Source organism: Brachycentrus maculatus, unplaced genomic scaffold (assembly GCF_059751285.1).
Source record: "Brachycentrus maculatus isolate JH-2025_06_01 unplaced genomic scaffold, ASM5975128v1 h1tg000207l, whole genome shotgun sequence".
In the NCBI taxonomy this organism is placed as follows: Eukaryota; Metazoa; Arthropoda; class Insecta; order Trichoptera; family Brachycentridae; genus Brachycentrus; species Brachycentrus maculatus.
Genome location: NW_028280958.1, coordinates 691,345 through 752,500, shown reverse-complemented (window position 1 = coordinate 752,500; position 61,156 = coordinate 691,345). Strand labels below are relative to the sequence as shown.

At 28.9% G+C, this 61,156-nt stretch overlaps 2 protein-coding genes across 2 annotated transcripts in view; one reads left to right on the top strand and one right to left on the bottom strand.

Moving 5' to 3' along the window:
- Positions 1-1,082: 1,082 nt before the first annotated feature.
- On the top strand, positions 1,083-51,767 carry LOC148307130 (uncharacterized; the record flags this gene model as incomplete). Its single annotated transcript, XM_088263903.1, has 27 exons — positions 1,083-1,153; positions 2,136-2,171; positions 3,745-3,780; positions 8,175-8,210; positions 8,719-8,754; positions 9,571-9,642; positions 10,928-10,996; positions 14,438-14,617; positions 15,653-15,706; positions 17,429-17,518; positions 19,210-19,315; positions 23,687-23,775; positions 24,504-24,638; positions 24,929-24,955; positions 26,094-26,141; positions 28,107-28,211; positions 29,128-29,172; positions 30,863-30,925; positions 38,142-38,168; positions 40,522-40,575; positions 41,307-41,333; positions 41,666-41,701; positions 44,968-45,102; positions 46,923-46,967; positions 48,267-48,308; positions 49,403-49,804; positions 50,835-51,767. Coding segments are annotated over 26 exons (1,823 nt in total), but the record flags the coding sequence as incomplete, so codon positions are not given.
- Positions 51,768-59,656: 7,889 nt separating this feature from the next.
- Positions 59,657-61,156, bottom strand: part of LOC148307129 (putative peptidyl-tRNA hydrolase PTRHD1) — a 3,826-nt gene continuing 2,326 nt past the window's right edge. The window contains exon 2 of the mRNA XM_088263900.1: positions 59,657-60,537. Coding sequence (XP_088120026.1) covers positions 60,352-60,537 — 186 coding nt within the window. The 3' untranslated portion in view covers positions 59,657-60,351. The remainder of the gene's footprint in view (positions 60,538-61,156) is intronic.

Sequence of the window (61,156 nt, the reverse complement as noted above, 5' to 3'; positions counted from 1 at the left end):
CAAAGTGAACGATGAATGATAAGGGGAGTGTTACGTTTAAGTATTATCGTATGTTCTAAATTATGGAACCATTTAGTTCACTTTTGTAGATCATTTCAATATTTACAGATTAGTGCAGAGCCGGCTTAATGCATTTAATTAACTCGATTGATGATTTTTGGCATGTTGGATAAATATTCCATATGTACATACTTATGCATACTTTCGGCATAATTAACAATCTACACCTAGTAATTTGATGTAATTACATATATTTGCACTAACGTATTTTTATAAATAAAAAATACAGACATATCGTTTGAAACATCTTACTAGTGAAGTACTGTTCATATTATCTTTATGTGTAAAAAAAATATATTTTTCAATTCATAGGGACTGTCGCGTAGGTGGGTAGAAAGTCTTCTGAGAAACTACCGTCGCAGATTCGATTCCCACCAATTGCCAAATTAATTCAAGAAATATTCGTTTTTATTTGGTTAACAAAGATTTGGGCATACTTGACAGACTGGTGATGATGTCGGTTATGACGAAACCCGGTATCTGGAAAAATTATAAAGTTGTTATTTCATTGTATAAAATGCAGTTCCACCAAGAAATGTTCGTACTAAACTTAAATGTTATAAAATAAAATTCTTTAAATGCAGTTTTCTTTTATCCAGTGATGTGCAAATAACGGACAGAAAATGATGTGTTTATTTATTTGTTTATTTTACTTCTTCTTCTTCTGCTTCTTTTAGGACTAGGTCCTGTCATTCTCGGGTCGCTCCTGGGAGGTGGAAGACCAGCTATCCTTCCATCTTTTAGGTGGTCTTCCTGGGGGTCTGATCCCGCCTATGCTGCTGTCCGCTGCCACCCTCACCACTCGATCTGAACTCACAATTCTCACATGATCTCTCCAGAAACGTCTTCTTTCTCTTCCCCATCGCACAACATCTTCAACATCGCAGATTTTTCTTATTTCTGAGTTTCAAACTCTGTCGCGAAGTGTTAGGCCTGCAATGGGTCGTAGAGTCTTCATTTCCGATTATTTATTATTATTATTTATTTTTAATCTTATTAATCGATTTGTTGTTTCTTTATAGGTCCACCAGGCCCACCAGGGAAGAGAGGCAAGAAGGGGAAGAAGGGCGACGGGGGGGAGCCTGGACCGGCTGTAAGTGTATTAAATATTTTATTTCCACACTTTACGATCGACTTTTCTCCAATTTCCCGATTCTTTTCTTAGATTGTTGATATATTTGGAGATGCCCGCGTATTAGAACACTCTGGGACCGAACGTTTAATGTTTTTCCAATGAATTGTTCGTACAATGTTTGAGATGTAGAATTACTTCTCTCCCGCTATAAATGTCTCAAGAAAAAGATAAAATGCTCGCATTGGTTCTTAATGGGTTCAAACGAAAATCGAAGGAATTTTTTTTGGTTGTTTTCTTTTTCAATGATACAATAAATCGGTAAAAAACATATATATAAATCAGATATTCAATTGAATTATAGCACTGTAGAAGTGTCGCGGACCGTAGTTTTTATTTCCTGGGTTTCATTCTGTACTATGGTTTAGTCTGACATCTATTTTTTCCAAAGGCAAAATATGTGTATGTTATCTTTGAGTGTGTGAGTCTATGAGAAAAGAGTATAATTTAAAAATTAAACAAATTTTATTGAGACATCTAAAGCTTCGCTTTGTTCGTCCGTCGGTACTACTTAAAAGAAACTATTTAATTTAATTTTAAGTTAATAAAATTTAAGCTTTTCAAATAAATATATATATATATATATATATATATATATATATATATATATATATATATATATATATATATATATATATATATATATATATATATATATATATATATATATATATATATATATATATATATATATATATATATATATATATATATATATATATATATATATATATATATATATATATATATATATATATATATATTATACATATATATATATATATATATATATATATATATATATATATATATATATATATATATATATATATATATATATATATATATATATATACATGCATGCTAGGTGAACCATGGCTTATTTTTGTAGAGTTATTTTAAGTTGCATTTTTTGTTAAGCGATTATTTTTGCTTTTTTCAGGGATCAACGGGCGCTCCCGGGAAGAATGGATTTCCGGTATAAGCAATTTATTTATTTTTCTTTTCTTTACCTGTTTTTTTAACGAGTCAATTCAGTCATCCTTTCCTCACTTGAGGACATAAACACAGTGGAAATCGTTTAAGTGCGGTGTACAAGTACGGCAACTTAAAGTTTAGATGCCCTATCGCTCTTATCCATAGTATCTATGCTTTATTAATAACCTAGATCAGTAGTCGACAAACTGCGGTTCGCGAGCTGAATACGGCTCTTTGACCCGTTTAAGACCAACATCCTGTGCATTTATAGATATATTAGCAAATAAAAAGAAGTGATATTGTTTAAAAGACTCAGAGGAAGAAGACTTGATTATTTATAACACTTGGAATAGTACCTATTCCTGAATGATTAACGCACTCAAATGCAAGAACAGGAAACGCTTTATTTTATTCTCGTTTTCGGCTTTACATATTCATACTAAGAATCTTTCTCTGGCATGAATCTTATCAAGAGTAGAATGAGAAACTGTATAATTTATGAGAATCTGGAATCGTGCCTCAAATTTGAAACAATTAACCTGATTCAACCAAATTTTCCCAGGAGATGCAAAGCCATTGCTCTTTTTAATGTCACTATCATGATGTAATTTTAAAAATACTTCTTTTTTTCTTCAGTCAAGTTTTTTTCTACCTACAGTTTAATAAATTCATCATTTTTTATCCAAAATTATTAAGTTATCAAACAGTAGACCTACATAAATGGTTTTAAGTTTAAGAAAAGTATCTCCCAACAGGAACTTAATGGTTTTACTGCAGACATTGGCTTTTTTGACCAATGAGTTTGCCAACCAATAGGTAAAAAAACGTGCGGCGTTGAAAATATATTGAAAAAATGTGGAATAAAATATAACATCATGATTTATTTCATTAAAAACGATTTCTACTGTATATTTTATTAATAAACGCTTTTTAATAATTCATTTGGCACTTAAGCTTTTTAAATAAAAATATATCGTTTGCCTTACAATTTTATTTATACCAAGTAATAAAGAATGTGTTAGATTATATTTACAGAAAGGATTTAAACAGGAGCAGGAACTTCAATCAATTTTTATGTGTTTTTTATGAAGTATTAAAAAAAATATATATACTTACATGTTTCATATCAGGTTGAGACACCTTTAAAAATTGACATCTCACCTGTAGGGTAAATAATCCAGTATCCGATATAACAATAATATTAATAATGTAAAATATATATATTTAAATGAAAATTTTATATAGATGTCGTCTCCGCCTCCGTAGTGTAATGGTAAGCACGCTCGGCTACCATACTGGAGGTCCCGGGTTCGATTCCCAGGGAGGGTCAAATAAATATATGTGATTTTTTCACTCTAATATTTATTCAATATTACCCTGGACTGGTACCTGAAGTGGAGGGCTGATCAATTTTCCTTCATGTGTTAATGATCAAGATAACAGTGCGTTTATGTGATGCAGTGCCCTATGCACCATTGGGGTACGGATAAGGGTTTGAATGAAATTATATAGATGTATAAAGCGCAGTTTTAAAATAACGTTTTATTTCATCGGGTGTAATACTTGTATTTCAGGGCACGAAAGGCGAAAAAGGTGAACGTGGTTATATGGTAAGAAGTTTTTTTGGTCACCCGGTGGATTGGTTTTTGCTTTTTACTAACAAGGAGCCATTTTGTACCAACTAGAGTTAGTTCTAACAAAACAACAGCGTAAGAAATGGCATTAACACGCTTTACCGTAATTTAGTATAATCCGTAGTGTCTAACTTTTGTAGAGAAACTAACGCTTAGGAGTTTTTTTTGCCGTCTAGAATGAGTGGTATTCTCACATCCTCCGATGGCTTACTGGAAGTGTCTACCTTACGAAACAACACTCGTTTTATTAAGCTGGGGTTATTTAGCATTCACAACCAAACTGTCTATTTAGTTTTCTTGATACTACATACATATAACCATAAAATTATACGCTTTCAGTTTATAAATGCATCTGATCACGGTAAACGTTCTTTAAAAAACTACTTTCACAATTATTTATTCGAATTTTCGTTTGCTTTAGAAAGCAAAAAAACTATACCTAAGGGGTTAATCCAGTATTTTTGTACATATGTAGATGTAATCATCAATAAATATATATCCATATTAATACATATATATATATATATATATATATATATATATATATATATATATATATATATATATATATATATATATATATATATATATATATATATATATATATATATATATATATATATATATATATATATATATATATATATATATATATATATATATATATATATATATATATATATATATATATATATATATATATATATATATATATATATATATATATATATATATATATATATACATTTATACATAGTTAGCTATGCTTTTTTCTATATGAATTAATATTAGTTGTTTTAGATATATTTGTAAATATAACATACATAGATAGAAATTATTGATGATGAAAAGGGACAAAAATATTTTTCTTACACTCAGTTTTAAAATAATGTTTATAGGTGAAGCGTTAGTAGTATTTTATCTTTATGTTTATAATCCCAAATAATATATTAAAAACCCACTAATATTTCATAGGAAGTTCCCATTTCTAAATTGGGTTACGGAAACTAATTACTTTCTGCGACGACGACGAGTTTAACGAGAGAAATTAATTTGTCATGCGGAACAAACCACTTATTAGTAAATAATTATTTTATGCAAATTGTAAGTACAGCTTCAACCGCCACCACAGTATGAACTGCCCTTATTCAAAAGCTCACCAACAATACGAAAAGCTTCTACACGTTGCGGATTATTGATGAAATTCATTAATTCGTTTTGAAATACCAAGCCTAAACGCCAATTAGTCTAAATTGTGAAAAAAAATCCTCATCGTTTATTTTGTGAGAAATCGTTTGCAATAATGAGTACTGAGTTCATTTTATAACTATATTATTTTTAACATCTCATCAAAGATGAAGAAGAATATGGAAGTCTGGGCATTTACGGGGCTGACGACCGTCATAGGCTGGTTTACACACGTGTAACATTTACCAATTCTACCCATTATTGACAACCACACTACTCAAATTCTTGGAAATTCTATATATATGAACCAATTTAGAAACCTTGTTCTTGAATCACTAGAACTTCACTAGAGACATCTATTGGTGAGATGTAAAGAAGCTGTTTACTTAGCAGAAACTCTTATATTAGTATGTGACGGTCGTCAGCCCCGTAAATGCCCAGACTTCCATATTCTTCTTCATCTTTGATGAGATGTTAAAAATCATATGAAAATAACTCCTGTAATTGTAACAAGTATTTGGACACACTCAAAATGTTGTAAATTTTATAACTAAGTGATTGAAAGATGGTATTGTGAGGTACGAGATGCATAAAAAGGCATTGTCCGCAGTACTGGTGGTCTCGGGTTCAATTTCCGAAGGAAAAACATAAATATAAGTGAATTTTTACTCTGATATTTATTTAATAGCATCTCGGATCTCGTACCTGAGGTACAAGATGGATCACCTTGCATTTTTAATTATTGACGATCAAAATGATACTGCTTTAACACCATGCAGTGTCCTGTAAATCTTCGAGTTTAGATAAAGGGTAGAAGAAGAAGAAGAAATACATTTATATACACTCTCACACATTTATGTAAAAATAAGCCGCCTAGGCTCACAGAAATGCAAGCGAATGAAGTATTTTTGTAGGTTATTGTATAAAAGCACATCTATTCCGCTTTTTACTATAAAAAATATATATAGTACCTGGGTATATACTTTTCTCGAGGGGAATCAAATCGGAATTTCAGAATCAACACGTACTTATCTTCACAAGTCGATTGTATGATTGTTTCAAGTTATTTCTTATTTTGTCTTGTCACGTTCTACCTTAATACCCCAGAAGGGTTTAATGCGCCACGTCTAACTTTAATAATTTTTCTCTGTCTTCAGTTCTCATGCTGTAATTTTTATTTATTAACAACTAAGATATCTTTATTTTGTAATGCTGGATTAACCCATACTACCGACAGCACCACAGCACAAATACTTTGTAGAATAAATTATATAATTTGAAAAAAAACGTGACTACAATTGCAAAATAATGCAACTAAAAAAAAACAGTTGATTTTCAATGCTTCTCGAAAGAATTTGTTTTAGTTTTTACATATAACCACCCTACGACGACACTGTCGCGGCGCATCCAGAGATGTTTTCAGTAACATTTAGACTGTACCAACTTATGAAAGTAGCAATTGAGCAAATCCTCACTCAAAACAGTTTACGTCATTTGACGTAAACAGTTTTGAGTTTACGTCAAATGAAAAAAACATCATTTGCTATTTAGCAATGATGTTATTTTGCGTTAAATAATATAGACTACATAGTGAAATTATTATTTGGCTCGTTCTCGAAATATGCTTGACTGGATTAACTAAGTCCATACAAAAGACAAAATTTCATTTGCTTAAATATTAATAAAAGATCATTTTAAATGTAAAAAAAGTGAAGGCCTAGTAGAAAAAAATAATTGATTCAGATGTAATTTTATGGAAATAAATATGCTTTGTCTATATATACATGTAAATATACATATATGCCTCCGTGGTGTAATGGTTAGCATGTTTAGCTACCGTGCTGGAGGTCCCGGGTTCGATTCCCAAGGGGGGGGGGGGAAAACAAATAATGATTTTAAACTCTTGTATTTATTTTATATTATTCTCGACTAATCCCTGATAAAAAGTGATATTTAGCAAGTAAAAATTAAATAAAAAGTGAAAGGATTTATCGTATTAAGAATACATCTCTTTTTCTTGTATTAGACTCAAGTAACTACGAATACAGACCATAAAGCTCATGTAAATAGATGATACGTTGATGATTGTAGTCGGGTCATATTCATATAGGATGGTCGACATTCGACCTCCCCGGAATGTTCCTTTCATCTTCGGAGAATAGATGAAATTATCTCCTCTTTATTAATGCGCAGCGAATCAACCCTTTGTCCGCGCCTGACGACGTCCACTTCTCCATAAAAGAGTTTTGGTTTATCACCAGATACGACGTTCCTCCCATTGTGTTATCTGGAGAGAATACTCCGATATCGAGATGTAATGGATGTTCGGATATTTATTATCACGGTGTCTCTAGACTTTTCACACTTATAAAAGACGTATTTTTTTATGAGCGCATCGAATTAGATAACTCTTTCCGGTGAGGTATTTACAGATATTTTTTCAGTTGTTTATAAATTTTCGCTTCGTCGGCTTTCTTTTTTTAATGCTTTACAAACATTTCTGGGAATTACGTATACGAGTACTTACATTACTTTAACTTTGAGTGAGTACCAAACATTTGGATCCGTAATGGGGATATCAGTTTATATTGATACAGGGTATACAGATTTAGCGCAGGACATCACAAAAGTTACTAAATGAAAATTTTCGTGGAAATATGTTTATTTTAATTTCTTCGTAACTGGCTCGTGAAAATATGTCAAAGTTATACCCACCAAATTTTCTTTATGGTTAAATAACGATAGTTAAAAACACAAAAGTTAATTAAAGAGTATTTTTGGATCAAACAGTATTTAAATAACTGATTTAAATTTCTGCGTTTAATTCCTGCACAGTACAAATGATATTTACAGGAAACCGTTAAGAAAATAATATTATGAAGATGTGTTTTGCTGTTTTTCGCTAAAAAAGCGTTATGTTTGTATTTGGTATAAATAATTAGCGAAACATTGTTTAATATAGTATACGAAAAATGCATATAAAAAATTCACTTTTAGGAATTTATTAACGCTATTTTCCCCTGTATTGGTATCTTAACATGAAGAGACCGGGTTGGTGTTGGTTAAATATATAGTTTGAATCAATTTCTTCGTATGAGTAAATTTTATATGATGTAAAAATGAGTGTTACTTAAATAAACCTCAATTATATTTTATTTGAAACGGAAGTTAATCTGTTTCAGGGACTCGGAGGAATTCGAGGCTTTCCAGGATTTCCGGTTTGTCTAGTTCAAATATCGTTTCCGTTTTGTCTTGGTCTCGATTGGGTCTCTGTATTTTCACGTGGTTGATAGTCTTCAATCATTTCCGTATTGGTTTGAGGTCTACGGTTATATTGTCTACGTCGTTTAGTCACAGTTAAAATAATCGATTTCAATAAGGTGGTTTGATTTTCAGTTCAGTATTTCATGGATATATTTTTCTATGTAGACCTTCTTGTAATTTTGTTGATTTTACTAAAATATTAATAAAATATTCGTTTTTAATAACTTTTGAAAAATAATTGCTCGCAATACTTTAACAACTTTAGTTGCATAATACCTAATAAACTAATAACTAAAATTGCCCTTCAAAATTGTACGTCTTTGTTAGTTTTTCTGCAATAACATATAAATAAATAAATACCCTTTTTTAGTCGGTTCTTCATATCGATAAATCTCTGCTGTATTTGATATACCTAAGTAGCGCTTCTTGTATTTGACATTTTCCTTTTATTTTTTTCACCAGGGACCAATCGGGCTAGATGGACCTAAAGGTGATCCCGTAAGTACAAAATGACATTAACTTTTCTATCTATTTTTTGTTTGTGATTTAATTGCCTTTCGATTATTTTTTTACTCATTTGGAAAAAAAAAACACTTTTTTTTCAGTAAAGTTTTATCTGCTAAGAAATATTAAATTTTAATTTTATTCCAAACCTCGAGGTAAAGTTTACAAACCTCTACAGTTCACAAGGCATACGTTTTATAAATTACAAAAAAACGTGACGTAAAAATAATAAAAATAATAATTAATATTTTATAAATAATATATTATTTGAACTAAAAACCACATTTAAAAAATTGTCATATATATATTTAAAATAAGAAAAACAAACTACTTTAACACCACTTAATGAGTTTATTAATGTAAACACGTCTAGTTTCAAGAACTACAGATGTTCTCAAAACTAGTCATGTTTACAAAAATTAACTCATAAATTGGTATATGTTTATTTTCATATTTAATTCATCTTGTTATTCCACAAAGTTTATGTCAAAGGAATATACAATTACTTTACAAATGTAAATACAAAAGTCAAATCACAATTCACGTTTTCACTTGAATTTATGATTTTATGTACAATAATCAAAGTATGCCATAAAGATTATTTTATATTTCAGTCAGTATGAATAAAACGCCTCCAAATGTCTTTTTTTTTCGGAATACCCTTTTTTCTCAATAAAAACATTCAGATAAGTACTAAAAATACATGTTTTTATTTTCAATGTGGTTCTCGGTATTTATTCGTCTGAAACGAATCCGTTAGGTATATTTATTTGTTTTATTTTGTATGAAATGATTTCTGCACATTTTCAGGGAAGACCAGGAGATAAAGGACACAAAGGAGAATTGGGCAATCCAGGGTTTGATGTCTTTTCAGCAGTAAAGGTAAAACTTTTACTATCCCGATTATTGTTTCGTAGAACTTTGTAAGTTTGTTCTTCCAAACACAAGACAGTAAATATACTGAACGTTCATAATAAAATGAATACATTCAAAATACAAAAGACCGATATTACCCATCGTAAAAATAATAAGTTTTCATATTTTATGAGTCCAATTGTAGAGTAAGTAGGTTTTGTTTCTCGGAACAAATTGTCTGATGACAAAATTGATTTGCAAATAAATAAAGTCTTCAAAAATGACTTTTGATTCAATGTTCTTGATTTTTTAAATATTGATCAACAAGCAGTATGATATTTCTACTGCTCCTATACCCTTTAAAATGATGAACTGAAAGTTTGGTAGTGTTTTTAGCTGGTCTTGGGGGTATAGTTTACTAGAACAGGGTTTTCGAACCTTTTAAAGCCAAAATAAAAAAATAGAAATATTTTAAGGAATGGTAACGCGAGCGCTCGTTAAAAACTACTATTTGTATAGCATTGTGTTAGTCTGTTATTTTAAATTATAACTTGTTATTATAACAGGTAGCTATAACAAACAAATAACGGAGTACAGGGAATACAAGCACATTTATAATAAGAAAACCATTTTAGTTTATCAAAATATTCAGAAACGGATCAGTAAACTAAATATTCATAAAAATACCAAATGTTACGTTTTAAATATTTGTGCGAAATCCGCTATTGCATCCGTTCGAAAAGACGAAGTGTTACATTGACATCCAATCGTTTCTCAGCATTATTTTTACTAATTCTATGGCTCAAAAAATCATATTTATAGTAACGATTCACACTATATAGCTCGATATAGTATTAAATTTTTACTCAATTTTTAAGAAAGCATTATAAGAATACCTTAAAACAAATCAAAGCACTAGTAACTAATACTCATTTTATATTCTCACTGCGTACTTATTTTTTTTTAAATTACTGTTTTTAGTATACCGCAATATTAAAGCTTTCAATAAATCAATCAAATCATTCAAGATTTCAGAAAGGTTATACACATTCAATGTAAGTATCATAATATTAAAGTTTATCACTAAGCTTTTAGCTTTCAGATCATGATTGTCTATCACTATATGTAAAAAAATGCTTAGAAATTGGAACCACATTTTACAAAATCCTCCGTATCACGCACGTTCAAATTCATTGTTTAAAATACAAATAAAGCTCTAGATTTTTTAAGTAGGTGTTTCAATTACAAACAAGTATTCTATTCAAAATTTCTCTGGAGTTGAAAATTCGAATTTAATACATCAAAATTTCAGGGCATGAAAAGATCAGTAACCACACTTCGTGGTGGTACGCTGGGCTATGCTGAAATTGTAGCCGTAAAGGTATTTAATATTTTACCAGCCGTAGGCAATTGTAGACGCTGTTGTTTGTTATCACAGGAATAATTTCCCTTTGTCTTGTGTTTTTAGTTTAGTGTTTTCATTAGCCGTAGTTGTATATTAGTTACTTGAATGAATGTTAGATTCGTAATATGCCAGTAGTTATCGTTATACAAATTTTGTTTGGTTTTTCTCACTTTGTATACATTTTGTTATTGTTATTTGATATTGATTTTGTTCGTATTTGTTTGTGCCTTTCTAGAATATTTGATACGCCTGTTGGTACAAGAGTTTTGTTTTTAAAACATTGTATTTGAAAGTTATTTGCGATTGATTTGTATACTTTAAGCTATTTATTGAGTGAAATTTGGTCGTTGTTAATAAAATCAAGGAATATAATAAAATAAAAACAACTGTATAATTGTTACCAAATTTATTTTATTTAACGGTTTTACGACCAAATTCGGTCACAGGTCAAATAAAATAAGCGTGGAAAAAATATATACAGTTATTATTTTATTATTTAAAATGCAGTTCCACCAAGAAATGTCAGTACAAAATTTACATCTTAATCAAAGAATCATCAAACATATCATCTCAAGCTTGGTGGAATTAGTAAAAATGCAAAACTTTTTAGTAAGGTTTTTTTAGTCAGATGCCGTGGCGTAGTTGGGTAGATGCTCGACTGCGAAACTGGCGTCGCGGGTTCGAATCCCGCCAATTGCAAAATGAATTGAAGAAAGATTTAGTTTCAATTAGTCTGGGTTTTTGTGATGTATTTTTCACATTTACCTTCCCTATCCTTACTATCCTACCTGCAGACAAGCATCTAAAACAAATGCTTTGCGGGTTATTCCTTTTTTTTAAATATCTCCATAGGTACTACATTATTTATTTGTTGTTTTTATTCTATTAAAAGTAAGTATTAAAAAAATAAAGGCTGAAAAACCTCTACATTATTCGGAATTTAGATTTCCCACGTGAATAAATCATTGTTTTTAGAACTTAAATGCTTTGATGATATATTTATCGCTGTATTATTTATGACGTTTTAAGTAAATATTGTAAATACATCATATTTTTATCGGTGTACGGATAATATTTAAAGTTCAACAATATGGTATAAACATAGTATTGTTTATAGCTCAGTCTTTATTGCTTTCAACACAATGTATGTATTCTTCGTAGGTACTCAATTAGTGTGTTTAATTTATTTTTATTTTGTCTCAAAGCATAAATGGTTTAATTCGGTTCTTAGGGAATGCCGTTTTTATTTTATTTCTTTAACATGTTCAAATTATGAATTAGATATTTGATTTGGGTTTTGCACGTGTCAATGTACTATTATCAGCAAAAGTTCCTTGCCTTATTTTTATCTCGAATTCACCACAATATTGTACTTATCATAGGTCTGGGAAACTTTTGCTTTTAATAGTACATTATTTTGTTTCATTTTGTATTTTTGTTAAGTAGTTAATGCTTTTTAGGGCCTGCAAGCCGCCGGTCACAATATTTCTGCTCAGACAATAATAACTCTTAAGGTTAGTAGTTGGTTTCTTAGTTATTTTTTATTTTTTACAATCTGAACCTTTTTAAATTACTTATTTACTTTTTATCTGTTCTAATTCAACATTCTTATTCAAAATGTCTTAAATTCAATCCAAAAGATATATTTTATTTTTTTACTTTATTCAATTAATTAATGCGTTTTGAAAACGTGTTTTGTATTTAGAAAAGTCTACAATTTCAAAAGAGAGATAAATTATTCACATTTGTTTAAAAATGAAAAGTATTTTTTTAATGCTATCATTTAAATGCTTTGGGCATATCTCAGATAAATGCCGATATTTTTTGTTACCTGCTTTATTTTTTTCGGTGTTATATTCAAGTATTATTCCCAATTAATTACTAATACAAAATTAAATATTAATGATTTTTTGTATAGTGTAATGTATTAAAGCTAGTTATTTTTGGAACCGTTTTTTTCTAGTTTGCGTTCGTATATTTTTTTGGCTAGTTAAAAAAAAATTATAATATTTTTTCCAGAGTACAGGTAAGTACCTACCCATTATAAATACATTATCAAAATATTTTTAAAGGTGTTTAATTTTAAGTAAGTTTTTCATTAATTATATCACACCTTTTTTTACATTACACAACAGTTACATTAAACGACAATAAATAATGGAAAAAAAAACAATTGTATAAAAATATGCATACAATATATTACACATAAATTATCAGACATCCCACTAATAATGTACCGGAAAAAAAATCATTTTACTTTAAAATTGTAATTACAATAACAAGAAGGGTCGTTGAGTACAATATGTGCTAATTACTTAAAGAAAGTAGCTTTTGAGACACCCTGTACATATATCTTGAAACAGGTATAATGTAGGTTCACCCAATACAATAATTACATGAAGCTTTATTGACATTGCGAAGCGCCTATAGACCGAAGCCACACTGGCTAATTCCATTAATTCGTGATAGCTGATAACTATCGCGCATTTAGTAAGCTCTCACGGTCAATCGAATGTCAAAGATATCGTTTTTATTGTAAATTCATGACTCACGAATTTTTTATTACATGTCCCTAATCCGAACCTGTTACTGCATTCTGGTCAAACATCAGTTTCTCCAAGTCAATTTAATCGTGATTGTATGTAAATTATACAAACGGTTACGTTTTACTTCCTTTAATGATATCATATGTGTGATGCTAAGCTGAGTAAAAGCATGTCAGTCAATATAATGACAATATTTTGAGCTGTTATGTATTTTATTTTTTTTACATGGTATTTTTATTTATTTATTTACATTAAAACCATAAACAAAAAATCCTGTATAGGTATAACCCATGGTGGGTTTACGACATAATACTATATACATTATGGTGTAATTTTAAACTAGGAAAATTAAATAAAAATTATTAGTTCCTATAGCATGAAAAATTTTCTTGCCTGAAAAAATTTAAAGACACGTACGAATTTTTATTTTCAATAATAACCCAACAATAAACCAATTTTTATGTACCAAAATTTGATAAAATTCCATTAATTAAATATTGCAATTTTTCCCTGTGATATTGGTAGTACAAATCTATTGTATTTCATTTTTATATCATTTTTAATATTATTAACTAAATGACCCCCTTATCATTCATCGTTCATTTTGTGTAATACCACTTTAATAAACACTAATTCATGAGAAAAAGAATAAAGTTTATTAAAGTGGTATTACACAAAGTGAACGATGAATAATAAAGAGAGTGTTTGTTATATACAATACCACAAAGTTAAAATGCTTTTAATATACAAAATATAATATTTATTTATGAATAACATTATAATGACGTTATAATGAAGTATTAAATTTATTAATTTTATAATTATTTCTATTATTTATGAATTTCATGATTGTTTTATTGTCATTGTGAAGGGTGAACCAGGAGAGCCAGGGCCTCCTGGACCCCCCGGAAACCCAGGTCCTGAGGGCCTACCCGGCGGGGAAGGCAGAGCTGGCACTCCCGGGGACCCGGGTACCAAAGGAGAGAGGGGTCTAACGGGCCCGGCCGGGCCTATTGGGCCCACTGGAGTAGCTGGACCTGTAGGACCTAAGGTGAGAACTTCTGACTTATTATATTATTTTAATCAATAATATCACCCAACATGTAATTGCATAACTATCTTTTTATTTATATTATATATTATAGATTCAGCATTAACTTTGTGAAATGACGTGTTGATTCTTTAAAAAAAAAAAAACAATTTTATAATACCACTTATTGAGTTTTATTTCATTACACACGACTAGTTTCGAAAACTACAGTTCTTTTCATCTAGATATGTTTATAGTTTAGTAGGGTAAAAATAGAAGGGGGGGGGGTTAAGGAACAGGACTTTTTGTAAAATGAAACTAAGATAATAAGACAAATAATGAAATAAAACTCAATAAGTGGTATTTTACAACTGTTTATTCTTTTTTAAATTATTTATCTTATGTTCCAAATCAGTTTCTCCTAATTTTTTTTGGACCATTGCCACCTAGACGTTATATTTTTCAGTTGCCAACTACTCGATTGTCTATGGCCAAATAAAAAAAATCGTTGCCTTTTAAATCTTATGTTTTTACTCGTCTCTTTATTTTTTTCTAATATTTTCTGTCGTTGTGTATTGTCCAGTGTCCTTTTTACTTTTATGAATACTTGTTTTTTATCAAACCTATTTTTTTTTATCAAAGTATATATGTACATATATATAAGTACTTATATAAATATTTTTTTATATATCGTAAAACGGGGATACTAGAACTTTGATGTGTTACTTGAGCCCAGTACAAATAAAATCTGTATTTGGTCTACAATAATGAACGTATCGACATGATTCATTGTTTCCCTGACAGGTGACACTTATTGTCACGATACTTCGATCGACACCACGATCTAATTTTTTCTTTGTACTGGGCTCAAGTAACACATCAAAGTTCAAGTAGATGATGTATCCTGTTCTACGGTATATTTTTTTTAATTATCAGAATTTTTGATTGGGATGATTTTAACATTGTATAACTGCATCGTAAACAAATAAGAACTTCATTAGTCTTGAACTTTCGAAATTATGTGATAATAATTTATTGTTTGATTATTCTACATAGGGAACGTCAGGAAGAAACGGAATGAAGGGAGGAATGGGGATGCCCGGCCTGATTGTAAGAAAAGATGATTAAAAATCTTTATCCATTAAAGAGCAGTAATAAATATTTTAAATAATTAGATTTTATGACACGAAAATATATGTGTGGACTCTGGATTAACCAGAATTGATAGGGAAAGCAAGAAAATATACTACTTAAAAAATACACTTTAGAAAAATGTGTTTCTTTTCTACTTTGTATAATGATAATACCACGTACTTATGTAGTAAATTTATCTCCATCAGAATTGACCCGAACACAGTACTTCAACTATCTAGCGTGCACGAAGCGCTTGTATACGAAGTGTTAAAAACATGTTCGTTTGTTATCGTTTTGTAGGGCTATATGGGATACATAATACAAAAAAACAAAGATATTTCTTTAATTTACCAACTCTGATGGTTTTTACTTGCCTAATAGAAAATAAACCAAAAATAATTTATTTAATATTTTTTTAAAGTTTATCAGGAGATTTCTTCCATTTCCATATTTTATGACTGTGATCTTTTATTCATTTGACTAAATAAAGACTATAAGTATATAATATTTGAAATTTGATTTCAAAATAATACTAGGAGTACCATCTATGTAAAATATTTAAAAGTTATTGCCTAACTTGAGGAGCCGCGCGGTTTCTTTTTTATATTCAGTAACTACATTTCATTTTTGACAACGCAATTTTCAGGTCGTTGTGAAGTTGTATCTATAATTCTGTGTTTTAAATATGATTTATTGCTCTTTAATGTGGTGGCGGGTCATCAAAATGGGTATAAAAAATTTGTAATAAAAATGAAAATACACAATACAAATTCTACGCAGATTGTTCGGGGATATTAAGTAATATTTATTTAATATAACATAATTTGGTCAAAATCTGAAGTATAAAATAGTTTTTAGGTTTGAAACCAGTCGAGAATATATTACATTACGTGTCGAAATGTACAAAACTCTAACTGATTTGTAAAATTAAAGAAGATAGTGAAAGGCAAAATGTCTCAAATTTATTTAATGAGTTTGGTTAATTTTTACGAGTATAACTATATTTTCATAAAAAATCGAGCTCGACTGTGCTTAGATTAATCTAATTTGATTTTAATTTTAAATTTGAAAATGAATATCAGCGATTAAATTATGTGGAAAAATTATTGATAAGATTTTCTATGGAAATACATTTTAAAGTGCTCTATTTCGTTAAAAAGCAAATGTAGATGAATCCAAAATGCACTATTTACAAGTACTTGTCAATTTTCAAGTATATGATTTTGCTACTTACGAGAACTTAGTAGGTACTAACTTAGACGATATTACATATTCGTGGAACTCTAAAGGTGGAGACTGACCGGAGCATTTCGTCGTAACGTAACACGTTACAATGCGAGCATTCAGGCAGGCAGTACACCGAGCCGAGCGCTCCATCCATAGTTTCGGATGCTCGCTGATGCTCGCCGCGAGCGATATTACGACATTATATTACGACGAAATGCTCCGGTCAGTCTCCACCTTAAAGATTTACAGTTACGTGAAAAAAGTTTAATTTTAGTAATAATAATAACTTTTACATGCGTTTCTGAAACAATTTTTACTAGGCGAGTAAAGTTTTTAAGCTTGGAAAAGCAACAAAGTTATTATTTATATAGATTGTGTATTATAACGATAATAATAATTATCACAAAGTAATTTCTTTGTTCAAATCTTCATGAATATTCCTTTTTGTCAGCACTGCATGGTACTTTTCAGGGAATGCCTGGATTACCGGGAACTTCAGGGCTTCGTGGGCCCGTTGGTGCTACAGGAAGATTGGGATATCCAGGATTACCCGGGAGACCAGTAAGAATTCACCACAGGATTAATTCGTATTTTTTTAGTGGTTCTACAGGATGGTTGGTGATGGTCTGCTGTTGGTGGTGGTGATCTATATTTCCTGGAATATTCTATGTCATATCTTGATAATTTGTTTTATTTTCCAATATACATATAACATATTAAATGTTTATTTAAAAATTTATTTATGGTGCCGTAAAAAAATTATGAATTTTAATAATATTTCTGGGGTAAATGTGTTGTCAGATGAATTTCATAGTTTGATGATTAATAAACTTCAAATACAAATTGCATTTTTCCTAAGCTTTTGAATTATTTAATGTTCAACTCTGAATACTTGCATAGTATTTGGTGGATTAAAAAAAATATTGATTTATACAAATATTCATATACTTATTTGTATTATTTTTGTTGCATGATTAGTTTTGGTAGTAAATCAATCTATTTATTTATTGATTACAAATACAAACATTAATTTCTTATTTCCAAAAATTATATTTAGAATATTAAAGTTGTTTCTGTTTTATATTGCAATCAATTATAAAAATATTTCTTAAAAAAATATATTTACATAATTCAATAAGTATTCATACAAAATAATATATATTTTTTCAGATAAACTGTTCAAAATAAGTATTTTCCAACTTTGTAGTCTCTGAATCACATATAATCAATATATTTATTGCAAATTTTCATTTAACATCAGTATGATTTTGAGGGTGATGGACTAACTGTAATTTTACATACTTGTTCAATTTAAAGACTTTAGTGTTAAGCTGTAGTGCATTATTCTTTCTTAGGAATAATTTGTTACCTGGGGTAATGGTGTCAGTATAAGCAAATTTAAAAAGTGTATGTTTAACTTAACTGCTATTTCTAAACTTCACTTCTATTTTTAATTCTAAACATTACTTTTATTTCTATTTAAAACAATGAAATGACTGATGTCAAGCTCCGATACTTCATTATTTCTTAGGTGAATTTATTAACTGGGATAGTGGTGTCATTAGAAATATATTTGAAATAGTGTGTCAGTAAGCTTAACTTTACTATTTCTAACAACTTTGGCATTCTGAAATCATAAATATATTCCATTATTTACAATATTTTGAGTGTGTCCAAATACTTGTTCACAAAATCTGGATTATCTCCAATTACAGTACCCGTATATGCCCAGACTTCCATATTCTTCTTCATCTTTGATGAGAAGTCAAAAAATAACTTGAAAATTAATCCTGTAATTGGAGATAATCCAGATTTTGTGAACAAGTATTTGGACACACTCAAAATGTTGTAAATAAATTATCTGGTCAAATTATAAGCTTAAATACTAAAAATGAAAATGATATTTTCTGGCGTTTCTCATGTATGTGATTATAATACAGGATTCGGAACTCACATACTGATATAAGAGTTTCTGCTCAATAAAAAGCTTCTTTTCATCTTACCAATAGATGTCTCTATTGAAGTTCTAGTGATTCATTAACAATGTTTCTGAATTTGTTCATACATATAGAACTTCCAAGAATTTGAGTAGTGTAGTTGTCAATAATGGGTAGAATTGGTGAATGTGTGTAAAGTGATCACGTAAACCAGCCTATGACGGTCGTCAGCCCCGTAAATGCCCAGACTTCCATATTCTTCTCCATCTTTGATGAGATGTCAAAAAATAATATTCCTTTATCTTATGTTTTCAGGGAGACAAGGGTGACAAAGGTGAACGAGGACTAACGACAACATTGAAGGGAGACCAGTTTGCGACAGGAATCATTGAAGGACCTCCAGGACCTCCTGGGCCACCAGGTAATAACTTTTCACTGTTTAATGTTAGCAATTCTTTTTAATATCAGTAGATGTTATAGTGGTGGTTGACGGCACCTATTAAAATTAACAACAATAATGCTATCTTGCTTACATGTTTAACAATTATGCCACCAAGACCTTACAGCCCAAAATAACAATCATATTTTTACATTTGGGGGTTTCTTTAACTTTTTGTTTTAGTTTCAGCTTCTCATTAAAATTAATGTACTTAAAAATAGTATGAAATAACTTCTATAATTGGAAATAATCCAGATTTGTGAACAAGTATTTGGACACACTCAAAATGTTGGTAAACAATATGTGTTTGTTTTCTCTACTGTACTTTGCTGGCTAAGATCACAATACTCATAGGAACTGCTCTCATAGAAATTTCTCTCATAGGAACTGCTAATACTTTTGGTTGGTTTACATTGTAAGCCATTGATTTATGAAATTTTCAACAGCAAAAATATGTAGGTATATATAGAATCTCCCAAATGATAAAAATATATTTATAATTCTATAAGTTTATAGGTAAACATTTTTAATCCTACACATAAAAAAATTGCAAGGGTATAGAATCATTTTCCAGGAAAGAGTTATCCACTTTTGATATCAGCTTATAGCATAGTTAACGAATATACGGTTAGTTAATTTTAAAATGCTCATCAGTTTTCCAGTTGGAAAAATCTATAGGGTGAGCCAATAAGCAATGAATGATTTATTTGTTGAATAACTTAGTTATAACAACAAAAAAGCTATTGATATCTTTTACTAAGTATGAAAAAAATATTTGCGGCAAATAGCGACGTCTAGCATTGAATCAAGTTTTGTTGAAAAATACTATGGACATTGTTTTGCATTTTATTTTTTGGACTGCAAAAAAGTCTGAAAAGCCATATCTTATTTTGATTGCATCATGAACAGTAAAATTGTATAAATGAGTATGCATGTAAAATGTGCTTCTGCCATGGGAAAACACAGTGAAGGTACATTATTTTAATCTAAAAATCGTTATCATGTGTTTGATGAAAAAATAAGAAAATATGTATGTTCTTTTTAATAAGTCAAATCAGACTGAGAAGTGCCTCTATGAAATGGTCAAAAATGGCTCTATGATTGTTAACATAACTGTGGCTAACCCTGTATTTTCGGAAAATATTTTTTTTGAGAAATTAGTCTCACGAATGTAAAATTCAGGACCTGATGGATTGCGAGGTGAAAAGGGAGAATCGGGTCCAACTGGCCCCGCAGGCACTGCCGGGGAAAAGGGGGCGAGGGGAAAGCGAGGCAAACGGGTAACGTACAGCCCCACGGAATGCCGAATGATAATACAATCTACCCTAAAGTGCTCTTCTCTTCAACAGACCTGAATCTATGAATATGCCGTTATATGGATTGCAGATTGTTACATCGAGAATTCTCTATTTCATGTGTACAAAGACATCTATTTTGTATGTTATATTACTATGTATCATTCAAATATTAGGATAATGGGAAATGTGAAATGTGGCTAAAATTCAGCGCCAACACTTCAGGAATGCGTTATTCCCTGGTTAGAAGAACCTTTCTACATTTGTTATATTTTATATTACTGATGCATTCTTTACTAATACGGTAAAAGCTCATTAATTTGAACAATTTAAAATTTGATTTTCGCATACTTAAAATAATGTTTTGAAATTCTAATTCCTCTAACGATTTTTCTTACAAAACATTCTGTAATTTTAAACAAAAACTTAGGAATTTGAAATTACAAACAAGGGTTAATTTTAAAATTTTGGCAAAAAAATTACAATGAATTTAATGATTAAAACGTCTAATATCATTTACTGTTTTTGTTCATTTGTCAAGATAAAATACTAGTGACTAGAGAAACATTCATTTACATACAAAAAAAATGTGAAAAACTAAAATTATCAAAATATTTTGTTCTGTTAATATTTTTAATTAAGGTGCTGTACTGTACAAATCTGTACTTTCACCGCAAACACATGTTTGTATCGGAAATAGAAGATTCACATTGTCAGTGGTAGTTACAAGAGATTACAAAAAGTAAAAGGGTTGCTCTTACTAGCTGAAATCAGTATGTATTGGATTTGGCATATAATTGCAACGTTATCTTTACTATTCTTTTCGCTTACACACGGTATCCTCCTATGTTGTCTAGTTAATGTCTGAATGATGTGTACAAGAGATACGTCATTTTAACATATACTAGTCAGTATTATAAGTTATTCCTCTGTATATATATATCCTAGCATCCAATAATTAGCTTTAAAGCATGGCCCGACAGCATTGCATGCGTTTGAGTATTATTTCATAGAATTACTATTTTTTGTTTACATAGTATGAATGACTTAGAAACAAATTAATTATGTAGATACTTGTGTAATAGAGGTTTTGGATATTGACTGTTGAAGAAATGTTATTTAATTTTTATTTTAAATGATTGGAAGACATTGCTTCGCAGTGATAAATACTAACTTACATATGTATGCAAATCACATTTTTAAAATCCTATTCTGATAAATGCAAAAATTTAAGTAAATTTGTAGTATTTTTTTCAAGTAAAAATGATTCATAGAATACGAAATACTTAATTATATCTCATAAACATCAATGGCCTACTCTGGGACTTAAACTCGATACCTTCGGATGTCACGTCCGCTGCTCAACCAATTGAGCTAAGTTGTCTGTAGGATGTAATTATTTCATATTGTTATAATCATTTCCTACGTTAACACAAATTTATAATGTTTTTCTTTTGTGCATTTTTGACCATTGCTTCATTTGCAGATGTAAAAAGTACAATATGTAAAAAAAATATACATAAATATTGTATATTCATGATGATAAACATTTAAAGTATTACAATATATTATTCAATGATATGCATTTCTACGATTTAAACATCCACATTTATTTAGTCAAATCTCTAAGCAAAATTGTTTTTTTAACAATATATTTTTATTTATGTTACCATTATAAAATTACCTTGTATTGTATTTTAGTATTGTACCTAATTTAAGTTATTTTGTTTTCTTTCATTTCAATATTTGTATTATGTATTATTATTTTAGCTTTATTATTTTGTCTAACAGTAAGTTGCAAATAGTGTTAATAACTTAGTGTGGGTGAAAGCGCCAGGCCTCTAACAAATCACCGCTAAACAAAGAAGCACTGCCTAACAAAATAACACCAGGCTCTAACCGGGACTAATTGAAAACACTAATCCAAGGTGAGTTTACAGAAATATTTATTTTTCTATATATAAAATGGTATTTTTTTTTAAATTTAAGTGCGAAAAATGTTACTATCAAAAATATTTTTTTTAAAAAATAGCATTAAAAATGCTAAATGTCGGGAGGTGTCAAGAAGTGTAAGTTCAGCATTGGGTGTGTTGTTATAACGTTCAACAGTTGACTAAAAAAAGCACTAAAAAAAGATGATTAAAATAAAACAATTTTTTCTTTCCTAGGTAGAAACACTTATATTAACATTATTATTTACATATACAAAAATAAAAACATGCGCATAATGCAATGCAATGCTGTGTCAAAAATTCAAAGCAATCTGTGAATAACTTGGGGATATTAAAGATTTTTATGAAAGTAACATCTACATATTTATTTACATAGCATCGCTACACAATAGTCTTTTCGAAGTATTCTAATCAAAAAGAACTACATTTTAGTCCACCTCCATATTTAAGTGGTTAGCGCGTTTGGGTTCTGTGCTAGATGTCCTGAGTTCGATTCCAGGGGATCCGGTGAGTTCCAAAACAGCATCTTCAACGAGGTCATCTTTATACAGAAATACTTATATCTGAATTGTATTGTAATCAAACACTCCATCGGACTACATGGAAGTATCAAAGCAACAAAAACATGCACGATTTTGGGGCACACAATTTCAAGGAATCTCAATACTACCGCATAATATTTAAACAGCTTCAAGTGGAGTCTACCAAAGAATTAAGCTGTTCAATGCGATTTTACAAAACATTACAATAATTTATATTCTTTATCAAAACAAACGTATATAGAACTTATAGAAAACATTTTGTTTGTATTAATTTAGTTTTATTCAAGTGTTGCATGTTTGTAGAATTTTAGATAGTATGTAGATGAACAGATTTCTCCCTTTTTCAATCCCATTTATCTCCTTGATCCCAGACATTCCAAATTGTTTTAAATGGCTTACATCTAAAAAAAATTACAGCAAAATAATATTTTTTTACAGAAGATACGATAAAGAAAGAATTTGAATACATTTTATTTTCACAGTATTTTTGATATCACATAATTAAATAGAGGATAATACAGATGTCCCTATAATGATGTTTAATGTAATATCCTGACATTTCAGGGGAGAAAGGAGAGGAAGGTGTGGCTGGAGTTGCCGGTGCAAATGGCTTTAATGGAGAACCAGGACCGCAAGGACCTCCTGGCCATCCTGTTAGTATAACTTTCTATTTTTTTAAATTCCTTTTATGGTCTGTTTATGTGATTATATAATATAAGAGAGTTCACTTACTAATTGACCACTTTTTGTGTGATTTAGCTGACAAAATGACCACATTATGTGTGTTTTACTGACCAACCAACCACTTTATGTGTGATGTTTCTTACCAATCGACGGCCCTATATCTGTCACTCCTTTCAACAATGTCATATATAAAAAAACTTGATTTTTCAGGAGATCGTTTTTTAAGTTTAAAAATATAAAAAATGTATTAAAAATAAATATCAAGCCACTTATTGATATTTTTACTATGCAACAGATCTTTTTAGGTAAAATCTGAATGTTTTTTCTCCATTTGAAAAATATTTAGTATATTCAAAAAAAAAATTAAACAATACCTTTTCTTCAAAATGCAAAAACTACACTTTCTGCCCTATAGCGGGTAAATATTAAGTAAGAAATATGCCACTTTTGCTGGGATATAGTACATTTTCTGGGCATTCAGACATGCACAACTGAAAATTGACGATTTTTGATATATCACGTTGTTAAAAGGAGTGAGCAATAGGTGATTTCACTGAACAATCGACCACCTTTTGTGATTTTATTGACAAATTGACCACTTTATATCTGATTTCACTGACAAATCAACCACTTTATGTGTGATGTTATTGACGAATTGACCACTTTATGTATGATTTTGCAAACTGTTTGATTTCAGGGATTATCTGGACCAAAGGGAGAAAAAGGAGAGTATGGGGATATTGGACCCCCTGGGCTTATGGGACCACCAGGACTTCCCGGACCTCCCGGATATCCTGGAGTACGAGGAGATAAGGGAGAAAAAGGGGAATCGGTCAGTATCTAACAAAACCAAAGAACCATAGTTATAAAATCACATGGAACCTACATGGAAGCTCTATATTCTGATTTTTTTAGATGAAACACTGTCAAATAATATTGATTTCATCAAAATTGAGTTTTTGGACATGATTAAGTCATTGATTTAAAAGATTTATGAATTAATTGTTTTTTAGTATACATTCACATATTGCATGTTTGTATCACCATTTACAAACATAATCATCTAATTCCGCCATTTTGTTTTGTTTTCCGGCTGATCCTTCTTTCGCGCCCACTTTGCAGAAATACAAAAAGCTTAGAAGAAGACAGGTAACTATTTTATTCATCATATAAAATATTTTCCCACACGCTCTCTTTGAAAATGAACACATATTCTTTACTAGATACAGTCCAATTTTATTAAAAAATACATTTCAACAAAATGGAAAAGACATATTTTATTAAATAGTTCTTTATGATTTTGTTTATTTCTTGCATTAAAAACTACTACCAATTTCAAGTTAGCTACTTATTCACTACTGTTAATTTTTAATAGAGGAAATGTTATATAAATTTTTCGTCAAATGTAATTAAATAAAGATATTCCCAATATTTCGAGTGGCTGCAAGTTTTTGTTTACAAATTTCGAATTTCGCTCCACTTAGGAGTTATTTATAAAAAGATATATTTTTATAGTTGTAAATAAAGATATCGTTGAGCTCACGAAGTGATTACATTCAATAGGGAATGATTCATTTGTCAATTAAGATACCATACTCCTTAATCAGTAGAGTAGCAGAGTACAGGGTTCAAATCCCTGAGTAGCAATTCACTTTTATGTGAGATAAAATTATTCAATTTTGTTATATTCATTTCTTCCGAGAAAAATTTACTTTACATTAAATGTTTTGCATTTTCAACCAGATAAATTTAGCAGAATATTTAACATAATTTCTGAAGATTTATTATATTAGCAATGCAGTATTTTATTTCAAACTATCATATCGTCATACAGGAAATAGTGACCAAGTGCATTTTTTACAAAAGTGTGATCATTGACTATTTAATATCTTACTAGCTTAATATTGCCCTGAAAAAAATCCCAAAGGATTTTAAACTTGGAAGTTTAATATATTGACTTGGTAAAAATGACTAACTGCATTGACGTTTATTTTCTTGCCAAGCAAAAGTGACTTAAATAGCCCTCCTGAACATTTTACGTTTTGACAGTTGGTCACTTTCTCCTGTACGACTACGATATCCTTTGAACTAATATTATAAATCACATATATTTCTTTAGATTCTCACAAAAATATCAATCATATGTCAGTTAGTCAGAGTAAGTGCCCAAACCTTCAGTTGTACATCACATGCTTTTTTCACAAGCTGCTTTTTTATTTTAATTTCTTCGAAAAATCATTTTGTTTCAAACACTGTTTAGCGACACATAATCTTATAGCCAATGTTGAACTTACAGGGAGATGGCACTGGCATGGAGTTCATGGGTGGTGAAATAGTAAGTATTTTTGTTCTTTGACCAACTAATTTTGTCATCTATTTATTTAAGTAAATTAGAAAAGTTCATCCTTTAAAATACCTCTGCTTTTATAATGAAACCCTCATTTCTACATTTAAAAAAAGTAAAAAGTATGATTTTATATTTTAAATAAAAATCTTATTGCTCCTATGGTCAAAACCTTAAAATTGGTAAAAAAAGTAATTGGTTTAAAATTTCGATACAACATTGCATTCAAATGCATGTGAATATTATACATATTTTATTTTGTACATTATTTTTATATATTTATAAAAATAGGTTAAATGATATCACACCATTCCCTTATTATTTAACTTCGAAGTTTGTTTTGTCCGCCTCCATAGTGTAAAGGTTAACGTCTTTGGCTACTGTGCTGGAGGTTCTGGGTTCGATTCCCAAGGGGTCAAGACAAACAATCAAAATAAAATTTTCAACTCTAATATTTAATTAATATCACTCTAGTACTTAAAGTGCAGGACTGATCACCCAGCCTAAATTTATTTAATGATCAAGATAACACTGTGTTGATACGATGCATTGCCCTATACACCATTGGGTGTGGATAAGGGTTAAAAGAAAATAAAAGAAGCTGAGGTTTATTTTTAAATCTATCGTTAAGTATTCAATAAAAATAATATATTATAATTTCAGCAACTGAGAGATAAATTTATTTTTTAATTACTTTTATAAGACTATTATCTAGCAGGATTCAGCTTGTATAATAGTCTTATATTGAAATTTCATTTATAATCTCAAGAAATCAATTTTTTTCCAGTTATGTACACTGATTTTATAATAAAATGATTTTAGAGAATTACTGTAAAGAGTAAAACATTTGTTTTTATCTATAGGATCATATTGATAATAAAAGGATTGTAAGTATGGGTATAGTTTAAGTGTCATTGAGTTGGGTTCTGGTTTATGCCCCAACTGTGTTTCAACTTCATTCTTATTTTCTGTGGTCCACAACATTTAATATCTTTGAAAAGAGTATATTTCAATATTTAAATCATAAAATGCAAGAGTCTACCTCTGTAGTGTGATAATTAGTGTGTTTGCCTACCGGGTATAAGGCCCCATGTTTGGATTCCAAAGGGTTCCAAATGAACTTGAATTAGTGCCCGAAACGCAGTAATTGCCAGTATTGCAGTAGTTAAGACTACATCAAAGCGATGACAGACACAGGTCTAGTATAAAATTACTAAATTTGTTCGTGATAAAACAACTTGTTTTATAACAAATGAATTTTGTGATGTGGAAATAAGGTTTGAACTCTTATTTTCTTGAGAACCATATTTTTTTTACTGCAATAACAGATATGCAAGTAAATTACTACTATTTTGATAATCAATTATTCATTAAAGCTTTAAAAAAGATGATATATTTAATTATATTTGTAATTATTCCAAAACAAATATTTTAATTGAGTATCTCTCACTCTCAAACACAAGCTCTCAAGTTAATATTGTGATTCACTGAGTCAGATTATTTGATGAATTACAGTGCTCGGCAAAATCAACATTACCCAATTATATTATGTTATGTTAATATCCAAAAGGTTTCCTTATAGAATTATTTCCACAGATGTCAGTAGTATGAAGAATTGGCTACGTTTTAAGCTAAAAATCATAACAATGTAAACACTTGGTCCAAAGAATTGATGTTCGAATTTTAGGTAATGCACTATGTGCTATATAAACTGTGTACTAAATAAATTAAAGACAGATCTTTTATAAATTATTTTCTCATTAAGAAGTAATACATATTTTTCATTACATACCCAATGATTAAAGATTCATCATAACTGACAACTTTTGATTCCTATACTTAATAAAAACACCACCATTAAAAATAACACAGTTTTCTCAGTCTTCTTATAGTGTTTTATTTTTTATATCAATGTTTTTAAATCATATGATAATATTTTACTGCGTAATTTTTCAGATTATTGGTCCACCTGGTCCTCCAGGACCCATAGGAATGCCAGGTCTTCAAGGACCGCCTGGAATTAAAGGAGACAGAGGCAGCAATGGAGGCAAAGGAGAATCAGTAAGGAACAATAATAATCATTTGTATTATTTTAACTAACTAACCAATAGTGTCGGGTTGTGGTCCCGTGGCTAGTGTCGCGGACTCTTGAGTCAGAGTTTCTCGGTTCAAACCCACTCTACTACAATTTGATACCTTTTTCTAATAACGAGCCGCTTAGGTTCACAGAAATAGTATGAAAGTGAAGTATTTTTGTAAATAATAAAAACACAAATATTTCTCTTTAAAAAAAACATCAAGCTGTTTCTCTCTGTGGGTTGGGTAGAGAGCATAGAACACCACATTACCCTGTCTTTCTAAACATTTATCACCTCTTCTGCATTCATTTGTCTCCTTATAATAAATACCTACCAATTATTTTTACTCTTGACCTGCCAACTTTAAAATATTTTAACACTTGATCGTTCTAACTTCATTCACTTATAGATTTATTTTCTGTTCTTTCTGCACTCATTCGTTGCAAATATCTAAACCTTCTCAATACACCTTTTTTATTATTTTATCAATCATGCTTATTTCAGCATTGCATTCATTTCTTACTTCACCATCCTAACATTGTTATTACAATTTGTAATAATTCTATTTATTATTGTAAATCCTATATTACAGCAATCGCATTTAGTTTTCTTTTGCCGACTCCGTGCTTTACTTCTATTCATTAGAGGTAGTACTCCGAATCTAGGGTTCAGTTGTGCACTGCGAGCTTAGGTTTCGCTGTTAGGCTTTGTTTGCTACAACTGATTTCAGTGTGCGATCCCATTCTATTTCCGGGATTTACTTCCCTTTCTATATCAATCTTTCCACCCCAAGAAAACATGATTTTCAAATAAATAAACAAAATCATCTGCCTGTCCCAAAATTTCACCATTCATCACTATTTTGTAACCAGACCTACTTATTGTATTTTTTATTCCAGGGAGAGAAGGGTGAAAAAGGAGATCCAGGACCGATGGGCTTACCCGTAAGTATTTAATTTATATCCCAGTTATAATTTTTGTATCACTACATTCCTAATTATATTATATTTCTCATTCACGTAGCGGAATTATCCCCCTTGGTTTATCCTCATGGTGATAAGTCTAACTTTTAATTTGTACTTACACAACTACATTATGAAAGCATGGGCCCCTGTCACCTATTTCACAAAAGTAAATTAACACATTTAATGTATGAAATTTATGGTATATGTATATGCTATGAGCAAAAGTAGCGCAAGTACCAATGGTGCAGTATCAAATTCTTTTGTTTCAATGGAAGTGTTCACATACACGATTTGATTTTTTGCATTTCCCTTACATCTAAGGAATTTATATACAAAAAAAATCATTCCCAGTATAAGAAAACGTTCAATGATATTGTAGAGTTTGATATTGCATGATTAATACTGCTACCATTTAACATTTATGGTCATGATAGTGACTAATGCGGTCACAGAGCACTGAAAATATGCTTCGTAACCATATCATTTACCATCTTGACCAGATACGTTATATGGGTTACGCTCCCATTATAAACTCAGTCAATGAAATGAAATCTGAAGAGCGCTGCTATCGGATAAAATCAACTACGAAGAAATAACAAACTGTGCAATGTCATAGATTTGGATTGCAGGAATAATTACCTTGCCTTTGTTTGATTAGCAATCAAGTTTACACCACATCAAAGAAGGAAATCATAGCGTTATGTTGTACTTAGCACAGAGGTTTTTAATAATATTATATATGTATTAATTTAGCATGGCAAGGCGATCAGTGCAATATTTAGTCTACCATATTTTGTTCAGAAGAAATGTAGGTAAATTATGACATAATACATGGACGTTATAAATATCTAACAATAAATATAGCTTTTTTTAAGCAGTTACAAAACAAGAAAAAAGAATGTGACGTCTTGACTATGACTTTGAGACTTTTATAGATAAAAGTTTGATTTGGTAGAACCCAGGATTGAAAACAAAATTGAATTATTTAAAGGAAATACTTAACCGGTTAATATTTTTTGCTTGAAACATGACTTACTTTCATACCGTATATTGACGTTTGACTAAATAGTCACAATTACATTTACTAATACATATGTTTAGATTATCTTGTCCGACAATACTATTAAAATGGTAGATAAATAAAACATGTCGACTAATCTTATGCAGAAACACTGCAGTAACCCTTTTTATTATTATTTATAGACCTCAAATAATTATATACATATAAACCTAAAAATGACAGTAAGCCCCCTCTGTGCTTTGTTTAACAATTTAGTACAAACATTCTAAAATGAAAAACTTGCGGACTAAACTTTATAATTGAAGTGTTTGACGGGTTTTGGAATTAATGAAGAGTGTTTGAATAATAATACGACTTGTACATAGTTGATTCTGCATTTCGATCAATAGATTTCTTTCACTCCCTTGACCTTTGTATGTGACACACTTATTCTTATCACTTATTATTTGAATAATATCATTTCACCAATATAACACCGGAATGTACAGAGACGATGGATGTGTGATCTGATCAAATGAAGCAAATCTAGGACATTGCTGCAGCCGGGAGGAGTGATTGGGCCACGAGCGCCGATGAAACTTGCAATGGGTTGTTAGTGGACAATGTGCATGGCGCCACCGTTATGCACTACATCTTGTACTTTTCCAGGGTCCCATGGGATTAAGAGGGGAACTCGGAGGAATGGGAGAGTTCGGAAAGCCTGGCCCCACGGTAAGCAATTCGCTTGCCAGCAACCGTGTCCAGTAGAAACAATAATACCCATATTTTCTGTGTCCTTTTGGTGTAAACAAACCTGACATTAACATTTTTGTAAGATAATCATACATGTGGTTTGCTGAATGTTAAATGTTTTACTTCATACTCGTATCATATTCATGTTTTTATTTTGGATTAACTCCCTTAACACATCATTACAGACAGATCATTTTTGCCTCCGTTACATTATATTGGTTATTTTAGTGAATGAATTTGTTTTCCAAGTTTTGCTATGATAATATGTTTTTATTTGTTTTTTCTTACCTTTTTTGAACACATAGTACATCAATAACTGACAGTTAATATTTATAAATATATATATACTTAGACCTGGAATGTTTCAAGTACTTCATCTCTTAAATATTGTGAAATTTATTTGTAATTTGGATACTGATAAATTTCAGTGTTGATCTGTAGTTGCCATGTCTTGTTTTCTGCCTGAAATATTCCAAAATATAATATTTTTTATCCCCTTTTCCGTACATTGTGCGTTTTAAGATTTGAATTGCCTAATCCTTAATTTAGGGAGGAGTAAGGAGAACGCGCAACGGGCAGAAAAATCACTAACATCACACGGCCACAAATAACATCTTGCTTTTAAACCAATGTGGAAGATAAGCGTTAAATCTATGAAGTACAGACATTCTATGTGAGACAAAAATGAAAAACAGACACGTAAATGGTTTTCTAATACTATCCATTCGTGTTTGTTACAACAACAATAAAAAAACAAAGCATATGTTCTCTTTTTTTCTTGTGAACTTTACAAGTAGAACAGTTTTCCTTTTTTTGATAATGTGTTTTACAATAAATAAAGTAAGTGTCCATTTTAAAATGAAAGTGTACAAATTTTAATTGATAAATTAACTGCGTTACTTTGTATGTCCTGAACATCTAGTTTGTTCATTTAAAATAATATAGTGATGTCGCGGAACAATAAGTATATTTTCCGCTGTTAAAATAGGTAAGCTTTTATATTAAGTATTAATGATAAGTTGTATTATATTTTTTTACACTATAAAAAGTTGTGTTTTTTAAGATAAATCCATGTGTTAACAAACAAATTTATTGTTATATTTATAAGATAATAATTTATGTTTCTTATTAGTAGTTGGCTAGTTTTAATTTTTTCAATGAAATTTGAATTTCTCCCAGGAAATTTCACATTTAATGTAAATAGTTTAGCCCCATTTTATGTTGTGAAAATACTCAACAACGATTATATTATTAGGCCATAAGATTTGGATATTTAGATGTAAGTACATATGTCTTTTTATACATATGTACACATTTTTACATTTTTCATACAATGCATTTTATTTAAAATTTAATTAAATTTAAAAAAATGTAAATTGAAGACAAAGTAGCTTTTTGGAACATTTCTCCTGATATGATATTCACATCAATATTTAAAATATATATTTTGAAGGTGCAATAAAAAAAATCAACTGCAATAATAAATTCTCATCAACAAATTGATATGATATATTTAGTTTTTGTAAAATAAAATTCTTTTCGCCGATCCATTATTCGTAGTTTGCCCTTTATGAATATTAATAAAGAACATGATTGTATTTTTAAAATCAATAAATTATGCAAAAATTAACAAATTTTGCATGAAATCTTCATTTATACGTACCACAATTCATTAACTGTAAAATGCTTTATATTTTAACATCAATTTTCACAAACATGTAACTAAGTTTCCCTGTTAAAAAAAATCACTATTACATTTAGCGATTTGTGTTTGTAAAAATTAACATCCCAATGATACAAGAGATCGCTAAATGTTCCTTTTAATGAGTTTTAGGATTTATTTGTAAGAATACATTTGTATGCAATGAGCTTTGTGTTTCTATTTCGAAGATGGGATAATTTTTGACTTATCAACATATCCATTTTCATTATGATTCTCCTAGTATAACACATAAATAATATTATTTAACGAATCTTGTCCATCCATTGTTTGTAATGTTATAAGTAACTTATTATAGAATAGTTAATTATTAAGATATAATAATATAATGCCTAATAAAATACTCAATAACACCATAATGTCGCCTGAAATATATTATTAAATTTTTACAATTTAAGGTCTGGTTTTGTTTGATAAGTGTACTTTATATAATAGTAAAATAAAAACTTACCTCAGATAGAGTCATAAACATACAATTTTCTCTCTCTAATAAAAGTATAACTCTGTGTATTGATATTAATTTAATGTCTTTACATAACGTTTTGAAACGCTGGAGATATATTTTGCAAAAATAAAACAATTTTAATAATGCTAGAATTGCCAGCATATTGTGCTTATTTATAAAACAATTACTGGGAAATCACACCGTAAAATTGAAATTTCATATACCGACAAAAAATTGTTGATTGATAAGTGGGAGCCAACAAAAAGCAGTTTGTACAAATTAGCTGTGGAGTGCGGAAAACTTGTAAACACGGGCCGTATATATGTACCTGTTAACTATCGCTTATCATGAAGAATGTCAATTTTATGTTGAGGGAATACGAGGATCAAAAAAAATATAGCAAAAACTTTCACTGCAACAAATGAATTATATCTATCATTAGGATAAATTTATTTTCGATGACAAATATTATTTATAAAGTATTGATTTGTACTTCTTTTATAATTTAGTGAAAAATATTTTCCTAAATTATGGTAAACTTTATAAGCATGTGTTTTTACATGAGAGTTTTTATTTCATAATTTTTTGTATTACACTTCCATGTTTTAATTTCGTAAACTGAAAAAAATTCATAAATGACAAAAAATGATTACATAATAAAGTTATCATTTTTACGGAAAAAAACACACATTTAAAAAAAACATTACGTTTAGTTCAAAAGATATAGCTTTGTTATGCCAAATTTTGTTTGCAAAAATCAAAAATCAAATAATTGCCTTCGTTCTTGCCAAATTAAGCTAGAAAATACCCAGACGTAGATGTGTTTAAAGTCGAGTCTCTGTGTACAAAATTTAAAAAAAATTGTCAATTGTAATATCTTTAGAGGTCTAAATAACCACTAAATAATGGCAATTCTAGTATTGAATGATTTTCCTAATTAAAAATGAATGTGTACTGTGTAAGGTTAATGGTGTGAAAGAGTTTATTTATTTCCCATTTTGATACCTTGAATTAAAATTATATAATTAACAAATTAATCTTATGTATTTTAACAATATTATGTAAATTGTAAATGTTCAAAATTAATTATGAGATTTTTCTAAATAAATGTGTGCAAGTACACGTGAAAATATACTTTAAATGCTCTAAATTATTTATCATATTTTTTCGGAATGCAAAAAGCTTTCTGTCTACTTTCCTTCGTATTTTTTTTATTTATTTTTCCCTTTTTATTTTGTCTGGACATATATTTAAATAATGTGTATTCCTTAATTTTTTGTTTTGTTAATCACTTCTGTGTAAAGCATTTTACAATTTAACTAAATATTTAACATTATTTTTAATTGAGTGTGAACTAATGTTTTAGCATTATTCACAACAACAATAAAAACTACTAATAATGCAATAAAATTAATGCAGTCATTTCTACGAAAGGTATTTTTTTTATAAATTAAAGGCAATTGGGTATTTTCACAGGTTTTTTTAAAACCAGCTCTTAAAATTATATAAAAAAATTACAACACAATCGGTACTATTCTTGTTAAAAATTGGTAAACAAATATGGGATTTTAGAATTTAATTTGCTTTTGGCGGGAAAACAGATATATTATGACGTCATCAAGTGTGAGGTCATTAAGACATCAGAAAATAATAACTTACCTAATTCTCCATCATAAATGAAGCTGTCTAATCCGATATTGTGAAAATACCCTATTACCTGTATCTCTATAAGTTGGTCTCTTTTTTTTAGTTTGAATTGAATAAAATTGAAGGGACATCACAACAAACTATTTTCTTTGATATTTTGATGACTCTTTACTCATATATAAATGAATTCATGAAATCTTTTTATAATCATTTGTCTTTTTTTAACATATTGTTTAGAAGTAGAAAGTTAATTTAATTTATGGTCTGTACTGACATTTATTGGTGGCACTACATTTTATAATTTAAAATAATAATTAAATAGCTTTTCCCATATTAATTTTATTTGATCAGACTAGTTGAATATGGTAACCCGATGGTGATGATGATATCTGTAACGACGAAACCTGGCCACTAATTAAATTAAATAAATTGGAAAAAGCTACATAGCTTTAGTTTTACTATATCAAAAGTAAATGTAAAAAAAAACATCTTTGAATGTACTACATTGTGATGCCCATTTAATTATTATTCATTGAATGTTAAAAATTATATGAAATATAATTTTAAGAAACACCATTTGATATTAGACAAATTTCAAAATGGCATCTTTGGTATTTGAAAGCATAAGATACATATTTAAAATATTCAATATATTTTTGAACCATGCATTTATATGTGTGCTACTTAAATAAAAAAATATTGAATTGAATTACAAGTGGGATTCAGAACTTAACAAAGCTAACAAAGGCTGTTTTTACAAAGCAAAATATGATCAAATCAATATTAAGGATGCTATGTTTTGATATCTTTACTATTGCCCTTACATAAAAGGTGGAGACTGACCGGAGCATTTTGTCGTAACGTAACACGTTACGATGCGAGCATTCAGGCAGTCAGTACAGCGAGCCGAGCGCTCCATCCATAGTTTTGGATGCTCGCCGCGAGTGATTTTACAATGTTATGTTACGACGAAATGCTCCGGTCAGTCTCCACCTAAAGGTTATATAAACTGAGTGTATCCAAGACTATTATGAATGTATGTTATATAGGATTGAGGATGAGAATTGTAAAATAATAATATCTCCCTGAGTACCCTATTATATTGTGAGTATATTTTTTTATTTGAATTTTGTCATGTGAGATTATGAAAAGTGATAACATACATAGAAATATTATGTATTTTTAATTCATTCACACACATATGAAATGTTATAAAATACGTTTAAGCACATTATTCACCCACAAAGCAATGAGTTGATTATTATTTATTTACACTTCTGTTTTAGTGCATGAAAATATTATTGAATGAAGATTTGAACTGTTAATATAATAATGTGCATTTTGTTTCTTTGAATGCCATATTGCTTAAATTTTCCCATAAATGCAACGCATAAATGTGCCTGAATTATAATAATTTATTTCTGCAGTCAAATGGGAGAGGGACCATTTGCCATTATATAGTTTTTATTTATAACTATCCATATATTTACCGCGGCATAAAAACAGATAGGGCTTACAGTGTCACTATGGTGGCTGATATGGTCACAAAGCACATTTTCAGTGGTTTGCGACTTTTATCAGTCACGCAGAAATATTATATGAGATATGCATTGTTTATATAAATCCTATCCTAGCAAAACGTTGTTAGCATCAATTAGAAGACAATTATTTTGAATTGTTAATATATAGATTTTCCTGACAGTCGAAATATACATAGCATACAATGTCACAGTCGCAGCATATCAAGTGCCTCTTAGCATACGTTGCTATGCTAAGGGGCACTTGAGATGCAGCCTGTGGTTACAAATAATTATGATGCAAGCAATAATCACATAATCCTTTAAATTGAAATGAAATTTATCTGTCCCAATTTGACAAATTACAAAAATTAATCTTTACTTTAAAAGAAAACATACGCTCATGATTTTCTGTCAGAAAGGGCTTGTATGCTGATATATTCTGCTCTCCTGGACTCCATATGAAGTTAATATTTTATCTTTGCAGTGTAGTTAAGTTTTACTTTACTTTAGTTTAAAAAGAAATATTTGCCAATTTTTATTGTGGCTAATTTTAATGCCTTGATAATATGGATCCATAGGCAGTTTTAAAATTCCAAAGTCATTAGAAATAAAAGCATAAAAGCAATTTTAAAGTGATCAACATTATAAAGCTCAATCGGTAACTTCCAGGCTTGGCTCCAACATTGGCTTAAGCTTCTATGGAATACCAGCCCCGAGCTTTTAATGAACTATGAATATGCCAAATCGTTTCCCTGCCATTATGTGACTTCAGATTCATGGATGCATGTTTGTTTTATTCACAATTATCTATTTATCATGATTATACATAATTCTTTTTTTTGACATGCGAACATACATTTTCACACTCATCAATGTCACACGCGTAAGTTTGCTTTTGTATCTTCTACAATTTATTTTCTCCATTTTCAATCATTTGTTGTCAATAAAAGTGTTAGTTTTTTAAATTTAAATGTTAGAAACATCTAGATTTATGTTTTTAAAACCCTTATAAAAAGGCAACAATAACATCCAAACCCATAAATCAAAACCATTCACTGTGTTTAAAAGATGTGGTTTACATCTCCGCATGATTTAGATGAAATAATATTAATATATTCATATGAAATATATCTATAAATTACCAATATTTTTACTGCCATGAAAAATAATATAATATTGGGTTGTGGAAATCAAATATTCTTCTATACTTTTATTCTAACATCAATATTGCCTTAGCCTTTAATATAATACTGCCTAAGCTCAGCACAGAGGGGGTTTAGCATTTAAAAAATCTCTATTAATATATGTTAAAAGATTTCTACATATACCTTATTGTTAAATTAGAATGTTTAATTTTGTGTACCTAACAAATCCATAATAGAATATTTACTGTTGTTAAAATCTTTGAAACATTACAGCTATAGCTAATTGCTCAGTATTTTAAGATTTCCGTGTCACATTCACTTGTATGCTTTAAAAAAGTAATTTTCTTTTAAGAAATATGTAGTTTGTGATATTTTTAAATGAATTATATGTAAAATCTATACAGAATCAAAGTTATCACAATATTACAAATAAAAACATCTGGGAATGTTAGTTACCCCCTTTGAGCAATATTTTAGGACAGTATACAACATATGGTTTTGTGTCATTTTAATTATCATAAACTATGTAAGATACTAAACAAAAATCTTCTTAAATTTTAATTAGCTTTTGTCATAAGATTTAAGCCTTGAAAAATAACAATTCACTTATTAAGAAATGCTTTTTTGTATTTATTTCCATATACATATCATAATAATATTATATTCAATATGTAAGTCATACAAATGCTTCAGAGCTTATTTATTTTTCTCTCCACAGGGACCTCCTGGACTAGATGGAATGAAGGTATGTATATTTGATTTAAAATATCACACTTATAAATAACTAAGCTGACAGAATTACTCAAATAAGAAAGAGATAGGTATGATATATTTTTTTGTAGTATGCTAGAATTTGACTCTCTGTAGGTAGATCTCTTAATATGTTCACTGCGTTCAATATATCGCAAACAATCACAAGATGCCGACAAAATAGCAATTTTAAAATTGCTAAAGCTGTATTAAAGATATGTAATTTTTGTTGTAGGTAAACACTGTTCTTTTTATGTGTGGCATTCACGGGCGGCTCATGTTTATACTCGCTTTGAGACAAGCAAGTATAAGCATGAGTCGTCAATGAGACTGAAACTGAGTTGCACTTCGAAATTATGCATAAATTAAAAAAAAAAATTGTTCATTACCTGTTATATTCCTCATTTCCTTTGACAGCTAGTCTCATTTATCGTTGATAATATTACGCATGCTTTAGCCATTTGACTCATTGTCATCAGCCATATGCACCTAGCGCGTATTCCACCCTGGGAGAAACATGGTGGTTAACGTGTGTTCAAAATTCTGGGTTTGATTCCCAGGGGGGGGGGCCAAAATAATTGTAAGAGACTTTTTGCTTTGACATTTATTTAATATTACCTTCAAGCGTAGGATTAACACTACATCAATTAGATGCAGAGCCCTATGCAACATTTGGTGTGGATAAGGTGAGAAATATTTTGTTATTAACTAGCAAATGTCCACGGAGAGTCTAAATAAGTTGCGAAAACATTCTCTTGCCCTTTTCTTTGTCAGTTTCTGATAGGAATGGATTTGTAGAGACCGTCAGTTATAAGTTCCTGATAAGATTTTTTTATGTAATCAACTAGCCACTACGCCAATTCCTTGAGAGTAGTCTCCATCCAATGTATTTTACCTCAGTCTGTTGATCACACTTAGAGGACCTGGATACGAATTCTGGTGCAGAACAGTTATTTTTACTGTGGTGTGATGAACTCATATTATCATAGTGATTTTCTCACTTAAAATATATACTTAACACTTCAGCATTTAAATAATAGATGTCGCTCACTCCTTTCAAGAACGTCATAAATCAAAAATCGTCAATTTTAAGTTGTGCATGTTTTCGGAATGCCCAAAAAATTTACTATATCCCAGTAAAAGAGGCATATTTTTAACATAATATTTACCCGCTACAGGGCAGAAAGTGTTGTTTTTGCATTTTGAAGAAAAGGTATTTTTTATAATTTTTTTAAATTTACTAAATATTTTTCAAATGGAGAAAAAATCTTCAGGTTTTACCTAAAAAGATCTGTTGCTCAGTAAAAAGTTCAATAAGTGGGTTGATATTTATTTTTAATACGTTGTATTATATTTTTAAACTTTAAAAACGTTCTCCTGAAAAATCTAGTATTTTGATTTATGACGTTCTTGAAAGGAGTGAGCGATGTATTCTCGAATGAATTTGTAAAAATAAAAATTTAAATAATCTTTACTTCACATGTTATATTAACAGAATAATTTGGGTTATGGTATTCAGTTATATTAATTTATGTAAAACTTAACATATGTCTCACTGCTTGATGCATTTTAGTTTTAGCTATGTTTCCAAAATATTGAAAATATAATTTATTAATGCTTTTAAATATTATTTATAGGACTAATATTGTAGTACATTAAAATATGATTTTATATATTCTATATCACTTGGTGAATACTGTCCAGTTGCTTCGAAATTTATGGATATTTAATTATTTTTTTTTTTAAATATTTTTAAAAATTTCAAACATATAAAAGTAACTTTTATATTTATTTTATATGTCATCTCGAAGATTTAAAAAATAAATAAAAGCTATGGTAGTTAAAACATTCCACAAATCTTTATTCAAATTATTAATATTTGGTTATATTATTTAATGATTTGGCATTGACTTGTGATATGATTTAAAGAAACCACTTGTATAAGATCACTTTTGACTGTATTAATGTATGCAAAACTAGTTCTGATAAATACAAATGTTCTCATCAACAGGTGAAAATACAAACTCTTTTCTATGTTTGTATTTTCACATGTTGAGGAGAGCATCTGTATTTGTCAAAACAAGTTGTGTGTTAAATAAACTAAAGACTGGTCTTATACAAGTGTTTTTTTTTCAATCGTAATCAAACATTTTTTAAACAGTGGAAGAGAACCACATAAAAAATATTTTATCAAAAATGATTTAATGTTTACTATGATGACTTATATGAAAGATAAGTATTTACTATTGGAAACCAAATATCAAATTTTGAATAAATAAGTATAATTTTTTTATACTTTTAAGTTTTTTTTCTTTTTGTTTGTATTTATGAAAATTTCCTAATTTTAGGGAGCGCAAGGGGAACCTGGCTCTAAGGGTGAAAGAGGAGATCCTGGTTTACCGGTAATATATTAAAAGTTACAATAATAAATATATATTTATATATTTTTTCAAAGTTTTTAACACATTTTTGCGGGAAACGCTTAAAAGCTTCTTTAACACACTGTTGGTAGAGAGCAGGAGAGCGTTCTATTTGCTTACTATTTGGTACAGTACGAGATGCCAAAAAACATTGGCTACCATTGTGAAGGTCCAGGGTTCAATTCCCAGAGGGATATAAATATGTATCAGTAGTTTTCTCTTATTTAGTTTTGAATTATTATATCTCCTGAACTAGTACTCCAACCACAGGATTGATCTTTTACTTATATGTAATTAGCGATTGAAAAAACACTTTTATAAGATGCAGTGCCCTATGCACCATTGAGTGCGGATAAGGGTTAACAGAAAGAATAATTAGAAAATTTTGGGAGTAATACTTATTTATAGAAAATATGTAATGCTTTAAATAATCCTATATTTTATAGAAAATACATTACCAAATACCATTGCACAATGCAATCTCAATGGTATTCAACCTTCTTTTTCTGATTCAGATTTTTTAAAGCATTACATTCTATATACAAGGCTTTTTATCATATGTATGTAAGCCATTCTGCAATTCATAATTTATCAAATTACTTGTCTGTGATGACATATTCTCACATAGTTATTTTCCTATATTTTAAAACGAGGGAGGTAATTTACCATCTACCCTCTCTTATAAATGATATTTTTTGTTATTATTATTTCAGGGAACTGACGGAATCCCTGGGCAAGAGGTATGAATCTTATATCATTAGCCTTTTTCTAATACCACATGTTTTATTATCAAATAATAAATAAAAAACTTTTTCATGGTTACCAAAAAATATTTTTTTCATGGTTATTAACACAAATATTATAAAGGAAAATAATTTGAAGAAAAGGCCATATTTAAGGTTAAAAATAATTACGATTGAATACCCTGTTACGACAAATTGAGGTTTGAATCTTGGGTACTGGCCGCTCTTTAATGCCATAAGCACTGCATACAATTATTATAAAACCATTTAGTTTAATTTTTATTTTCGTGTGTCATATGTTCTTTTCTAATAAAAATGTTTTATTTCAGGGTCCCAAAGGTGACAAAGGTTATAAAGGAGAGCCTGTGAGTATTTTGGGCAAAATTGGTTATTTATTACTTAACGTAATTGTTATTATTTTTAATCAATTTAAAAAACCTGTAATACTGTGAATAATTTATTGTAGTAGTCGCTGTGTTCTAACCACACACAAAAATCTTATTTCTGTTAAAATGATCATTTTTCTAGACGGAATTCATTAGTTTATTACATTATTTAAAAAGCAAGTAATAACATAAATGTATTTTTAATGATTTATATAATTATTCATATTTTTAAATAAATAGGCTGACAATCCTGATGTATTTTTTAAGTAAACATTTTGCTTAGCTAATATTTCAATAAAAAATGGAAATATTGAATCAGTTCAAGTCAATAATTTCTAGCACTTAAAAAAAATACCAGTTTTATTATACAATAAATTATCAGGAAGAAGTAGAAAAATCTGAAACAAGTAAATATGATTATTAAAACTGTTGAAAATGGTGTAACAAAAAAAACATATAAGTACATATTTAACTTGGAATTATAATAAAAAATGTTTAGTTTATTGGTGCAAACTGATTGACGTTTGAACAAAACGTTTGATTTATAACACTTGCCATGATGATATTGCACTGTATAAAACACATAATGTACTATCGGACTAAAGATAATGTTATTCTGATACGGTTTACAATTTAGATTAGATCTTAACATTTTTTATGCCACCGAAATACTTATTTATTGATTTATCATTAACTTTCTAAAATACCATGATTTAAATATTGCAAATGTGGTATTATATAAGTTTTAAATTATTTTTATATTTAAACAAAATTGTAATCAATAAATCTAAAATGCCAGATGTAACTAAATCTGAATTAAATGGACCTTGTTAATCGAGTAGCCATTTATGGAACTATTCTAAAAATAATTATGTCATATCGCTCACTCCTTTCAAGAACGTCATAAATCAAAAATTGACAATTTTCAGTTGTGCATGTTTTCGGAATGCCCAGAAAATGTACTATATCCCAGCAAAAGCGACATATTTTTAACTTAATATTTACCCGCTGCAGTGCAGAAAGTGTTGTTTTTGCATTTTGAAGAAAATGTATTGTTTAATTATTTTTTTAAATATACTAAATATTTTTCAAATGGAGAAAAAACCTTCAGGTTTTACCTAAAAAGATCTGTTGCACAGTAAAAAGTTCAATAAGTGGCTTGATATTTATTTTTAATACATTGTATTATATTTTTAAACATTAAAAATGTTCTCCTGAAAATAGATTTATATTATCCACTGACACTTCGTGATGGAATTGCATTTTTAATTTATTATTAGATTAAAACCAATATTTTTAGCTTTTCCACTTTTTTTATTTGACCAGCGACCGGGTTTCGTCGTTACCGACATCATCACTTCCAGTCTGATGATGTCGGTAACGACGAAACCCGGTCGCTGGTCAAATAAAAAAAGTGGAAAAGCTAAAAATATTGGTTTTAATCTAATAATAAATTTCTCCTGAAAAATAAAGTTTTTTGATTTATGACGTTCTTGAAAGGAGTGAGCGATATGACATTATTGGCCTTCACTAAAGTATAGTGTATTTATATTTATTAGGTATTTAGAAAAAAGAGAGTTGTATTTAATATTTTAAAAAATTCATTTTGCACTTTTTAAGTCTAGGTATTTTTCATTTGCTTGCTTCGCAAATTGCTGAAGCAAAGCACTAGAGTTACTTACACATTATGGTATTGCTACAAAGCTTTGCGCAGTGTGATATCATCGCTTACATGGACCAAAGCAGATGTGGATTTGTTAATAAGATAAATTTTAATGCTGACTTGAGTAATGACTAAGTAATCATTAAGACACCATGCATCTCCTATGCATGCTGAATATTTGGCTGACCTTGAACAATCGTTGCTTGGAATTAGAATTAGTAGCATTAAGAGAAAACATGATCATGCATTGGCATTATAATCATTTATCTTGTTATGCAAATTTCGTATCTTTACTTAATGTTTCTGACAGCCCGTTAGTTTATAAACCATTCTGATATTCTGGTACCTGTTATACATCATATTGCCCCGGTTTAGACAAAAGTTACCAATTAATAAGTGATAGCCTTTAATATACAAAACAAAAACTAAAGATGTTATATTTTTTTTATAAAACTGTAAAAGCTTATATTAATAATTCCTAGCTGGTAACTTCGGCCTAAATAGGGATAATAAATAACTGTCGTCCCCTGAATGTACAACTATTCTAACCGTATGTAAGGAAAATTAACAGAAGCGGCAATTAAACTATTAAAAGTGAGTTCTCTCAATCATGAAGTAGTATTTTATTTTGAATATTTACATATATTCATGTTTGAATAGCTATAATTTCAAGCGAACTTTCTACACAATAATAACATTATCACAAAGAAAACAATCTGTGAATAAAAATGAAATTGACTCGCTGCAACTTTGGATAGTTCTGCATTCGAGAGACAATATTTTTATTATATTGACACATTTTTTGGGCTGTGTTTTACTCACAGAAATATGGCTATAATTAACTGTAACTGTGAAAATCTAAGCACATATTTGTATCAAATACACTCACATAATATGCTCACTTTGATACTAAATAATTTGCATAATATACAGGGTTTTCTTTGTAATTAATTTTACAGAATCCAGTCGTTAATATATTTGTATACTATGCGCGGGTGCCTGGGTTAGATTCCTGAAGAGGTCAAGATAAATGTCCAATTTAGAGATATTCTTATATTATGTACTTAGGACTGGTGCTTTATTATAATGTTTGTAGTAACAAGCTATTGAATCAGTCTAGTGCAGTGCCCTATGCACCATAAGAATTAATTGATTGCTCACTTGAGATTAGACAAATATTATTTAATATTTTTATATTTATTATAACATTATGAATATTAGTGTTTAAAATTACTGGAATTTATTTTAACCCCCCCTGAAAATCAAACCCAGGACCTCTAGAATGGTACTCCAACGCTGCAACCACTTCACTATGGAGGCAGATGTACAGAAGTGTATTTAAAAAAAATCTACCATACTATAAAATCCATTATTTATTTTTAAACCAGTCTCTATAAAAATACAGTTAAAGCGAATTTATTTAATAATTAAAATATAACATTGTTTTAAAATCACTATATATTTATGTTTGTTTTAAAACAAAGTTGTATTTAAATAAAAAAATGGAAAATCACAAAGTTATTGCTTCAAATATGAATTTATTTAAGTTAAGATTTAATTATTGTTACTATGTTCTATACAGGGTCCTATTGGAAAACGAGGAAGAAAGGGAGATAAGGGTGACAAGGGTGATCAGGGAGTTCCGGGATTGGACGCTCCTTGTCCTCTGGGTCCTGATGGACTCCCATTACCCGGATGTGGCTGGAGACCACCAAAGGTAATATTTGACACTACTCTGAACCACTTGATGCTTTTGAACGAGCAGTGTTCGCATACAGAACAAGAGCCATATCGTGTCAATTCGACTTGTTTGCGTTACAGTAGATAAAACAACGCAACTGGGCTCGCCAGTTGCCACATGAAGCATTTTATTGGAAATTCTTCCATAAATGACCAAATGTCATGTTTTTATTGCTTCTGTTTTGTTTTTTTGTTTAACTGGTCAACTATTAAATTGTGTTAACTCTTTAAATAAAAAATAAAATTACCTAACCTTTTAAACCTTACTGGTCCAATGTCGAATCTCATTTGACATCGATTTTTTCCTTTTAGGTCCTATGTCGGATGTTATTCGACATTTTTTTCATCATTAGTATTATTTATTTAAATTCCAAGCTTACATTTTTGTCACTCATATTTACAACAGTATGTGGAGTAGAGGACAAAAGATTTTTTCCAATTGGAATGTAACTGTCTACCTAGATTTTTTTTTCAATTTTGGGGAACCGGAAAGGGTTAAAGATCTATTTTTGTCAATAAATCATTAGCATTAAGTGGTTAATCTTCAAATTAACGTATCAACACTTCTTTCTGCATGGAGAACACTTTTTTTTTCTTTGTGGAGAGTTATATCTTTGAAATCAAGCATAATAAGATATCGCAGTAAAATATCTGTGGCGTTTGATGTATTTATGATAAGTGAAAACATACTCCATAGGACCGCTTCCGTAGTGTAGAGGTAAACCCTTTTGGCTACCACACTGGAGGTCTCAGGTCAGATTCCTACGGGGGTAAAAAGATTTTCACTCTTACATTTATTTAATGTCACCCTGGACTGGTACAAGAAGCGCAGGACTGATCATCTTGCCTTCATGCAATTAACAATACATTCAAGAATAAGATAACACTGAGTCATAAGTATGCAGTGCTCTAAACACCATTGGGTGCCAATAAGGGTTAGAAGCAGAAAATTTTTTTTTTTTTTTTGAGGTGTTTTAAACCATCCTTATTGAACACATAAATTAATTTACAACATTTTGAGTGTGTCCAAATACTTGTTCACAAAATCTGGATTATCTCCAATTACAGAAGTTAACTCCTGTAATTGGAGATAATCCAGATTTTGTGAACAAGTATTTGGACACACTCAAAACGTTGTAAATAAATTATCTGGTCAAATTATAAGCTTAATAATAAAAATGAAAATGGTATTTTCTGGCGTTTCTCATGTGTGTGATTATAATCCAGGATTCGGATCTCACATACTAATATAAGAGTTTCTGCTTAGTAAAAAAGCTTCTTTACATCTCACCAATAGATGTCTCTAGTGAAGTTCTAGTGATTCATGAACAAGGTTTCTAAATTGGTTCATATATATAGAACTTCCAAGAATTTGAGTAGTGTGGTTGTCAATAATGGGTAGAATTGGTGAATGTTACACGTGTGTAAAGTGATCACTTAAACCAGCCTATGACGGTCGTAAGCCCCGTAAATGCCCAGACTTCCATATTCTTCTTCATCTTTGATGAGATGTCAAAAAATAATACATAAATTAATGTCAGCATAAAATTGATTTCATAATATAGAATTTTTGTTGGAAAAAATATTAAATATCTTTATAAAATTGATTTTTACAGTTATCACAGTTAAGTTAAACACCACAGATATTATATTCTTATTAATTTGTATGCATATAATCCTTGAGATTTTAACACAATCGACATTGCAAATTCACGAGTAAATTCGAACAAATTTAATAAACACTAACTATGTACCTAACAAAATTAATACCTTGTATTTTTCTATTTTTGTAAACAGCAGCTTGTAGATATTAGTGATTGGACTAACATTACTAGTTCAGAAGTAAGTATTGGAACTTATAAGTACCTATATATGTAATATAAAGTGGTGTGAAAGTGAAAAATGAACCAAACTCTACAGTTGTATGAATTGATTAGAAGCTTTTAAAATATATGGAACTCCCTAACAAAGTTTTCAATAATGTGTAACATAAAAAAGGATTGTTTTGCTTACATTTTAAAAGTTGCATTATTAGTTTTACAACATTCGAGTTTCTATGAGAAAAGAAAGTATTCACTCCGAGCATCTTTCAGTAGTCACTATAAATTTATTTTTTTTAAATTGTCTATTAGATATTGGATTATTTACCCTATGGATGATATATCAATATATATCTTTCATTTTATATGAAAGAAGATGAACATCCGAGCATGCCAGGGTTTATGACCAGGCATTTGACTGGTTTTATTGATCACTTTATGCATTTGTATAACATTCACCATTCTGGTCATTATGATTTTTTTAATTAATAAGAGAAATATTTCTGTTTTTATTATTTACAAAAATACTTCAATTTCAGACTATTTCTGTGAGTCTAAACGACTCATTATTAGAAATATGTATCAAATCATGGTAGAGTGGGTTCAAACTAAACTCTGACACAAGAGTCTGCGACAGATACAGAATATTAAATATCCATATTGCATTAATTTTTGAAAGATGTACATATAAATGCACCGTTGTTGGATTTTTGGATATGGATATTCAATAATGGGCGGAATGGTGAATGTTTCATAAGAGTATTATGTGATCACTTGAGCAAGATAAATGCTAGATCTTACCAGACCTGGAATGCTCAAACGTCTCTCTTATTTTGTATAAAAACAATACATACTTTGTCTCAAGTAGAGACACCTATAATATTATACTATAAATTTTATTAAAATAAAAACAACAAAAAAAAACATGATGAAACTGTCGATATTAAAACTGTTTGTATAAAACAAATATTATTTTCATAGAAAAAGTTACATGCATAAGAGTGAAGCATCATGCCATCAGCCAAGTCATATTTTTTTTTGAGAAATAAAGGCAACACAGAATGTATTACAATATACAATATTAGTTTTGAAACAGTGAAAATATTATTTCAAGCATATTAATGAATAGTTAAATAAAATAAATACACATTAGTATACATCAGTAAAATAATATATGTTTAGACACTTGTCAACCATATAGTATGGTTGATTAAGCATTTGACCAGAAATTTAGTAGCAATAAGAAAATATATATTAAATTTAGTTTACTGTCTTGAATCATAATATTGAATTAATTTATTACTCATTTTCTCCCGGACAGCTGCTATATAATTCTAGTTTGGATAATAATACGTTATCCAATGTAAGTATAACAACTTTCTAAGTAATTAATTAACAAACCCAATTTGAAAATATCGAAGGAATGGTAGTCATATCTCATAGCCTATGTAATGCATTTCAGGATTTTTTTTTAATATTTATATTACAAAGAATAACATTTTTCAAGAGAGATATAAATTTATTTAAAAAGTAAAATGGCGCTCTAGGCTACGATAGTAAATAACAATATTGTTTTTGAGAGTAAATACATATTATTTTGTTTAAAGATTCACAAGACTTTTATATCAAAGCATTATCTGTTGGTAAGGAAAGAAAGAATGGAAAAGAAAGGCACAATACCCTGACGATTTGAAATAAGTCTTTCGTATTTATTTCACAATTTCCGAGAATTCAATACACGGCCTCCCACATTTTAGTAGCATGTCAAAGAAAAATAGTACAATTTATATATAATGATATTTAAACTGTTATTGTAATTATAATACGAATTAAGTGTCAATTAACAATATTGTGGATTGACAGAATGAGCGAGATATAAAAATATTTAATGTTAAAAAAAGATAATGTTTTACTTTATTGGCAAAGGAAGGAATGACACTAAAATTAAATATTCAGGATGAATATGTAAACAAGATAAAAATGAGATTTTAGAAAGGAATATCAAGTTGATTATTAAAAATTGATATTAATTAAAAAACTTACAAATGACTCGTGAACGTTCTAAATTAGAGGGCATATAAAACTAGATGTATTAGATTTGAGGAAGTTTAGAGTGTATGTCAGGATAGATGTTGTAGCGTTATATAAAAATAAAGTGCACAATGTTATGTAGTTTAAAGATATTATCAAAATAAATTTAAAAGGGTTTTGGTATTTTTTGTTGATATTATAATCCAAAAGGTTACAAATAACTAATAAGCCTACAAAACCAGAGGCCATATATATATCTTGATGTATTAGATTTGAAGAAGTTTGCAGTGTATGTCAGGACAGATGTATAGCGTTACGTAAAAATAAACTATGCGATGGTATGTGGTATCAATAATTAATTTAAAAGGGTTTTGGTATTTATTCTTTAACCCCAACTAACCTCACGTTACTAACCTTTCCTGACAGGACTTACTTCCGCCTTCTCCACCGCACGAAGGTATCGACCCCGGACCCGAGGATAGGGAGGAACCCGGAGAGGAGTACGATGACAACCAGGACGGGAATGAAGAATACGACGAATACCCCGACAACAGCGCTACCAACATCCACCACACCGACAAATAACATATAGCCTTTACTAACGACACTGTCTACAACAGACTCAATACTAACAATGGGATGGTGTCAAAACTAAGTTTGCCTGTTATCTTGGTGATGTTTTGTGAAATTTTAATAGTGGTGGCGTCATAACAATTCGAATGACACATTTCCAGTTTTATACTATGGATACTTGATTTGTTTTAAAGAAAATTAATAATTAAATATACGGGTGTTTAAAAAATGTGCGAGTTATAAACTTTTGTACGCGTGAGTATTTTAATGTTTTACCATAAATTATTTAGAGATATTGTAAACATACTGCAAAAAACTGATGATGTAAACTGTCATCAACAGTCATCAGACTAATCAATAAATTCTGAGTCAAGCTATGAAGTTCTGAATCTGATTTAAAAGTTTAAAATGCAAAATTACAACTTAATTTGAAAAGGCAAGTCTGCAGTTTTCAAATGAATTTCACAATATTTCATAGATGAAAATGAAGAATATGCTCATTGTATTATGTATTTTAATTAATTTATAAAAGATTTAATTCAATTTAAAAGTATAAGCAAAATTTTTATAATTTTTCTATTACAATGGGGTATTAGGTCTTGTTATCGATAAATGAATAATACAAATTAAAATGACTAATGAAATTTGTGATATTTCATCTTCAAACTCCCTTTATATGTAGAATATATTATTTATTGATTTGGCAATAACTTTATAGAATAACAATGATTAAACACTTTTGAGTATATTAATGTGACCACAACTAGTCACGAGTACTACCAATGTTCTCACAAACAATTTTTATACTCATGTCAGTATTTACATGTGTTGATAAGGACTTGTAGTTCTCAATTAGTCGCGTTTACATTAATAAACTCGTTAAGTGGTATTTTTGTCAATAGTGTTTTATTTTTATATTTAAACAGAGTATGTTAAAACTGATGTTTTTCCTACAGCATAATTGTTTATTTTAAAATCAAAATATTAATGTATGACGTAAAATAATGTAAAATGTTTTTATTAATCAATATTTTTACTAAACATTATTGGAGGATTACAATAAAAAGAGTTGATTTGCTTTAATAATTGGAGTTTATCATGACAAAACACTCAATTAATGTACAACCTAAATATTAACTGAAGTTTAAAGAAAGTATACTAAAGAAATCCATAAACAATGAACTATATTGTCTATTTTACAAAAAATTTAATCTAACTTCACTGAGGATTTTTTTTTAAATACACAATCATTGCAATATGAACTAATTATTTTTTTATTTTTTAGGAATCCCATTTGGACTGGATCAAGCTCCAACGAATAAGAAATAATGTCGACTAGATAGTTCTATAAACAATATTCAAATCTTAATATTCTCAGTGATGTGGACTTTATATCGTGGAATTAGTAAAAACAATATCAATCTGTATATCGGATGGATAACCCTTTTGTAAATACGACGTACTTTAGTTTTTATTTATATCGAAATCTACTATTCAATTTGTAACATGTATATCGTCCTATTACTCGCAAAAAGCGTCAGTTGGACAAATTGACATACTTGTTTTTATAATGCAATTTTGATACGATTTTTCTACTGGAAAAATAAATTGAATTAAAAACTCTTTTTTAATTTCACCAATATCGCTCACTCTTTTCAAGAACGTCATAAATCAAAAATCGTCAATTTCCAGCTGTGCATGTTTTCGGAATGCCCAGAAAATGTTTTATATCCCAGAAAAAGAGGCACGTTTTTAGCTTAAAATTTACCCGCTACAGGGCAGAAAATGTTGTTTTTGCATTTTGAAGAAAAGGCATTGTTTAATTATTTTTTTAAATACATTAAATATTTTTCAAATGGAGAAAAAAAATTCAGGATTTACCTAAAAAGATGTGTTGCACAGTAAAAAGTTCAATAAGTGGCTTGATATTTATTTTTAATACACTTTGTTATATTTTTAAACTTTAAAAACGTTCTCCTGAAAAATCAAGTATTTTGATTTATGACGTTCTTGAAAGGAGTAAGCGATATGTGGTTTTAACCATCACAATTGAACATCACAAAACAAGAACTCTGCATTTAAACATTTTGCCAGTAATATGTTGATATCTCAAGTTTACATGTTTTAATATAATTCTGTATGTTTCTATATTAAGACTCAACAACTTTACCTCTTTCAGTATACATAAATTATTTAGAAATGTATATACAGCGTAGTAAAAAATTATTTTATTTTCTTTATATATATATATATATATATATATATATATATATATATATATAATATATATATATATATATATATATATATATATAATATATATATATATACATATATATATATATATATATATATATATATATATATATATATATATATATATATATATATATATATATATATATATATATATATATATATATATATATATATATATATATATATATATATATATATATATTATATATATATATATATATATATATATATATATATATATATATATATATATATATATATATATATATATATATATATATATATATATATATATATATATATATATGTGTCATCTTCATTTTTTCATCCACACCCAACGGTGCAGAAGGCGCTGCATGGGATTGATGCTCTGATATCTTTTTGTAGGTTACACAAAGGTGATGTGATCTATTTCACGCTTTAGGTGCCAGTCCAGGGTAACATCGAATTATTGTAGTGAAACACTATGTATTTTTTTATGTTGACCCATTTGGGAATCATTTCTGGGTTGCTATATTTTCAAAGACAGAGGTACAATGGACTCTTGATGTAATGAAAATGAGGATGTAAAAAAATCTAGGGCAATCGAAAAAATTTGATGATGCACACTTTCATAATTATCTGTTTACGCTTACATTAAAAAAGTTTACAGATCAGTACAGATGTACATGTTTGCGATCCCCCATTTTTTGTCTTAGGGGTGGGTAGTCCAATTTACATACAGGGACACAGTTGACAATTGTTTTAACAAATCAAAAAATGTAAGCTGTGCCGTTTTTTGTTGCACTCCCAAACAAACTGCAGAATCTTTATTTGAAATTATTAAGTATCGATTTAAGCATTTTGGAAAAAAGTGTGTCTTCGATTTATTTTCAAGTTCCTGACTAAGCCATTTCCTATTGAAAGTGATCCCGCGTGAGTCAAGAGTGTACTGCAATTAGCATCAGTGAGTTAAAAAATCCCAATATTAAAAAAAATTGCATCTAGAATAAAATACATTTCTCGTCATGCTTCAACTGAAATCATATTTTTATGCATAATTATTGTATATAGGCCATAGTGTATAAGTGAATTATTTATGTAACAATTAATTGATAAATATTAGACTTATAAGTGCCATTGCTTGTTACTTTTTTCACTGACAACTATTTATATAATATTAACTTAGCTGTCTAAAAACTTTTTAGATTTTATTATTCAAAATACTCTTCTTATTACATACTCTGTATTCAAATAGGTTAGTATTAAAACAGATCTAAACTAGTTTTAAATTGATTTATAACGAAATCCATTTTTTACTCTCGGTAAAATATTTCTTTGAATCATTACTTTTTAGTCATTGAACACGGTATGTTTGAATCTTGGTGTAAAATTAATTTATAAAAAACTTTTTTTATATCAACGTAGCATGTAAAATTACTTTATTAAATATTCAGATTTTTAAACTTTTTTAAATACATAACTAATAAAATACTGAATTTTTAAAATGAATTTTAAACTCCTTTACTTGAATGTGTAAACTGATCAAATAGGTAGAAAATATTGGGTTATTTATATGCACAATTTTTTTTATGTATTTTTTAAATACATATTTTTTTTACTTTGAAATGACCAGATTCTTAGAGTTTGTTAAAATTATAATAAATACATAAATACTACCTGTTTCCAAACAATTAATTAGAAATATGTCACAAAAAATAATTTCATTTCAACAAGTTTGTCAAATACATTAAATAATATAAAGATTTTTTAAAACTTATATTCGGTTTTTAGAAAGAAAAAAATATTACACGAGTAGTTTAAAAACTCATTTCTTTGTTTAAAAAAGAATATCCAGTAAAAAAAAGGGTGCAAATAATATAACGCATTAATGTCCAATTTCATAAGTGTATTGTGTGTTATACATATTTTTGTTTTAAGTTATTTTTATACCAAATATATTTAGCCATTAATAAAATTGAGAGAAATACCTTTAATGATTCTTTTTAAACTGATACAATATAAACATTTTTGATAGGATAAATGCATTATTAATTATTCACATTTTCATCAAACAAACTTATCATATTTGATAGCGGGGTTGAATGTCAGAATACTAAAAAAAATATAAAAAGGAATAGGTTATTCTGGTAGTAAGGTATTTGAATGATTATTTCAGATATATTTTATTATTAATAAAATACATTTATAACAAAATAGAGACTCAGTATAATTAAAACATGGCAGGATATAATAACTGTATACATTTATGACAATTATCACATAAATTCTTATTTATTTTTAATATAATTAAACCATAATTGATAACAATCTATCAAAAGAGATCTAGCTCTGTTATTTTTTTAATCAAAAAAGGAAAATCATGTACGTATTTATTTTTTACTGTGTAAGAGATTGATACATAGTAAAAGCGTACAAATTTAAATAAAAATGAAAAAATAAGATATCTTTTGTGGCACAAAAAGGAGAAATATGCTTTTAATTATTTTTCTTCATCTCCTACTAAAACATTTGAGATTATTGATTGGATTAACAGACCCACATTATTTTAAAAGACATAGGATGTCATAAGACTAATTACGTCTCGTATCTGAACACATCCATATCTGGGTATTTTCCAGCCGAATTTGACTAGAATGCGGGCAATTATGTATTAAAATTTCACATGCGAATCAAATTCAGTATAAAATAGCTGCATCTTCTGAATTAAAGGTTATATATAAATGATTTTTTGCGTAAAAATTATAAATTATTTTATTCAATAAACATTAGGTTGTTTTTTTAGCTTACAAAATTAAAATATGTAAGCAAAATACAGAAAATCATGAAAGAAAAAAAAACTTTCTTGTAAAATTCGCATCATAAATGTTTTTGTTATATATAATCCATGTGTCTCTTAAATATAAAATTCTAAGAATCGGCAGGTGGGTACATTTCTCGATGTGTAACGTTAAACAATACTTAACAGATATGTATATACGGCCTGTGTTTACAAGTTTTCCATACCCGACAAGAATGTGTTAGTATGAATATAAGTTTCAAGTTTCTTTAGAAATTTGAAGCACCAGTGCAAAAACGATTGATTGTGTATTCTTTTAGATTTATATTTTAAAAAATTAATCCAGCAGTCTATTTTAAAGGCTGGACAGGCTGAGAAGGAACCGATAAAATTGGAATCCATTTAGAATTGAAGAAAATTATATTCTAACTACTTCAAACAAATGAGTAATTTTAAAAATAACTATCTCCACGAAACCATCTAAAATGACCAATGCCTAGTACTTTCGTTTTCATACCGGTCGTTTAGACCTTTCCTTCCTGGTGATATGTATTTACTACAGTTCAACTCTAAAAATGAGAATAACAATATAAAATATATATTAGATATGAGCTTAGAATTTTTCTATTCCTCTACAAAATACATATCACCGTTGCACGCAGAAGTTTTTTGCACCGTAAGGGAAAGGTTGATCATAAAAAAATAAGTTGATTAAAAAATTTTACCTATTTTAGGTAGGATTTTTATAAAATAATTAGCATATTTCTTACTTGAATGAATGTGCATTCTAAATATTGAACATATATACTGTATTCAACACAGGTATTGGAATAATAAAAAATCATTGCATTACTATTATACATAAAATAATTGATTGTATGAAAAAATTACAGTATATATTTTTTTTCAATTAAAATTTTAAAGGGCTACAAAAAAACTCCTATTCTTCAATCATAGCTGTCATTTGCTATAATTTTTAAAAAATAAAATAGAAATATTTTAAGAAATATAAAAATCAACAATGTCAATTTGTCACGGATCTCATTTCAATATTGCAACACATGTTTTCAGACACGTTTATGACAAATATTCAAATGAGATAACCACATTACTTTTAAGTATTTTAATAAAGTTTCTTGCGAATAAATTGTATGTAAAATAAAACTGAAAGTGTATCATAAGTAAATAATGAAATGTTATTTTTTATTAAACTTTCTCATTCTAAAATAAATGTTATAAAAATTTATTGACTTTTATTTTTGTATTCACTAACCTTGATTCATAATTGGGAGTATTGCTGATTATAAACATAGTCCCAAAAGAAAGATTCCACAGTGATATTTTTTACATAATTATTAGGAAAACAAAATGGTACTAAAATATTATCCACGTACTAATTGAAATAATAAGAATTTTTTGACTTTAAAAAAAAAGAGATAAATGCTATTCTCAACATTTTGAGTGTGTCCAAATACTTGTTCACAAAATCTGGATTATCTCCAATTACAGGAGTTACTTTCATATTATTTTTTGACATCTCATCAAAGATGAAGAAGAATATGGAAGTCTGGGCATTTACGGGGCTTACGACCGTCATAGGCTGGTTTAAGTAATCACTTTACACACGTGTAACATTCACCAATTCTACCCATTATTGACAACCACACTACTCAAATTCTTGGAAGTTCTATATATATGAACCAATTTAGAAACCTTGTTCATGAATCACTAGAACTTCACTAGAGACATCTATTGGTGAGATGTAAAGAAGCTTTTTATGCTATTCTCCAGAGGATTGAAAAGAAATAGAGAGATTTCTGAGATCTAGCAACCAGCTAGCATCTTTGGTATGACAGGTGCCACTTTCTTCATAGTCCAATTCATAAATGTAGTTAACAAGAAAAAAATATTCATTCAGGTTATTTTTCACAAAATTAAACATAGAAGTCAATGCCACATATGATACACTATGCATATCACTCATTTAGTGCAACAATGACTTTATTTCACTTTTTAAAAAAAGTAAAAAATGTCAAAATGTGCAGAAAGACTATTAACATCGGGGGAAACATGGACATAATTGATTTTGTGGTTAAACGCTGCGAGATGGTGCTAGTGTCATAGTAGAATTGAGTAAAATGGTGACATTTCTGTTGCTACAAACTCTGAATGGCATCTCCTGTAATACATATTTCTAAAAGTGTAATTACGCCATTGTTGCACCGAATGAGCGATATTACATAGTCTCTGAACAAAACTTTGCGAATCTAGGATTAATATAACGTATTGGTTAGAATACGTTTCTATTTTGCTTATATAAGTATAAGTTAAGTATAAGTATATATAATAATAAGTTTATTAAATGAACACATTTTTTCTGCTGATGACTAGTCTATCTTGTAAAAAAAAAGAAACAATATTTTAAGTGCGTAAAAATAATGTATCTAGTTTATCTGGGTACATAAATACATAATGGTTCCTTTAAAAAAGAAAATGGTGAAGCTGATCTCTGTCTCTTCAATCTGCTTTCAGTACAATTCAAAGGATCAGTATTGGTCAAGAAAAAGATAAATGCAAAATAATTAATAAATAATATGTTATACTATGTATTGTTGTAACACTGATTACATATGAGGTTACATTTTATCTGTTATAATTCAACGGCTTATTTTAATGCATCACTCGACTAGAAACAAGCATGAAGGTGACAGGGGTCAAGAATAAGTAAGAAAGTAATCAACAATGATTAACTAATGTAGCTGGCAGTGACTGGATGGCTAATCACTTTTTAGTATTCGGAATGTGAATTTGAGTTTTAATGTATGATATATTTAATATTCATCTATTTATAGTTTTCCCATTAACAGCAGTACATAAGTATACTATACATATGTAAAAATAAAGTAAAGAAATGACTCGACTATTCATTGAATTTTAATAAACGTTATATGTATTAACACATTGAGCAAGGGTGTTTTTTTACACCTGCGGATCGCTGGCGACGGGATTTGAAAATTGTGTACCTATAGTTTACACTTAAACAAAGAGATTGGTACATAATATTCATATAAAAACAATAAAATATTCATTCTTTTTTGACTTTAAAATGAGGCCAGCACAGAAGGTAAAAATACCCTTCCCATCCTCAAGCATTGAATTTTAATAAACATTATATTAACACATTCAGGAAGGGTGTTTTTTTTACGCCTGCGGACCGCTGGCGACGGGATTTGATAATTGTGTACCTACAGTTTACACTTAAACAAAGAGATTGGTATATAATATTCACTTAAAAACAATAAAAAATTTCTTCTTTACTGACTTTGAAGAGGCCAGTACAGAAGGTAAAAATACCTTTCCCGTCCTTAAGCATCAATGGACCAAATGGGTAGAAATACCTTTCTCATCCTTGTATAAATAAAAAAAAATTGTGTTAAATTGAAAAAAAAATTAAAAATATTTTAAAGGTCATATTATATTCGAGACTGTGTTATGTTTGGATCAATATGTTATATATCATTTATTTATACTCAAGGGTACAAGTACAAAAAGTTTGTCCTTAAGATACAGCATATAAAAAGTGATTACATATTATGATCAATTATTAAACATTGAATAAATAAACTATAAAAATAAGGTACAATTAACAAATAAGTATTCTTTCATTAAATGATTACAATCTTTTAATATGAATGATTTTATTTTAATTTATTTTGAAATTGGTTCTTTTTAAGACATATATGCAACGATTGTAAAAAAAAATATTTAAATATTTAAATGTAATAATGAACAAATTCAGAAAATTAATTTTATCAAAATAAAAAAAATGTAATAAAAAAAATCTCTACAGATTAAATATGGATTCCAGAAAAGCATAGAGAAAAATTACAGTGTAAAATACATATTTACATTGGTAAAGTATATTTTACATGGCAGTAAAGTTATTAATGGAATTTGGTTAACTCACAAGGAATTAAAAGAAAAAAACATGAAATTCACACAAAGCCATCTGTATTTAATGTGAAAATATTTTTATAAAAAATAAATACATCTTCATGAAATGAAAGATGCTTTCAAAAAAAAAACTACATATTTTAATATGAAATCATGACAAGGCTACTTTTCAATTTATTGTTAGATGTATCATTTAGACACAACATAATTAATGTTACATTGTTCATATTTGAACCACATACTTTGTGGTCTGACATTTTTTTTTTTTTAATAAAAAGAGAAATATTTGTGTTTTTATTATTTACACAAATATTTCAATTTCATACTATTTCTGTGAGCCTAAAGCGGCTCATTATTAGACATAGTTATCAAATTGTGGTAGAGTGGGTTCGAACCGAGAAACTCTGACTTACGAGTCCGCGACACTAACCACGGGACCACAACCCGACACAACTGGTAACTTTAAATTTTTATGTTCTAAAATGTCTCCAATAGCAATTAGCAAGCAAATTACTGTGAAGTTTACTTGACTATTCGTTAAAACACACCAATTAATATTTTGAGTGTTTGCACATCTGTTAAAGACATGGAGATTGGTTATAAAAATTTGGCAAAAAGTAATAAGTCTGTACTAACCTTATATAAATGGAGCATTACCTAATTACTAGCTTGGATTGTAACAAAGAATTACGAAACACTTCAGTCAACTATTCAAATACGATACAAAATTAGTTTCCGGCATGCGATTTGTCATTCATGTTATCCCTTTATCATGCAAATGATACAAAGAAAATTTAAAACATCTTACTGTGTACTAAAACTTTACAATGTATTAGTTTCGAAATACATTTTCATACATAATGTTATATAACCTGTCCGCTAGTAAGTAGGTTTGCAAGCAAAAAAATTTTTCCAGAGAAATTTATTTATTTAAAACAATTTTTTAATTAGTTTTCTTAAAACAATTTATATAATGTGTCGGGTTGTGGTCCCGTGGTTAGTGTCGCGGACTCTTAAGTCAGAGTTTCTCGGTTCGAACCCACTCTACCACAATTTGATACCTATTTCTAATAATGAGCCGCTCTAGGCTCACAGAAATAGTATGAAATTGAAATATTTGTGTAAATAATAAAAACACAAATATTCCTCTTTAATTTAAAAAAAATCATTATTTTTATTTACAACATTACAGTGATGGTAAATTGAAAATAAACACGTTGACTGCCACAGGAATTTTCAGAGTTTCGGTAAAAAATATTCTTTTGCTTCTTGATTTGGAATAAAAAACAAAAAATCAATTATATTTATTCATAAATTTTCTGTTCATGTAAGCCAGCATTGATTTTATGTTCTCTTCCCAGAAGCCATCTATCCATATTAGCTCTGATATAGTAGGAATGTCATCATAGCTACACGAATATGGCAAGTAAACACAGTACGAGATAACTCGTAGTCGGTGTCCAAGCAAAGAACGTAATCTACGAGTTATCTCGTAGTTGGCAGTCAACATGTTAAGCTACCTAAACATCACAACAATCTCCTGAGAATAATGGCAATATAATATAAGTAAATAAATAAAGATTTTGTATAACCTCAAATGCTTGTATGTCCACATTCTTCTCAACAAATTTTCATTTGACATAACATTATGCCCACACTAGCGGATAGGTTAAAAAATATCAAACAAAACGTTAGTCTACTACTTTTACAAAAATATATTTTATGGTACATGACAAGATCTTCATTTGAATGAGGAAGAAATCTTAAAATATGGGAGAAATCATTGATATGACTATTCCGCAGTCAAGATTTAATCAATGATTGTGTATGAGTAAAGTTTGAATTTACCAAGATATGGTTTAAGGTCTTCTTTTCTATACGGCTTCAGGGCTATGCATGTCGGCATATTCTCCGGCTGCTCAATCCAAACCTTGTGCATTATTTTATTTTCATCCAGAGTTTTAGCAATCTTCATCAGGCCTGCCTCATTTGGCACCTAGAAATATAAATTTAAAATGAAATAAAAATTATAAAACAAAGTACATACAAATATTTTTTGACATCTCAACATTGATAAAGAAGAATATGGAAGTCTGCGCAATTACAGGGTTTACAGTCGTCGTAGGCTTGTTTAAGTCATCATTTTACACACATCGCTCACTCCTTTCAAGAACGTCATATTTCAAAAATCGTCAATTTTCAGTTGTGCATGTTTTTGGAATGCCCAGAAAATGTACTATATCCCAGCAAAAGAGGCATATTTTTAACTTAATATTTACCCGCTACAGGGCAGAAAGTCTGGTTTTTGCATTTTGAAGAAAATGTATTGTTTAATATTTTATAAATAACCTATATATTTTTCAAATGGAGAAAAAACATTCAGGTTTTACCTAAAAAGATCTGTTGCACAGTAAAAAGTTCAATAATTGGCTTGATATTAATTTTAAATACATTGTATTATATTTTTAAACTTTAAAAACGTTCTCCTAGAAAATCAAATCTCCTAGAAAATCGATTTATGACGTTCTTGAAAGGAGTGAGCGACATGTAAAATTCACCGATTCTACCCATGATTGACAACCACACTACTCAATTTATTTAAACTTCTAGGTATA